General features: G+C 53.4%; 1 protein-coding gene and 1 long non-coding RNA gene across 3 annotated transcripts in view; both read left to right on the top strand.

Moving 5' to 3' along the window:
- The window catches only part of LOC120244883, a 26,896-nt gene extending 17,057 nt beyond the window's left edge, over positions 1–9,839 (top strand). Inside the window, exon 3 of the long non-coding RNA XR_005531658.1 lies at positions 9,564–9,839. This is a non-coding gene — a long non-coding RNA (uncharacterized LOC120244883). The remainder of the gene's footprint in view (positions 1–9,563) is intronic.
- A 23,012-nt stretch (positions 9,840–32,851) lies between these two features.
- CERS4 (ceramide synthase 4) lies at positions 32,852–64,519 on the top strand. 2 transcript variants are annotated; one of them, XM_039251571.1, is made up of 11 exons: positions 32,852–32,945; positions 57,436–57,609; positions 59,937–60,054; positions 60,625–60,743; positions 60,839–60,896; positions 61,232–61,282; positions 61,576–61,668; positions 61,857–61,985; positions 62,228–62,334; positions 63,807–63,963; positions 64,073–64,519. In XM_039251571.1, exons 2-11 carry the CDS (start codon positions 57,437–57,439, stop codon positions 64,247–64,249), a joined length of 1,182 nt encoding a protein of 393 aa, XP_039107502.1. In that variant the 5' UTR covers positions 32,852–32,945; position 57,436; the 3' UTR covers positions 64,250–64,519. The 2 variants fall into 2 exon arrangements, with proteins under 2 accessions (XP_039107502.1, XP_039107501.1); XM_039251570.1 differs by lacking the exon at positions 32,852–32,945 and adding an exon at positions 33,258–33,420.
- The last annotated feature ends 5,211 nt before the right edge of the window (positions 64,520–69,730 follow it).

Genomic DNA, 69,730 nt, shown 5'->3' with positions numbered 1-69,730 from the left:
GGGGGTCACGGAGGCCGGACTGAGCAATGAGGAGAGGAGTCCCGTGAGCTGCCGCGGATGAGCTGAGAGCACAGGGCTTGTGGGCAGAGAGGAGGGGGGCGGGGATGGCGAGGTTCACCTTTAGGGAAGCTGTGCTGTGGGCCAAGCTCTGGGCCCAGCGCCTTGTGATCATTTACAACCCTCCTAACCGGTTAGGCTCTACCCGAGGCCGCCTACCCAACTTGCAGGCCCCAGTGGAATATGAAAATGTGGGGTCCTTTGTTAAAAATACAAACAGAAGGGGGATCTGGGGAGCTCAGTCAGTTAAGCATCTGATATCCTCCGCTCAGGTCTTGATCTCTAAGTTCATGGGTTCGAGCCCCGCGTCGGGCTCTGTGCTGACAGCTGGGAGCCTGGAGCCTGCTTCAGATTCTGTGTCTCCCTGTCTCTCTGCCCCTCCTCGCTTGAGTTCTGTGTCTCGCTCTCTTAAGAGTAAACATTAAAAATTAAGAAAGGAAATACAAAGCTTTCCCCTTTTTCCCTTGCCTCTCTCCCTCGATTTATGGTATCTGGCATTTCCCATGCCATTCTAAGTAACAAGCAATCAAAATGTTAAATTCCTTTTTTTTTTTTCATGTTTATTTATTTTTGAGAGAGACAGAGCGTGAGCAAGGGAGGAGCAGAGAGAGAGGGAAACATAGAATCCGAAGCAGGCTGCAGGCTCCAAGCAGTCAGCACATACCCCGAGGCGGGGCTCAAACTCACAAACCGTGAGATCATGACCTGAGCTGAAGTCAGATGCTCAACCCACTGAGCCACCCAGGCGCCCCCAAAATGTTAAATTCTTAGCACAGATTCTATCACTCATCTTTCGTAGCCCAGTAGCGACATAATTAATTTTAAACGCAAATATAAGAAAGCATGTTGGTGAAATCCCCTACGCTACAGAGTTGGGCTCCCAGACAGAGGAAGGGTGCCCATGGTGCCTTCTACCTCGTTCTGACCGGGACCGTGGGAACTGCCGTTGGCCAGTCCCCACAGCCTGCAGGGGCCCCTTCTGCCCACACACGTCCCGCCTTGGCTCTCCTTGGCTCGCTGGGGAGGGATCCAGGCCCGGCTGAGGGGAGCCTTGCTTGCCCTCTCTTCTGTACTCCTGTGTCATCATGCAAGTCGCTGGCTAAACACTGCTACGCCGGTGACGAAAGAAAGTCACCTTAGGGTTTCTTGCTCGGAACACCGGTGCTTGCTTTCAGAGTCAGAGCCTGGTTCCGGTTCACAGGCAAGGTGTTGAGCTGGAGGCTGGAGCACCTCCCCTTACTCAAGCCTGGACCCTTGACCTCACCTTGAATGTCGCTGAGCTGCACACGGGGCAGGTGCACCAGAATTCTGTAATCCCGGCCGGGGCGGGGGAGGGTCACTAGCATCTGCCGCACTTTCAAAGCGCAAGTTCAAAAGTAAAATGATTAAGATAATTTCTAGATGGAGGCGTTATGCTAAGTGGAATAAGTCAGAGACAGACAAATACTGGATGATCTCACTTACACATGGAATCTAAAAAGGTCAGAAAAGGGGCACCTGGGTGGCTCAGTCAGTTAAATGTGGGAGTCTTGATTGTGGCTCAGGCCATAATCTCCAGGGTCAGGAGATGGAGCCCCCTTGTCGGGCTCTGCGCTGAGAGTTGTGGAGCCTGCTTGGGATTCTCTCTCTCTGCTCCTCCCCCATTCGTCTCTCATGCTCTCTCTCTCTCTCTCTCTCTCAAAATAAGTAAATAAACATTAAAAAAAAAAGTCAGGTCAGAAAGAACTAGAGGGAGAGTGTGATTACCAGAGGCTGGGAGTGGAGAAACTGAGATATTGGTCAAAGGCTAGAAACTTCCAGTTATACATTTAAAAGCTTGGAGGATCTGTGGGCACCTGGGTGGCTCAGTTGGTTAAAGCATCCGACTTTGGCTCAGGCCATGATCTAGCAGTCTGTGAGTTCGAGCCCCGCATCCGGCTCTGTGCTGACAGCTCAGAGCCTGGAGCCTGCTTCAAGTTCTGTGTCTCCCTCTCTCTCTGCCCCTCCCCTGCTCACCCTCTGTCTCTAACTTTCAAAAATAAATAGCCACTAAAAAACATGAAACAAAGAAATAAAAGCGTGAGGGATCTAATGGACAGCCTGTGATTATAGCTAACAATCCTGTATCATATTCTCGAATGTTGCTAAAGAGTAGATCTTCAAGTTCTCACCACAAAAAAAGAAATGGTAACTTTGTGTCACAGGGGAGGTGGCTGTAATGTTTTGCAATTTATAAGTGTATCAAATCGACACATTGCACACCTGAAACTTACACACCTGAAACTTACCCGATGTTACGTGCTCAGTAGAGCGTGGGGAGGGTGTGGGGGGGGGGAGTTCCCAGATGCCAACTACTGAGCCTCAAGCCGAGTGCAGGTCCTGATGGCAGAGCTCTGAGCAGCCATGCAGATTGTGGGGGCCAAGCCCTCTCAGGGGCTGCAGTTCACAGAGGATGAAACAAGGCACAGCTTGCCTGAGCGCGCCCAGCCGGGAAGCCGCAGTCACCGCCACCTCCGTCTCATGGGGCACAGCTGGGCTGCATCTGCTGCATCTGAGAGGCTGGAAGGAAGTCTCGCAGGCCCATCTGGCCTTCCAGTCCCTGCCCCAGCTTCTCCTCCTCATGCGTCCTTTGTTTGGAAATTAGAAAGGCCTGTTTGCATTGATGGGGAGAGGGTGGGTGTCCAGAGAATCCAGAAGCGTTGGTTCACACGTGTTTTCTTTCTAGCACTTTTGTGCAATTAAAGGGAAGTCTGGGGGGGGTCCCCTGGGGAGGGTTCAGTCGGTTAAGCATCGGCTTAACTTGGCTTCCGCTCAGGTCATGATCTCACGGTTTGTGAGTTTGAGCCCCACATCCGGCTTCGGCTGAGTGTGGAGCCAGCTTGAGAGTCTCTCCCTCTTCTCTGCCCCTCTCCCTCTCAATCTCTCTCTAAATAAATAAATAAGTAAACAAACAAACTTAAAAAATATATAATAAAGGCGTCTGGGTGGATCAGTCAGTTAAGCATCTGACTTCCACTCAGGTCATGATCTTGTAGTTCATGAGTTTGAGCCCCGCGTCCGGATCTGTGCTGACAGCTCGGAGCCTGGAGCCTGCTTCAGATTCTGTGTCTCCCTCTCTCTCTGCCCCTCCCCTGCTCATGCTCTGTCTCTCAAAATATCAATAAACATTTAAAATATATAATGATAATATAAGAAAAAAAAAACTAGGGACACCCAGGTGGCTCAGTCAGTTGAGTGTCCAACTTTGATTTCACCTTAGGTCAGGATCCCAGGGGCACGGGATTGAGGATTGAGCCCCGCATCGGGCTCTGCACTGACTGTGGAGCCTGTGCGGGACACTCTCTCTCTCTCTCTCTCTCCATCTCCCCCTCTGCCCCTCAGCCCCTCTCCCCCTCTCATGCACTCTCTCTCTCTCTGTAAACTAAAAAGAAAGAAAGAAAGAAAGAAAGAAAGAAAGAAAGAAAGAAAGAAAGAAAGAGAAAGAAAGAGAAAGAAAGAAACTAAAGAGCTATGAAAATATCTGCTTTCAGGGCAAGTAGCATCTGGCTTCTGCACCTGGGTTTGTGGAGGGCTTGCTCTGTGACTAGGTTTACGGCTGGGGTCTTTGGGGTCCTTAGCTGGCTTCTGTGGCTGGGTTTTGTGGTGGGTTCCATGGCTGATTTCACGGCTGCATTCTGTGGCTCCGTTCAGTGGCTCCGTTCTGTGGCTGACTTGGGGCTTGAGGGACTTCTCTGCCTTCTGGCCTCTTGCCTGGCGAAGTTTGAAGGTGAGGACACTACAAAGACATTTTGCCCTAGTTTGAAGCAATAACTTAATGAAGACATCCACAGGCTGGATCAGATTTAAACTGGGTTAAAAGTGGCCTCTCTTCAAAGCCAAAGCCTTCGTCTCACAGGACGAATGTTAGTGCTCTGGGCACAAAGTGCTTTGTTGTTCTGCCCTCAACCCCATTTCCTCCCAATTCTTTCTATTATTAAATATAATATTAGTTTACATGTAACATATGTATTGTAATTTATCTCCTATTATAATGTAAGGAATATGTCATATTATATAAATGTATAGTTCATATCCTGTTATTTTTTGAATGTGAGCTTTTGGGGGGGCGGTGCCTGGGGGCTCAGTTGGTTAAGCATCTGACTTTGTCTCAGGCCATGATTTCACAGTTCATGAGTTCGAGCCCCGCATCGGGCTCTGTGCTGACAGCTCAGAGCCTAGAACCTGCTACAAGTTCTGTGTCTCCCTCTCTCTCTCTCTCTCTCTCTCTGCCCCTCCCTTGATCATGCTCTCTCTCTCTCTCTCTGTCTCCACAATAAATAAATAAATAAATAAATAAATAAACATTACAATTTTTTTTTAATGTTGATTTATTTTTGAGAGACAGAGCATGAGCAGGGAAGGGGCAGAGGGAGACCAGAATCCAAAACAGGCTCCAAGCTCTGAGCTGTCAGCACAGAGCCCGACGCGGGGCTCGAACTCTCGAACCTTGAGATCATGACCTGAGCCGAAGTTGGCCTCTTAACCGACGGAGCCACCCAGGCACTCCAATAAATAAACATTTTTAAAAAAGAATTAGAGTACATCCCAAAAACATCTATTGAAAAAAAAAAATCAAAATAACTGTGAGCTCTCGGAACACAGGATTTTTCCAGAATGTTTCGGGAGAAGCACTGGCTGGTGGCCCGCAGTGTGAGCCAGGCACTGTCTAGGCTGAGGACACAGCAGTGAACAATCAGAACAGGACCCGGTGCTCTTGGGGGCGGCGCTCCAGCGGGGATGGGACAGACTGTACCCCCCAAACGGCCGTAACAATCTCTACCATGTTACTTGCTCTTCCTCAGTGTGAACTTGACACTCGTGGCCAAGCGCTGAGGTCTGGGTCTGCTCCTTGAAGCTGGGCGGAACGTTGTGTCCTCCTTAACCAAGAGAGCATGGTGGGAAATGACACCACACCACGAGGCTGGGTCACACCCAGTGCTGCGGCTCCCAGCCGGGTCCCTCCGGAACCAGCCGCCATGATGTGAGGAAGCCCCAGCTCCAAGCCACAGGGAGAGGCCACGGGGGTGGGGGGAGGGGAGGGGAGAGCCCCAGCCGAGCCCCCAGCCGGCAGCCAGCACCCATCGCCACACAGGTGAGCCAGGAAGCCTGGAAATGACTCCAGCCCCAGCCTGACTGTGACCCGAGAGCTGAACCCAGCCACCCCTCTAAATTGTGAGAGACGGTAATAAGCCTCAGGGTGACTTATTATGAAGTAACAACGGGTAACCAGAACCAGGAGAGACAGTTATCAAACAAGCAAACAAGGAAATTTCAGCCAGTGATGTGGAGATGCTAAAACCGAGTGATGTGACTGGACTGTTGGGGGCATCAGGAGGCCCTTTTAAAAATTTTTAGATGTCTTTTATTTATTGTTTTAGGAGAGAGAGAGACTAAGCAGGGGAGGGGCAGAGAGAGGGGGACAGAGGATCCGAAGCAGGCTCTGCGCTGACAGGTTGACAGCAGTGAGCCAGATGTGGGGCTCAAACTCAAATACTGCAAGATGGTGACCTGAGCTGAAGCCGGATGCTCAACTGACTAAGCCTCCCAAGCGCCCGAGGGAGGACTTTTTAGAGGAGGTGACATTTGAGCTGAGACCTGAAGGATGAGAAAGAGTCAACTATGATAAGAACTAGGAAACAGGGTTCCAAGCAGAAGGAAGTGGACGTGCAAAGGCCCTGAGGCAGCAGTGATGTTTGGTGTCTGAGGCACAGCAAGGAAGTTCTGGCTGTTGGAATAGAGAGACATAGGGGTGAATAGGTGATGGGGTCTTGTTGGCTGTGGTCACTGAGTGTGCTGGGAAGCTGCATGAGAGGGTTCAGCAGGGGTGGGATAAGACCCAGTCTCCCTAATGGGATGGGGTGACAGGTGGGGCTAGGAGGAGAGCACCAGTGTGGCAGTAAAACTTCTGTGGATCGTAGGCACTTTTTACATCCAAGAGCCTCTTCCTTTATTTAAAAAATGCAGCAAATCATAATTAGAACTACATTGGTATAAAAATTCATGTGATCCGGGGCGCCTGGGTGGCTTAGTCGGTTAAGCGTCCGACTTTCGCTTAGGTCATGATCTCGCGGTTCGTGGGTTCGAGCCCCGCGTCGGGCTCTGTGCTGACTGCCAGCTCAGAGCCTGGAGCCTGTTTCAGTCTGTGACTCCCTCTCTCTCTGACCCTCCCCTGCTCACGCTGTCTCTCTCTCTCTCCTAGAAATAAATAAAAACATTTAAAAAAAAAAAAATTCATGTGATCCCAACCAGATTCATTCTTATGTGTCCATTATTTTCTATTCACTTCTTTCTTTTTTTTTTTAAGTTTATTTATTTATTTAATTTGAGAGTGAGAGAGCGAGAGTGAGAGAGAGAGAGTGGGGGAGGGGAGGGGGAGAGAATGAGTGGGGGAGGGGCGGGAAGAGGGGGGAGAGGATGAGTGGGGGAGGTGCAGAGAGAGGGAGGGAGAGAATCCCAAGCAGGGGCTCAATCCCACGAACCACGGGACCATAACCCGAGATGAAACCAACAGGCGGGCGCTTAACCAACTGAGCCGCCCAGGTGCCCCCGTCCTTCCCTCTTTTGTTTCTGATCTTAGAAAAAAAAATGCATTTCAAACATTTTTATGAGCCCCTAAAAGTGTCGTGGGCCCTGGGCACAGTGCCCAAAGGACAGGCCAGCCCTGCAAAGCCATCCAGGTGACTGAGAAGCACGTTGTGCCCGAGTCTGTGTCCCTTGGGGGCCCCGTGGCTGGGCACAGACCCGGACCGGATGGGCAGTCAGCCGACCTGCCGACAGTCACAATCCTCAGGGGATCCCAGGTCCTGCCAGACGCTCCCCCTGATGGATGGCTTGATGGAATGATCCAGACTCAGCCAGCTCAAGGGAGGACACCAGCGGCAGACAGCCCTCCCGCGTATACACTGTTGGAAAAAGTCCCAGGGGAGCCTGTTGAGAGAGAGAGAGAGAGAGAGAGGGAGAGAGACGACCTCTCCATCACTGGCCTCCTGGCTGTCAGCTCCGGGGAGCAGGGCCCTCATCCGTCCCGTTCACGGCTCAATCCCTGGCCAGGCGCCTCGCACAGAGTAGCTGTTCAATTAATCTCAGTTGATGCCCCGAATGGATGGATTCGGTGCTTCCTGTTCAGGACTTGGGCAAAGCTGTGTGTAGAATGAAGGGGACAAGCTGAGGGACTATAGAAATGTTAATGAGTTTAGGGGCGCCTGGGGGCTCAGTCGGTTAAGCAGTTAAGCAGTTAAGCTTCTGACTTCGGCTCAGGTCATGATCTCACAGTTTGTGGGTTCGAGCCCTGCATCAGGCTCTGTGCTGACAGCTCAGAGCCTGGAGCCTGCTTCGGATTCTGTGTCTCCCTCTCTCTGCCCTACCCCTGCTCATGCTGTCTCTTGCTCTCTCTCAGAAATGAATAAAACATTTAAAAAATTAAAAAAGAAATGTTCATGGGTTTAGGTCACAGGAAGTGGGATACTGAACTTGAATGAAGCCGCCTGGTGGGGCTGAGGGTGGAGGGTCTCTCTGCAGGGGCGGTGGCTCTGGCCATTGCCACCCACGTAACAGGTTTCTACCTTCTGGCTCCTGACATTTCTCTCTGCCCGGAACATTCTGAATTTCTGCGGGTCTCTGGGAGTGCTGGCCACAATACAGGGGGCAGAGGCACAGAGGGGGTTCACAGGAATTACTCTTTCTGGGAGTTCAGCAGCCTCCCATCACTGGCTGAAGCTGTTGGCCACCCCTTGAGTCGACTCTAGGTGGAAATAGTGCCCTTTTGGGGGGCACCAAGAACCCCATAAGGAAGCAGGACCATGGAGGAGTTCCAACAGCCTGCAGAGCTGGGAGTCCAAGTTTGAATCCCATGTCCAGCCCTTTATTAGCTCCATGACACTGGACAACTTGGGGACCTCAGTGTTCTCATCTGTGAAATGGGGAAAAAAAATAGTACCTACTCCCAGTGAGGATTATATAAATTCAGCCAGATAGCTGTGGTAGTCGGGGTAACCCTGACTAACCACAGCGACTGGCATTGTCCAGCGCAGACCCTATAAATAGTCTAGAAAATAAATCCAGTGAGACCAAGCTGACCTGCACCAAACCTAAAAAGCTGCCCTTTACTACCAGACTCGGACTTAAAATATTGTGGGAGAGACGTGGGGAGATTGACACATCAACTCAAAAGTTCCCGAGAAGGATCAAGAGGTAAAGATAATTGAAGGGAAAAAAAGGAGGCAGGAAGCCTTTCCTTCACAACCTAAGGCAAGAACAGTGAAAACAACGTTGCTCTTGCAGTAAGATTGGAGACCAAATCCCAGGACCAAAGTTGTGCGTGCGTGTGTGCGTGCCGCGTGCGTGTGTGTGTGCCGCGTGCGTGTGTGCGGGCTGCGTGCGTGCGTGAGTTTTGCATAAGGGAGGTGGTATCACAGATCAGTAAATGGTGATAAAACAGTTAACTACTTGGGCGGAAAAAACGATGCTTATCCCTTACGACATCAGAACCACTCTGGAATTTCTTGTCACTATACATGACAAAAAGAAAAAAAAATCTAAGTGGCTGAAACAGAGAGGGAGAAATTTGCTGTTCCTCATAGAAGGAGGTCAAGCCTGGAAGGAGGAGAGCCCAGCACCGCTATGGTGGTTCCGTGATGCCTGCTGGGACCTGGGCTCCTTGTCTTTTTCCATCATCATCTGTATTACATTATATTATGTTATGTTATATTAATGTATTTATTTTTAATATTTTTATTTACTTTTAAGAGAGTGCAAGTGGGGGAGAGGCAGAGAGAGGGGATGAGAGGATCTGGCGTGGGCTGGGCAGTGACAGCAGCGAGCCCGGGGTGGGGCTTGAACTCCTGAGTAGTGAGATCATGACCTGAGCCCAAGTCGCACGCTCAACCAGCTGAGGCACCCAGGCGCCCCTCCGTCATCATCTTTAGCCGTGTGGCTTTTGTCTTCTTTGCTTCAAGGCGGCTGCTGTGCTTCCAGGCATCACGACCGTTTTCCCAGGCAGCAAGAAAAGGGAAGGATTATGTGTAAAATAAACAAACAAAAGTAGGGATTGCAGAGTCTTCCCCTTCCAATCAGAAAACAAAGAGCTTTCCAGAAGCCCTCTCATCACGTGCATCTCATTGGCCACAAACGGATCCTGTGGCCACTTCTAGCTATAAGGGAATCTGGGGACATTGTGTTTTGTGTTTTTTGTTTTTTTTTAATGTTTTATTTATTTCTAGGAGAGAGAGAGAGACAGCGTGAGCAGGGGAGGGTCAGAGAGAGAGGGAGACACAGACTCTGAAATAGGCTCCAGGCTCTGAGCTGGCAGTCAGCACAGAGCCCGACGCGGGGCTCGAACCCACGAACCGCGAGATCATGACCTAAGCGAAAGTCAGATGCTTAACCGACTAAACCACCCAGGCGCCCCGGGACATTTGTGTTTTAAACTGATCTATTGCTCTCCCAGACAAAAATCAATGGGTTTTTTTGTTTGTTTTTGATTTTTTTAGTAATGAAGATGGGAAATGAATAGGCAAGCAACCAAGCCTCTTTGGGAAGATACCTGCAAACCTCAGGCACGTGGGGGTCAGCCTCCAACAAGGCCCCCTGGGATTTGGGTCACCTCCTGATGTTCGAGTCCCTCCCATTTTAGATCACAGGTGGGGTAACTTGTGTGATGAGTGGATTTCTGTGGAAGAACAGTAGGTGAGTTCGAAGGCTGGGTCATAAAAGTCACTGCAGCCTCTGCCTTGGTCATTTGCAGGGCTGGGCAAGTTTTTCCTGTACAGAGCTTGATGGTAAAAAAAAAAAAAAAAAATTAAGAAAGCTTTTTTTTCGGGGGGGGGGTGCCTGGGTGGCTTTGTTGGTTAAGCATCCGACTCTTGATTTCGGCTCAGGTCATGATCTCACAGCTCCTGAGTTGCAGCCCCACATTGGGCTCCGGGCTGACAGAGCAGAGCCTGCTTGGGAGTCTCTCTCTCTCCCTCTCTCTGCCCCTCCCTCGCTTTTGCACACGCTCTCTCCCTTTCTCTCTCAAAACAAGTAAAGAAACATTTAAAAAAGTAAAGCCTTTTTTAAAGTTTATTAATTTATTTTGAGAGAGAGAGAGCATATGCACGCACGCATGAGTCAGGGAGGGACAGAGGGAGAGAGAAGGGGGGGGGAGAGAGAGAGTGAGAGAGAGAGAGAGAGAGGGAGGGAGGGAATCCCAAGCAGGCTCCTCACTGTCAGTGCAGAGCCTGATGCAGGGATTGAAGCCAGGAACCATGAGATCATGACCTGAGCCAACTGAGCCGCCCAGGCCGCGCAGACAGTAAATCTTTTCTGTGGAGTGAGCCATATAATCTTTGTCACAGTGACTCGACTTGCTGTTGTGTCACTCTCGCAGGTGCGCCAGCAGCCACAGGCCACAGGGAAACCCAGGGGCGTAGCAGTGTGACAATCGGCGTTTATTTATAAAAACAGGCAGGGAAGGGTTTTGACCCACGGGCTTACTTCTGGCCACTCTGGTGTTTTGGATTGCTCAGTCAGTTCAAGCAGCCCTCAGCCTTCCCGCCAACAGCCAGCGCCAACTTTGCCAGCCCTGTGACTGAGCCACCTTCAAAACGAATCCCGTCAAGCCTTTGGGTGACAACAACCCCGAGTGACATCTGACACTAAGCTCCTGAGACTCCCCTTGCCAGGACCACCCAGCGGAACTGCTCCTAAATTCCCGATCCACAGGAAACTGGGAAGATCATAAATATTTGTTACTCTTTTCAGCCACTGTGTTTTGGGGTAATTAGTTAGGCAACAATAGCTGATAAATACAAGGTGGCATCAAGAATTAAATATCGAAGGGGCGCCTGGGGGGCTCAGTCGGTTGAGCGCCTGACTTCAGTTTTAGAGTTCAAGCCCCGCATCGGGATCTCTGCTGTCAGCACAGGGCCTGCTTCGGATCCTCTGTCCTCTGCCCACCCCCCCCCCCCCGCCGCTCCCCCACTCACACTCTCTCTCTCTCAAAAATAAAACTAAAACATTAAAAAATTAAATATCTCCCAGGGGCGCCTGGGTGGCTTAGTCGGTTAAGCGCCCGACTTTCACTGAGGGCATGATCTCGCGGTTCGTGGGTTCGAGCCCTGCGTCGGGCTCTGTGCTGACTGCCAGCTCAGAGCCTGGAGCCTGTTTTGGAGTCTGTGACTCCCTCTCTCTCTGACCCTCCCCTGCTCATGCTGTCTCTCTCTCCTAGAAATAAATAAAACATTTTTAAAAAATTTAAAAAATTAAATATCTCCCAAACAAATAACCCGGTGAAGGAATGGGCACAAGACATGAATAGATACTTTTCCAAAGAAGACATCCAGATGGCCAACAGACACATGACAAAAGACACATGATGACAACACCACTCATCATCAGGGAAATGCAAATCAAAACCACAAGGAGATACCACCTCACACCTGTCAGAATGGCTAACATCAACACCTCAGGCAACAACAGATGTTGGTGAGGATGTGGAGAGAGAGCATCTCTTTTGCATGCTGGTGGGAATGCAAACTGGTGCAGCCACTCTGGAAAACAGTATGGAGGTTCCTCAAAAATTTAAAAACAGAACTACCCTAGGACCCAGCAGTTGTACCACTAGGTATTTATCAAAGGGATACAGGTGTGCTGTTCTGAAGGGGCACACGCACCCCAATGTTTATAGCAGCGCTATGGACAATAGCCAAAGTATAGAAAGAGCCCAAATGTCCATCGATGGATGAAGGGATGAAGAAGATGTGGTCTATATATACAATGGAGTATTACTTGGCAATCAAAAAGAATGAAATCTTGCCATTTGCAACAACATGGATGGAACCAGAGTGTATTATGCTAAGTGAAATAAGTCAGAGAAAGACAAATATCATATGGTTTCACTCATATGTGGAATTAAGATACAAAGCGGACAAACATAGGGGAAGGGAAGCAAAAATGATATAAAAACAGAGAGGGGAACAAAACATAAGAGACTCTTAATTTTTTTTTTTTAATGTTTTATTTATTTCTAGGAGAGAGAGAGACAGCGTGAGCAGGGGAGGGTCAGAGAGAGAGGGAGTCACAGACTGAAACAGGCTCCAGGCTCTGAGCTGGCAGTCAGCACAGAGCCCGACGCGGGGCCCGAACCCACGAACCGCAAGATCATGACCTAAGTGAAAGTCGGACGCTTAACCGACTAAGCCACCCAGGCGCCCCAAGAGACTCAAATATAGAGGACAAACTGAGGGTTGGTGGAGGGGCTGTGGGTGGGGGGCTGGGCTAAATGGGTGAAGGGCATTAAGGAGGACACTAGTTGGGATGAGCACTGGGTGATATATGTAGGGAATGAATCACTGGATTTTACTCCTGAAATCATCATTGCACTATATGCAAACTAACTTGGATATAAATTAAAAATAAATTGAAAAAAAAGTATCTAGGGACTCCTGGGTGGCTCAGTCACTTAAACGTCCAACTCTTTTTTTTTTTTTAATGTTTTATTTATTTCTAGGAGAGAGAGAGAGAGACAGCGTGAGCAGGGGAGGGTCAGAGAGAGAGGGAGACACAGACTCTGAAATAGGCTCCAGGCTCTGAGCTGGCAGTCAGCACAGAGCCCGACGCGGGGCTCGAACCCACGAACCGCGATATCATGACCTAAGCGAAAGTCGGACGCTCAACCGACTAAGCCACCCAGGCGACCCTTAAACGTCCAACTCTTAATTTCAGCTCAGGTCATGATCTCATGGTTAGGGAGTTCGAGCTCTGTGTCAGCCTCTGTGCACACAGCCTGCTTGGGATTCTCTCTCCCTCTCTCTCTTGGCTCTTCCCCATCTTGCTCTCTCTCTCTCTCTCTCAAAATAAATAAACATTTAAATTTAAAAAAATTAAATTTCTAAAAATCAAACTACACCTTCCATGTACCTAGAAGGAAATAAAAGTACATGGATTTCAAAGCTCTGAGATTTCTAAGCTTAAGAGCAGTGGGAGAAATAAGGCAGGAATGTACCGGGCTGTCTCTTTAAAACTGAAAGCACTTCCACGAATCGATTCTTATTAATATTCCAGCCAGGAGATGGAAAAGAGCACAAGCAGAGAAGTGGCAAACAGCCGTGAAACAAGCGAGAAAGGAAACCACATCCAAGCCCTGAATTCTCAGAGACACTCACTGCTGGTGAAAAAGGAGACATTTTGTTGTCCGTTTGAATAGCGACTTTTTTTTAATGTTTTATTTATTTCTGAGAGAGAGAGAGCGTGAGCAGGGGAGGGTCAGAGAGAGAGGGAGACACAGAATCTGAAACAGGCTCCAGGCTCTGAGCTGTCAGCACAGAGCCCGATGCGGGGCTCGAACCCATTAACCATGAGATCGTGACCTGAGCTGAAGTCAGACGCTTAACTGACTGAGCCACCCAGACACCCCGTCAACTTTTTTTTTTTTAATTACTGAATCTCGCTCTGGCTTGCTGCTGTCAGCAAAAACTGCAGCCTTCTGGAGAGCGTTTGGCAACGTGTACCAAGAATCATAAAATGTTTGCCTCTTTCAAGCCAGTATTTCCACTTCTGAGAATTCGCTCTGCAGAAATATGAGACGTAGGCAAACATTTGCCCACAACAACACTCGCCGTAGCATTACTTCGATACTCAGGTAACGCAAACCCGAAGTACACAGTTAGGTCCGCAACCAGCGCATGATGATTCACGCCTGAAACGGATATAACAGTGCCTGTTGGCCACGCTGGAATTTAAAAAAAAAAAAAGTCTATTTAAAAAATAAAAATAAAATTTAAAATTACAAGAGTGGGGTCCTGAGTGGCTCAGTTGGTTAAGTGTCTGACTCTTTTTTTTTTAATAATAATTTTTTAAAGTTTATTTATTTAGTTTGAGAGAGAGAGAGAGAGAGAGAGAGAGAGAAGTGGAGGGGCAGAGAGAGGGAGAGAGGATCCCAAGCAGGCTCCGCTCTGGCAGCACAGAGCCCGATGCAGGGGTCGATCCCATGAATTACAAGATCATAACCTAAGCCAAAACCAAGAGTCAATGCTCAATCAACTGAGGACCCCTGGGCACCCTTAAACATCTGACTCTTGATTTCATTTCAGGTCATGATCTCGCAATCATGAGATCAAGCCCTGCATGAGGCTCTGCTGAGTGTGGGTCCTGCTTGGAATTCTTTCTTTCCCTTTCTTTCTCTGCCCCTCTTAAGTCACGCTGTCTCTCTCTCGCTCTCTCTCTCTCTCAAAAAATAAATAAACATTAAAAAAATGAGGTGATGAAATCTATAATGCAGTCATCAAAAATGTTTTGAACATTTTTAACAATATGGGAAGGGTTTTCATATAAAATTCTAAGAAAAAGCTGCATATAGATGGAACCCAACTTTTGTCTAGATTTTTCTGTAATTAAAAATCTCATTGCCAGGGCCGCCTGGATGACTCAGTTGGTTAAGCTAAGTTGATCAAGCTGACTCTTGGTTTCAGCGAGGGCACAACCTCATGGTTTGTGGGTTCAAGCCCTGAATGGGGCTCCATGCTACTGGTGTGGAATCTGCTTGGGATTCTCTCTCTCTGTCCCTCCCTGGCTCGTGGACATGCCCTTGCTCTCTCTCCCTCTCTCTCAAAATACATAAATAAACTTGGAGTGCCTGGATGGCTCAGTCGGCTAAGTGTCTGACTTGGGCTCAGGTCATGATTTCAAGGTTCATGAATTCGAGCCCATCTGTACTGACAGCTCAGAGCCTGGAACCTGCTTTGGATTCGGTGTCTCCCTCTCTCTCTGCCCCTTCGCCACTCGCCCTCTGTCTCCCTCTCTCAAAAATAAATATTTAAAAATAATAAAAAATAGGGGCGCCTGAGTGGCTCACTTGGTTAAGTGGCGATTTCAGCTCAGGTCATGATCTCATGGCTCGTGGGTTCAAGTCCTGAATCAGGCTCTGTGCTGACAGCTCGGAGCCTGGAGCCTGCTTCCGTTTCGGTGTCTTCCTCTCCCTCTGCCTCTCCCCCTCTCGTGCTGTTTCTCTCTCTCAAAAATAAATAAATGTTAAAAAAAATAATGCATTTTTTAAAATAATAAATAAATAAACAAACAAACTTTAAAAGACCCCATTGCCAGGGCACCCAGCTGGCGCTGTCATTCGAGCATGGGACTCTTGGTCTGGGAGTTGTGAGTTCAAGTCCCAAGTTGGGCATAGAAATTACTTACAAATAAAAAATCTTTAAAAGGAAATTTTGTTGCCTGTGGAGGAAGGGAACCCCTACCCACTGCTGGTGGGGGTGCCAAAGGATGCAGCCAATCTGGGAGACATTTGAGTCTGCAACAAAACTAAACATACTCTCACCATAGGATCCAGCAATTGCCCTCCTTGGTATTTACCCAAAGGTGTTGAAAGCCATGTCCACACAGAAACCTGCACACAAATGTTTATAACAGCCTTATTCATAACGGCCAGACCTTGGAAGCAACCATGAGGTCCGGCAGTTGGCAGACGGGTAAGTAAAGCATGGGACACCCGTACAAGAGCACATGAGTCAGTGCTAAAAAGACACAAGCCATTGAGCCATGAAAAGACACAGAGGAACCTTACATGCGCTCGGCCAAGTGCAAGGAGCCCGTCTGCAAAGGCTCCGGGCCGCTCGCGACTCTGCGACATTCCGGAAAAGGCAGGAATAGAGAGACGGTAAGAAGGTCAGTGGTGCCAGTGGCTTGGGGGGAGGGAGGGATGAGCGGGCAGAGCGCAGGGCACTTTTAGGGCGGTGACACTGTTCTGTATGATGTGACAACGGCAGATCCATCAGCACACGTTTGTCCAAACCCACAGAACGTTTGCTGCCAAGAGTGCGCCGTAAGCCAGGGATCTGGGTGCTAATCGTGTGTCCCTACAGGTTTCTCCACGGTGACAAAGGTGCCCTCTCTCTGCCAGGTTGGTAGTGGTACAGTCTCTGCATGTGCGGGCCTAAGGCTCATGGAGATAGAGTCCCTGTCCTTTCCACTCAGAGTTGCTGTGAGCCCGATACAGTCCGTTAAAAAAAGAAAATAAAACCCCGCCGTCCTGGGGCTGAATGAGAGAAGCCAGCCTGGAAAAGCTACGCTCCGTGTGTTTCCGTTTATACAACAGTCTCAGAAAAGGCCCATCTGTCATGGCAGAGAATGGGCCGGTGATGGCGGGGTGGGGGTGGGGGAGACTATCGGGGGGCGGGGAATATGGGGTTGATGCAAGTCTTCTGTGCCCCGCCTGCATCTGTGCACCTGTTACAAATCACACAGCTGCGTGACAAAGGGAAAAAGGTGAAGTTTACTTTACGGTATTTTTCTTTAATTTTTTTAAGATCTTCCAGGTCAGATCTTCAGCCACTCTCGGCTGGCCCACAGACCCTTGTGCTTATTCATTTTCAGAGAGAGAGAGAGAGAGAGCGAGTGCACACACGGGAGGGGCTCAGAGGGAGGGAGAGAGAATCCCAAGCAGGATCTGCACCGCCAGCTCAAAGCCTGATGCGGGGCTCGAACCCATGAACCGTGAGATCATGACTGGAGCCGAACTCAAGAGTCACCCAGGCGCCCCGACCTCAAGAGGTGGTAGTTCTGGGGGGCGCCTGGGTGGCTTAGTTGGTTAAGCGTCCGACTTTCGCTTAGGTCATGATCTCGCGGTTCGTGGGTTCGAGCCCCGCGTCGGGCTCTGTGCTGACTGCCAGCTCAGAGCCTGGAGTCTGTTTCTGTCTGTGACTCCCTCTCTCTCTGACCCTTCCCTGTTCACGCTGTCTCTCTCTCTCTCTCCTAGAAATAAATAAAAAACATTTAAAAAAAAAAAAAAAGAGGTCGTAGTTCTGGACCTGCTACAGGCTCCAGACACTCCGGAACATGCACAAGGGGCGCCTGGCTCGCTCAGTCAGAGGAGCACACAACTTGTGATCCTGGGGTCGTGAGTTCGAGCCCCACGTAGGGTGTAGAGATTACTTAAATAAATAAACTTAAATGTGGGGCACCTGAATGGCTCAGTCAGTTGAGCATTTGACTCTTGATTTCGGTTCAGGTCATGATCCCAGGGTCATGGGATCAAGCCCTGTGTCAGGCTCCGGGCTGAGTATGGAGCCTGCATAAGAGTCTCTCTCTCTCGGGGTGCCTGGGTGGCTAAAGTCGGTTAAGCGTCTTGATTTAGGCTTAGGTCATGATCTCACAATTTTGTGAGTTCAAGCCCTGCACCAGGCTCTGTGCTGACAGTGCATTGCCTGCTTGGGACTCTCTCTCTCCTTCTCTCTCTGCCTCTCCCCTGCTCACACTGTCTCTGTTTCTCTCTAAATAAATACATAAACTTAAAAAAAAAAAAAAAGATTCTCTCTCCCTCTGCCTCTCTTCTCCACTATGCTCTCTCTCTAAAAGAATTTTTTTGATGCAAAAAAAGAGAGAAAGAAATAGGGGTGCCTGGGTAGCTCAGTCCACTGGGTGGCCAACTCTTGATTTCAGGTTGGGTCATGATCTCACAGTCATGAGATCAAGCCCCGTGTCAGGCTCTGAGCTGGGCGTGGATCCTGCTTGGGACCGTCTCCCTCTCTCTCTCTCTCTCTATCTCTCTCTCTCAAAAAAGAAAAGAGAAAGAAAAAGAAAAGAAAAGAAGAGAAGAGAAAAGAAAAGAAAAAAGAAAAGAAAAGGAAAATGCCCAAACCTCCCTATCTTGCAGACGATTTCCGAAGTCTGCAGCTGACTCAGGGGTCCTTCCCTTTGGAGCTCCATATTGTCTGTGGGGCCGCAGGACAAATTCTGGTGACTCCTCAGATCCACCAGCACCTCCCTCACCCGTGGCTCCTCCTAGGATCCCGCCTCAGCAATGGCCAAATCAGTCAACCCTGACACTTAGTCCCAGAGATTAGGGCATCATTCTCCATTCCTGACTCTCCCTCTCCTTCACTGAGCCTCCTAGATCTATTGACCTTACCTCCTGAATGCCGCCCAAAACCTCTTCCAAAATATTTGCTGTAAGAATATCTGACAACAGACTCGTGTTCAGCATATATAAAGAGCTCCTGCAAATCAACAAGAAAAAGGCAGAAACCCCCAGGAAAAACGGGCCCTTCACAAAAGGTCATTTCCAAATGGCCAATAAAATGGGACCATTTCCTGCAGAGGCAGTAAGAAAAGTGGACAATGGGTTTTGAAAAAGAAATAACTTCTGAGAGGTGCCAAGGAGCCAGGTATAAGGACTTCCTTGCAGTGAAGTGAAGAGATGGAATATCACACAGGAGTGAAGAAGGAATGAATAGTCCCCCTCTCTATCTCCATCTCAATACAAATGTATCTCAAAAATCTACTGAGTGAAAAAAAAAAAAAGTTGTGTGATGATAATAGAGTGTGAAACTATTTATATACATTAAATAACACACACACACACACACACACACACACACATACTAGCCCCATATGTTGTATATGGCTTTCTCTCTTCTTGGTAAAGTAGATACAGATTATGGAAGTGGTTTTCCCTGTGGGGAGAGCAGTGATTTCGTTCTGGGTATTTACATCTTTCAGGTGTATCTCCCTGCAGTGGCCGGAAAATCAGGTCACTGCAGATTGATGGCCACTGGAGTCTGGTGGCCAGAGTGGAGTGTGGCCTGACGGTCAGCGCAGCCAGGGGGCATGAGTGTGATGGAGGTGACCAGAAGGTCCAGAGGGACCAGAGAGACTATAATGAAGGTGGCCCTGATGCCCCCGTATGACCAGCATATATAAAGAGTTCTTATAGACCAGTAAGAGAAAGGCAGAAATTTCAAAGGAAAAATGGGTTCTTCACAAAAAGTGATCTCCAAATGGCCAATGGGCAAAAATATGCTTGCCATCATGAGTCGTCAGGAAGAGGTCAATTAAAACATGACAGAGATGACACCCCACACCTACCAGAATGGATCATGTGAGAGGCAATACCTCACGTTCCCACACTGCTTCGGAAAGCTATACTATCCATAAAGTGAATACACACCTCCCCAACGACTCGTGGGAATAAACTCACTGGAAATGCTTGTGTTCCTAAGACCTCTGCTTGTAATAGTCCCAAACTGGAAACCATCTAAATGCCCAACAAATTGTGGTGGCTTTACAAAATGGAAAAGCATACAACCATGTTCCTCCTCCGGCGCGATTCTTTACCCCTAAGGAAACATTTGGCCATGTTGAGGGACATTTCTGGGATGTCCCTACAGTGTGGAGGGCTGTGCTGCTGTCATCTCGAGGGAGAAGCCAGGGACGCTACTCCCTCTCGCAGGGTGGGACACCGCAAAGAATTCTTCAGCCCCAAGCATATACAACGCGGACTGTGAACAGAGCCCACAGCCAAGAACAATACGGAGGAATACAGCCTAACGCTGCATAAAAGAAGCCTGACAGAGAGCCCGTGCCTGCTTCTGCTTATATGAAGTCGGAAGGGCAGGCAAAATGACTGTATGCCGTTCAAAGTCAAGTTAGGGTTTACCCTGGGTGGGAGAGCAGGAAGGAGGGGTTCTAGGGGATGCTGGTATTCTCTCCTAGATTTGCGTTCTGGCTACTTAAAAAATTTTTTTTAAATCTTTATTTATCTTTGAAAAAGAGAGATGACAAAGTGCGAGCAGGGGAGGGGCACAGAGAGAAGGAGACACAGAATCCAAAGCAGGTTCCAGGCTCTGAGCCCAACGCGGGGCTTGAACTTACAAACTGCTAGATCATGACCCGAGCCAAAGTCGGACGCCTAACCGACTGAGCCCCCCAGGCGCCCCTCAAAATAAATAAATAAACTTTAAAAAAAGGGTTCTGTTCAGGCCTCATCAACTCCTCACAGGGCAACCGGCCCGACCTCTGACCTCTCCCCAGCCCGCCTCCAGAGTACTGGAGGCTGTGTCCCTCCCTGCTCTAAACCCTTCTATGGCTCCCTAATGCCCCCCAAGATCAGCTCCAAATCTGTAAAGGACTTTCTTGGCTGCCGTCCTGCTTCTTTACAGCCTCAGCTCTGCCTACTGTCTCTGCTCTTTGCACCATCAAATTAACCTTCAGCCCCAAACGCTGCTTCAACCCTCCAGGCCTGGCACCTGCTTCCTCTTTACCAGACTGCTTGGCTGGTGTGACACCCTCTTGGCCTCCGAGCCTCACCTTCAAGGCCCTCTGGGTTTTGCACAATAAGGGAGAAGGCTGGGAGTAATATGCAAAAGCTTAGCGGCTCAGGCTCACCCCGGGGTCCTTTCCTCCAGGGAAAGCCCCTGCCTCTGAGCCGCGCAGGGGCCTCCTGGGCTGGGAAGATCTGAGAAGCCCCAGCCTCTGCCCAAATACTGCTCCCTCCCTGCTGTGGGGGAGGACGAGGCTGGGGAGCACTGCCCCTCTTCCTTCCCAGCAGCCCCACATCTCCAGCCCCCTACCCAGCTCGGCTGGCCCTCCAGCCTCGGATTTCTTCCTCTCTCCTCCTATTTCCGGAGGACTCCCCGCCCCCCCCCTCGCAACCCCGCCCCAGCGGGCAGCTTTCCGAAGGGGAAGTGAGGGGGAGGGGGGGCTGGCGGAGAAAGTCCCAGGGAGGCGGGGTGAGGTCAGCCCCGCCCGCCACCACCCCCACGCCTGCAGACCTTTGGCTACCCAGCCAAGCCTGTCTCCTGCTCCCCTGCCCGCCTTCACCCCTTCCACCCCCCTCCCGCTTCAGCCCCTGTCCTCACCAGAACGAGTGCTGTCACACAGGGGACCTAGCTTTGCACGGACACCAGTGACTCGCTGGCTCCCAGTCCCAGCTCCGGTGCTCACAGGCTGTGTGACCTCGGGCCAGTGCCCTAACGTCTCTGTGCCTCAGTTTCCTCCCTTGCCCAAAAGAGATAAGAGTACCCACAGCGCTGTAGAAAGATCAGATGAGTTCATTTAAAGTAACGCCTGGCACATAAGCACCTGGTGACGGGGTTTGAGGCTGTCATTACTTGTAATAGACAAGTCGCCAGGACACACCCTGAATTTGGAAAACTGTCAGGAAACTTAATTTTCCCTCCCACTCCTCCTCTCTGAATGTCTCCGTACTGCTTTTGCCCCAGAATGGTCGAGAGGCCAAGTTCAAGGTGTGAATTGATCCGTCAGCTGCCCCACGTGTCTAGCAGCGCTGCGCACTGGCCTCCGCTGCCTGGATGTGGAGGGCGGAGGTAGGACAGGTCCGGGCCAGGGCCCCCCCCTTACAGTTCAGCCCAGCCTCTGCGTGTGCCCCCTCCTCTATAGCTCTCACCCACAGGGACTGTCACCCATCCCCAGAGGTAGGCCATCCCACGCCTCTCCCGGTGCGCACACCAGGGTCTTGGCGTCCCCGGGGCAGACCCACATGGCCAGCCGCCAGGGCGTGCCTCTCTCATCCGCCAGCACTGTCCCTCAAGTCTGCTGTTGCCCCGTAACCCCGACTCGGGGTCACCTACCTGGCCACCCCGCCAGAGAGGGCCATCGTGCTGGGCACAGTCCAGACCCACCCACGAGACCTCGCTGCCACCTCCCTCTCCCTCCTTCCCCCTGGTCCCACAAGCCTCCAGACACCCTCCGCTGGGAATCCAGGTTCCCGTTTCTCTGTCCTCTCCATGCGCCTCTCACGCTGCAGGCCCTGTGACCTCTCCAGGGCACAACACCCTCCTATGGAAACCCAGTGGTGGCTCCGTGGAGAGTGAGCCCTGGGCCGGAATGGACAGTCTCTCTCATGCTGCTCCCCACTTAGCTCACACTGGGCTTTTGTTTCCAGGGGCCCTCATCTTCCCCGCGCCCCACCCCTGCGTCCCTGCCCACCTGCCCCTTCAGCTGAGGGACATTCTGTCCTTGGGAACGTCACCCAGCCTCCCCCTCCCCACCCCCAGCAGGCTGACCTGGAATTACCAAGGGGCCCCTTCATCAGCTTTGGCTCAGGGTCCCAGAGAAAAGCCCCTCCAATTAACACTGGCACCAAAAGGCCAGAGCGAGAAACAAAAGGGTTGATTGGAAGGGACTGTTCCTTTTGAAAACAGAGCAAATCATGACAAGGAATTCATTCTCCTTGATAGTAAGCAAGATATGAGCTACGATCGAAACTACTGGCTAATTCTTGAAACAACAACAAAATAAAAGAAATTAAATCATTGGGGGATTTTTTTGGAAGGGCATTCCCCCCCCACAAACTGTATTCAATGATTCACATTTAATATTTCTTTTTCTTTTTTTTTTTTTTTTTACAAATAGTTTATTGTCAAGTTGGTTTCCATATAACACCCGGTGCTCACCCCACAAGTGCCCTCCTCCATGCCCATCTCCCCCCTCCCCCCCACACCCATCAGTCCTCAGTTTGTTCTCAGCATTCAAGAGTCTCTCATGGTTTGCCTCTCTCCCCTCCCCCACTATTTACCCCCTTCTTCTCCCCCACGGTCCTCCGTTAAGTTCCTCCTAATCCTCCTATACGTGCAAACAACACATTTAATATTTCAATAGGACTCTGAAGTCATTTGGGGGGAAATACACACACACACACACACACACACACACACACACACAGAATATAAAACAAAACAAAAATGCTATTGTGGGTTGAATCTTGTCCCCCAGAAAGATAATGTCACGGTACCTGGGAACATGACCTTATTTGGAAATTGGATCTGTGCAGATGCAATCAAATTAAGATGAGGTCATCCGGAGTAGAGGGAGGCCTCTAAGCCAATGTCTTCATATGAGAAGTTGGGAGACACAGAGAAATGGACACACACAAAGGGAAGATAGCCACGTGTGGAAATTGGAATGACATGTCCATGAGCCAAGCAGTGCCAAGGATTGCCCGCAGCCCTGGGAAGCTGGAAGAGGCTGGAAAGATCCTTCCCTGGGGCCATCGGAGGGAGCACAGCCCCGTGGACACCTTGATTTCAGACACTGAACTTTCAGAACTGTGAGAATTACTCCTCTGTTGTGCGAGCTGGCCAGTTTGTGGTACTTTGTCGAGGTGGCCCCAGCAAACCCAACACAGATCTGCATCTGAGTGTCTGAGCCACTCTCCCAGAGCAGCCTGCCAGCCTCCACCAACAGCCGCTTTCTCCACGTCTGGTCATTCCTTAGACACCAACCACCGATTCCTTTTCCGGCAATAACTTACCCACATTTTTTTGGCCCCTGTCCACAGCCACTGTCTGCCACCACACGAAATCACATGAGGTTGCAAGATTGGCTGTGTCATTTTGCAATAGACTTGCATTGTTGCGTTACTTGGTTTAGGGAGACTTCGTTACAGCATCCCACAACCAGAGCACGATTGACTGATATAAAAAAAAAATCGTGTTCCGTGGGTGCAGTTTGTTGCTGAAATAACCCTGAAGGTTTGGAGGGAGTCTGATTTCCTAAGTCATCAATTTAGTAGTAAACAGATTTCATATTGTGACAACTTTAGCTTCCCTCCAAGCCTTACAGCTACCCCCCCTTGCAGATGGGACAGTCCTAGTGGGCTCCCCAAAGTGCACATCGAAAACATGGATGGCAGGGCGCCTGGTGGCTAAAGTTGGTTGGGCGTCAGACTCCGGCTCAGGTCATGATCTTGCAGTTCTTGGGTTCAAGCCCCATGTCGGGCTCTGTGCTGACAGCTTGGAGCCTGGAGCTGCTTCAGATTCTGTGTCTCCCTCTCTCTCTGACCCTCCCCAACTCACACTCTGTATCTCTCTCTCTCTCAAAGATAAATAAACATTAAAGAAATTTTTAAAAAAGAAAAGAAAAGAAAAGAAAAGAAAAGAAAAGAAAAGAAAAGAAAAGAAAAGAAAAGAAAAGAAAAGAAAATACAGATGATACAGGGAATGCATTTGGGAGAATTGGGAGAACAAAATTGGATCCCTACCTCATACCTTACCTTGATATAAATTCCTGATGGGTCAATGTTTTGCACAGGAAAAAGAAAATCATAAAAGTGCTAGGGGAAAAAAAACACATGGGGGAGACCTTTTAGAAATAGTAATTTGAGGGGTGCCTGGGTGGCTCAGTTGGTTAAGTGTCTGACTTCAGCTCAGGTTATGATCTCGCGGTTCGTGAGTTCGAGCCCTGCATCAGGCTCAGCACCGACAGCTCAGAGCCTGGAGCCTGCTTTGGAATCTGTCTCCCTCTGTCTCTGCCCCTACTCCGTTCACACTGTCTCTCTCTCTCTCTCACTCTCAAATATAAATAAACATTAAAAAAATTTTAAAAATAGTAACTTGAGAATAGGTAAGGTCTTTCTATGGAAAATAATTATACACAAAAGCTGCAAAAGTAAAAGTTGAGTCCAACTTTCTAAAAATCCTTACAGGTGCATGGAAAGAAAAGATTATAAACAAGCTAAAAATATAAAAAACTGAAAAAAATGTTTAATTTTTTAATGTTTTTATTTATTTCTGAGACAGGAGAGAGAGACAGCATGAGCAGCGGGGGGTCAGAGAGAGAGGGAGACACAGGATCCGAAGCAGATTCCAGGCTCTGAGCTGTCAGCACAGAGCCCGACGTGGGGTTTGCACCCACAAACCATGAGATCATGACCTAAGCTGAAGTCGGACGCTTAACCTACTGAACCACCCAGATGCCCCTGAAAAAAAATTTTTTAAATACAAGTGCAACAAACTGGGAAGGCAAGGGGGAATATTGTAGCTTGTATCAGAGAGTAAGAAGTAGTTTCCTTAATATAAAAAAGAACGTTGGGGCGCCTGGCTGGCTCGGTTAGGGGAGCATGCAACTCTTGATCTCAGGGCCATGAATTCAAGTTGGCTTACTTAAAAAATAAAAATAAATGGGGCACCTGGGTGGCTCAGTCAGTTAAGTGTCCTATGTGTGATCCCAGCTCAGGTCTTTATCTCAGGGATGTGAGTTCAAGCCCTGCATTGAGCTCTGCACTGAGCATGAACACTACTTAAAAAAAAAAAAAAAAAAAAAAAAGAACAAGGTAGAAATAGCTCACACCCTGTGACTATCTTAAAAACCCTCGACTTGAGGGGTGCCCAGGTGGCTCAATCGGTTAAACGTCCAACTTCAGCTCAGGTCATGATCTCCCGGTTTGTGAGTTTGAGCCCCGTGTCAGGTTCTGTGCTGACAGCTCAGAGCCTGGAGCCTCCTTCAGATTCTGTGTCTCTCCCTCTGTCTGCCCCTCCCCTGCTCATGATCTGTCTCTCTCTGTCTCATAATAATGAATAAAAATGTTTTTTAAAAATACCCTCAACTTGAACACTATAAATTGGGAAATTGAAAGGCATATGAGTTACAGCTCTACAACTATTACCTAAATAAATAAATAAATAAATAAATAAAATACCCCCACCTTTCAAGAGAGAGAGCTCTTTATGTATTGGTATCAAAGAGCGCAAGGAATTGTGTGTGTGTGTGTGTGTGTGTGTGTGTGTGTGTGTGTGACAGAGAGAGAGAGAGAGAGAGAGAGCACAAGCAGGGGAGAGGGACAGAGGAAGAGAGGCAGGGGGAGAGAGAGAGAGAATCCAAAGTAGGCTCTGAACTGAGTGTGGAGGCTTGATTCCACAACTCTGGGACCGTGACCTGAGCCAAAATCAAGAGTCAGATGCTCAACTGACCGAACCATTCAGGCACCTCCGCTCCCAGGAATATTAAGTTAAAAAACAAGGTTCAGTTTCTTCAAAAAGTTAAACCTAGAATTATCATATGAGCCAGCGATTCCTCTTCTGGATATCCCTGGAAAGCAGGGACTCCAGGAGATATTTGTACAGCCATATTCGCAGCAGCATAATTCACAATGGCCAGCAGGGTTGGAAACAACCCAAGTGTCCATTAAAGGATGAATGAATAGATAATGTGGTCCATTTGGGCAACGGAATATTACTCGGCCATTAAAAAGAATAAAGTTCTGAAACATGGATAAGCCTTGAAAGCATTATGCTAAATGAACTAAGCCAGACTCAGAAGGACAAATACTGGGGCGCCATGGTGGCTTAGTCTGCTAAGCATCTGACTCTTTTTTTTTTTTTAATGTTTTATTTATTTCTAGGAGAAAGAGAGACAGCGTGAGCAGGGAAGGGTCAGAGAGAGAGGGAGTCACAGACTGAAACAGGCTCCAGGCTCTGAGCTGGCAGTCAGCACAGAGCCCGACGCGGGTCCCGAACCCACGAACCGCGAGATCATGACCTAAGCGAAAGTCGGACGCTTAACCGACTAAGCCACCCGGGCGCCCCAACTAAGCATCTGACTCTTGATTTTGGCTCAGGTCATGATCCCAGGGTCATGGCACTGAGCCCCAAGTCGGGCTTAGCCCTGAGCAGGAAGTCTGCTTAAGATTCACTCTCCCCCCTTCCCCTATCCCATTCACTCTGTCTCTCTCTCTCAAAAAGATTAAAAAAACAAAATGTTTTTTTATTTTTATTTTTTTAACTTTCTTTTTACATGTATTTATTTTTGGAGACAGAGTAAGACAGACTGTGAGCAGGGGAAGGGCAGAGAGAGGAGACACAGAATCCTAAACAGGCTCCGGGCTCTGAGCAAGCATTCAGCACAGAGCCCGATGCGGGGCTCGAACCCACGAACCGTGAGATCATGATCTGAGCTGAAGTCGGATGCTCAACTGACTGAGCCACTCAGGCGCCCCATCAAAATGTTTTTTAAAAAAGGACAAACACTGTATGATTCCACTTATATAAGACACCTCAAATGGGTAAATTCATAGAGACAGAGTGTAGATGGCAGGTGCCAGGGGCTGGGATACGGGTTTAAGGAGTCAGTGTTTAGTGGGGACAGAATCTCAAGTCTGGAAAGATGAGAAAGTTCTGGAGATGGATGGTGGGGGGGGTGGCACAATCATGTGACTATACTTAGTGCCACTGAGCTGTGCACTTAAAAATGGTTACAATAGGGGGTGCCTGGCTGGCTCAGTCAGTGGAGTGTGAGTCTCGATCTCGGGATTGTGGGTTCAAGCCCCAAGTTGGGTGTGGAGATTATTTTTAAAAAATAAAAGAGGGGTGCCTCATCTTTCGGTCAAGCGTCTGACCTCGCCTCAGGTCATGATCTCACAGTTTGTGGGTTTGAGCCCCGTGTCGGGCTCTGTGCTGACAGCTAGCTCAGAGCCTGGATCCTGCTTTGGATTCTGTGTCTCCCTCTCTCTCTGCCCCTCTCCTTTTTTTTTTTTTTACAAATAGTTTATTGTCAAGTTGGTTTCCATATCTCTGCCTCTCTCTTGCTCACACTGTCTCTCTCTCAAAAATAAAATTTTAAAAACATAAAAAATAAAAAATTTTAATGAAAATATTTTTAACAAAAGAAAAGAAAAAGAAGGTGCTTATTTAGGCACAAAAACTATTTCAGGAGACTGAACCAACTTACTGAGGTTCTAGGGGGCAGAGCGGGGGCTGGGACTCAGACCGGGCGGGAGAACTCTTGCGACCATCGCAAATCCCTGTGCCGCTTTTAATGTGATGTATTAACTGATCCAAAGGACAAACATTTTAATCACATCAGAGACTGTCATCTCCTATTTTATTTTTCTCAAACGTGTCTTCACTTATTTTGAGAGAGAGCAGGGGGAGGGGCCGGGAGAGAGAAAGAGAGAGAATCCCAAGCAGGTTCTGAGCTGTCAGCGCAGAGCCCGACGTAGGGCTGAACCCCACGGAACCGGGAGGCCACGACCTGAGCCAAGATCAAGCGTCAGACGCTTAACGGACTGAGCCACTCAGGTGCCCCCCGGCCTCTCCTGTTTTAAAGAGTTTTCTAAAACAGGACTCTGCTTCCCCTAATCAAATCGGAGAGGGGCTGGTGTCAGACTGGCAGGTGGTGGCCTGAAGGTTCCTGATCCGGCTGCGTCCCCCAGGAAGATGAGCGACCACCACGGTTGGCTCAGGCCCTCAGGCCCTGGAAGCCCCGTGCCGCAGGCGAAGCGACAGCAGGTCACAGCACCTCGGGGCCCAGGCTGTTGTATCTGCTGGATCGGGCAGCCCCTGTGGGCACGCAGATTGGGAGGAATGAGGCAACTGACCTGTGGGGTGTCAGGTGGAAGGCAGGAATCAAGGAGCCAGGATCCAGTTTCTAGGAACAGAAAGGTGGGGATGGGTGCACAGTGGGTGCGGGGGCCCTTTACCATCGCCTGCAGGGGGCCAGGGCACCCCTGCTGGGAGGGAGGGAGAGAACGAGCCCGGGGAATACGTGAGTAGGGACATCAGGCGTGAGCGATGGGAGTCTTCCAGGGCTGAGGAAGGTGGGGGGTGAGGGTCCTCTGTGACCCTACTCCAGCGCCCCCCAGAAACCAGCAAAAGGAAAGAAAGTGGGGGCTGACAAAGAATAAGAGGTCAAGAGAAGCTGAGTTCAAAGTTGCTGCCTCTCTGGCTGTGTGGCCTTGGGCAGCTAACTGCACCACTCTGGTGTCTCCATCTGAAAAATGGGATTTTTTTTTTTAATGTTTATTTTAGTTTTGAGAGCAAGAGAGAGCATGCGCTCGCGCAAGTGGGGGAGGGGCAGAGAGAGGGAGACAGAATCTGAAGCAGGTTCCACGGTCTGAGCTGTCAGCACAGAGCCCGACGCGGGGTTCAAACTCACGAACCCTGAGATCATGATCTGAGCGGAAGTCGGATATTTAACCGAGTCCCCCAGTCCCCTGAAATGAGACTTTTTAATGCACTTGCTTCACAGCTGGGGTTGGGTACATTCGTCTCTGAAAGCTCCTAGCAAGGGAGCCTTGTCACACTGTCCCCTGTCCGGCTGCTGCATCACCAGCTCAAGTGGCTCATCCCGTCGACACTGGGGAGCTGGGGGCGGGGGGGTGAGGGGGAGGCCTTTCGGAGGCAGCAGCAGGACTGGTAGGAGGCAGAGCCACCCCAGGGAGAGCAGCTCAGTATCCCCCCTCCCACCACCCCCCCACTGTGGCCAGGAAGTCGAAGCTGCATGTGTCCCCACTCAGATGCTAACGCACAGACACCCCAGAAACACGGAGACACCTCCGCAGATACACACACACACACACACACACACACACACACACAGAAACACAGAGACCCGGATGGACCTGGAGACACACAGACAGGGAGGCGGGCAGACTCACAGACATACCCAGCAGGCCCTCTTCTGATACTTTCTTGGAAAACTTCATTTCCCACCTTGCCTCGCCCCATTCTCTGTGCCCTTAAGGAACATCTGTGAAACACCCATTGTGTACTGGCCCCTCTGCTTCAGGCATTCGGGTAACTGGGGGATCAAGATGGGACCCCCCCACCCCCAGCCTTGAGGGATGGACATTTCCCAGGCAGAGGCTGTCAGGCACAGGGAGGAGGGCTGGGGAGATGGGGGCGGGATCAGGCAGAGGGGACAGGATGGGTGGGCAGTGTGAACCATCAACTAAAGGCCCAAGGGGTGGAGGGAGGGGACCACGTGGCCTTGCAAGAAGAAAGAAGAGCGTTCCAGGCAGAGGGAACAGACAGTGCAAAGGCTTCTCCACCCACCACATCCCACCTGTCCCCACCCTCCCCCGCCCTGACTTAGGCCACTTGGACGGGACAGCATGGAGACAGGGGCCCCTTCATGTATCTGCCCCCCAGATGGTCTGGTTCTCTTCCATTCCACAGATGAGGACACCATGGGGCTCAGAGCGCCTGTGTCACGCACGCGAGTTCACGCAGCACAAACATGAGCCCGGGACTGTCTGAACTGGGGGCTCCTGCCTTCGGAGAGAGGAGCCCCCCACTCAGGACGGAAGTCTTGATCGGCAAAGGCTGGGCCAGGGAGGACAGTCAGACACAGGCCTGGGACAGCAGGGCACGGAGAGGCAGTGACAGACGGGCTCGTGGGAGTTCAGTGCCCACCCAGGGCTGGAACAGCAGCACCCACAGGGGTGGGCGCTGGGGTGCACAGTGCAGGGCTTGTGGTCTGACCCCGATGGGGCCCAGGCTGCCGATTTGGAAGCTGAGTCCAGATATGGGGGAGGGGTTCCGGGAGTCCAAGCAGGACCCTGGGTGGGAGGCTGGGGGTCTCTGGGAGTCTCCTCTCGCTGCCCCAACGAGTCATCACACACTTGGTGGCTTAAAACAACACATGGTTGGGGCGCCTGGGTGGCTTAGTCAGTTAAGCGTCCGACTTTCGCTTAGGTTGTGATCTCGCGGTTCGTGGGTTCGAGCCCCGCGTCGGGCTCTGTGCTGACTGCCAGCTCAGAGCCTGGAGCCTGTTTCAGTCTGTGACTCCCTCTCTCTCTGACCCTCCCCTGCTCACGCTGTCTCTCTCTCTCCTAGAAATAAATAAAAAATTTAAAAAAAATAAAAAAATAAAATAAAATGCAAGACAATATGCATAATAATATAGCAAATATACCCTAAAAAGCCAATTCTAAGGACTGATTTTATGTATGACTCATTGTATTTTGTTTCTGCATATTATATTCAGTAGTTTCTAATGTATTCCTTATAATCAAAATGAACTATGCATGGAAAAATAACCTCAGCAAAATGGCAGATTAGGCAGCTCAAAGGTCCTGTCCTCTCAAAGAAACACTGGGAGGGGCGCCTGGGTGGCTTATTTGGTTAAGCGTCCGACTTTCGCTTAGGTCTTGATCTCTCTGTTCGTGGGTTCTAGCCCCGCGTCTGGCTCTGTGCTGACTGCCAGCTCAGAGCCTGGATCCTTTTTCAGAGTCTGTGTCTCCATCTCTCTCTGACCCTCCCCTGCTCACGCTGTCTCTCTCTCTCTCTCTCCTAGAAATAAATAAAAATATTAAAAAAAAAAAAAAAGAAAACCACATGGTTATCTGATCGTTCTGGAGGTCAGAAGTCCAAAATGGGTCTCCCTGGGCTGAAATCCAGGCGTCCACAGGGCCACATTCCTTCTGGAAGCTCTTGGGGAGAAGGTGTTTCCGGCTTCTAGAAGCATCTGCATTCCTTGGCTCATGCCCCTTCTCCATATTCAGAATCAATAGTACAGCATCTTTCCCTGGGTCCCGCATTCAAGCCCAAAAGGTGGGAAAACCCGGAGGGGAGAGGGGCAAGGAGATTCCCCCTCTGCCTCAGGCTCCAGCTTTGGGCCTCCCCAGAAACCGTACACTGGGCTCACCAGCTTAGAAACTCCCCCCAACCAGGTCCTGGCCTCCCCTGGCGCCCAGAGCCCTGTCTGCACCCCCTCGACCAGGCCCGGGCAGGCCCCGCTGCAGAGTCTGATTTGCAGTCTGGTCGAGCCCGCCCTGGGAGAGCCCAGGAGGGCCTTGGTGGCTGGTCCCACCCTTCTGCCCTCTCTTCACTCACCTCTGGACTCTAACTCCACTTAATGCCCCCATTAAGAGGAGAACTCCACCTCTCCCAGGGTTCAGACATCATCTCCTCCAGGAAGCCTGTCCTGAATACTCCCTGCTCACACAGGGGTGGGGGCAGGAGAAGGAAGGCACAGGGGAGCCACGAAGCAGCCCAGCTGTGGGAAGCCCCTCCTGCATCTCCAGCCACCCCGCCTCTGTCCATGTAGCACCTCCCACCTGAAGCCTCTCCCTGACCCTGGCCCACCCAAACCCTCTCTCAGGGGCCTCACCCTCTACTTCCCCAGGCATCCGCTGCTTCATCCCTGGGGCCTGGACTCCCCCATTCTGCAATGTCTCCAGTTACTATCAGTACAAATGACGCCCTATTCCGAGCCCTCGCCACCCCCCGCCCCCAGGTGCAAAGCGAGGAAATCGCAGCTCCTGGGCGCTGCAGCTGCGAAAGCGGCTGTATGGTCCTTCCTCTCTCCCATGCGCAAAGGAGCGGCTTTTGGGGGGCACAGGTGGGGGGTGGATGCGCACATTTGAAAAGAGAAAAAAATAGTGGAGGAAACAGCAAGTGCAAAGAGCAGAAGCCGGGTGGGAGGCGCGGGCTCTCGGTCCCCTCTTCCTTCCCATGTGTGGAAATCAAATCTCAGGGATGTGAAACAACTTGCTTAGGGCCCCACATCCAGGGCGGTGGGGCGCCCCCCTACCTCGCCCTGGAGGTGCTTCAAGGAGAGGTTTATTGTTGAAAGGTGAAGCCACTTGATGACAGGCGGTTGGCCAGCAGCTCCGGGACCCCCTTCCCTTGGGCTGGGGGAGGCTGGACCATGAGTCTCCCCGCCCCCCCCCCCGCGACCCCGGGTGCGACCCAGGTCCTCCCAGACCAGCTGTGCCTCATCCAGGGCTGTCCTGCATTCAAGGCTTGCCCGGGCTCCCTGCCCCTGCGCACTGCTGACTCCGGGTCACCTTCGCTTCCACCCGGCAAGAGAGGGCTAGTGGTGGTACCCACGCCGGCCTGTCTCCCCTGCTCTGCCTCCTGACCCCTGCACCCCACCAAATCGCAGCCTCTGCCTGGCTGCCCTCCACGACTTCCAACCTCCCCTCTGGGCCGCTGGCTTCTGCGCGCGCTGCCGCCCCACGCCTCCGAACTGGGGCGGCTTGGTCTCCGAGCTGGGACGAGCGGGGAACCCGAAGTGGCCTCTGAGGCCTCAGACAGTCCGGGCCTCCCCAGCAATCAATGCCCGGCCGGCCGCGTGCTCCAGCGATCCGGGCACACGCGGTGTGTGTGCAGATGCGCGGGGCAGGGCGGGGCCAGAAGAGGGGACCGGGCAGGAGGGGATCGGGCGGACGTGCAAAGAACAGAACAGAACCAGGAGCCAGATTGAGCGCCGAAGGTGCTAGGTTCAAAGGAGACAGAGATAAGGCGCAGGCCGGAGACCTGCCGCTGGACCTCGGCCAGGCGCGCCTCCCGACAGGCCTGCGGGCGGGCCGGGGGGCAGGCCCGGGGGCGGAGCCAGGCCCGGCCCGGCGGCGCGGGGCGGGGGTCCAGGAAGCGGTCCAGTCCGCCTAGGGGGCCGAGAGCCGCCGGGACCCCGCGCCCCCGCAGGGCCCCGCCCCTCAAGGCCCCGCCCCCCGCCCCCCAGCCTACCTCCCCGGCCCTGGGCGGAGGCGGCGCTGGGAGCAGAGTCCCGCTGCCGCGTGCGGGCTGCGCGTGCTCCTTCCTCTCCGCCGCCGCCCCGCTGCGCCCCGCCGCCTGCGCCCCCAGGTAAGCGCGCGCCCCGCGCCCCGAACTCCGCCCGGAACGCCACCCTCGCAGCGAGCCCCGGCCCCGCCTCCGCGGCCATGACGGCCCCGGTCCCCATCACCGCGCCCCGGGGCGGCCTCTCGGCCCTTCCCATCCGGTCCCAGGCCCCGGCCGCCGCCCCGAGAGAGCCCCGCTCCCCCGAGGGTCGCGGCGCCGCGAGCGCCGGGGACGCGGCCGCGGAGCGGGCCGGAGAGCGGGGGCGAGCCCGGCACGGCGACTCGGGGGAATCCGGACGTGTGAGTGCGAGCAGCGCCCCGGGCGTGCGGGTCTGACACCGGGGGACCCAGCCCGCGCGCCTGCTGGGGGCCACCGACGTGCCCGCGCTGGGGGTGCGGCCGGGGCCCCGGCCTCGCAGCCGGGCCGCGTAGACGGCTGGCCACCGCGTAAACAGCCTTGGATCGCGCCAGCCGGCCGCTGAGCACCCCGGGGAGATGGGGTAAGGGGTCGCGGACGGATTGTCGGAGAAGGTGTCATCCGGGCCGAGGGGACCCGCCAGCGAGGGCTTCTGAGGCCCAGGAGGCACCGAGGTTCTGAGGCCGGGCCCTGCCCGGTGTGTCTGAGGGCAGAAAAGAGGCCAGCGTGGCTGGAGCGCGGTGAGGGAGGCTTGGAGGTGGGGAGAGTTTGGCCCGAGCCTCGAAGATGGCGGGGAGCGAGTGAATTCCATTCTCAAGTCCGGGGGGGGGGGCGGGGGGGGCACGGGAGGCTTAGAGCCAAGTGAGTTACCCGTCCGCGTTGTGCCTTAGGAAGATCCCCTGCTGCGGGCGGGAGGGATGGGAGGAGGCTGCTGGTGTGGACCCCTCTAGAAGGAGAGGAGGAAAGCGGGTGACCGGGGGCGGGGGCTGCATTCTGGCAGAAGACGTCCTCTGCATCCCCTCCCTGCTTAGAAGTGGGGCGTGAAGTAACACGCAGGAGGAGGGTTCTGGCACCGGCGACTGGGGGCGCGCAGGGGCCTTTCTTGCTGCGATGGGGAAACTGAGGGAGAAGCAGGTGGGGCTGGGCTGTTGGGACTGAGTCTGACTTGCAAAACCCGTGAAATGCCACCGGCTGGGGTGGGGGGAGGCTCCTGGAGGCCAACTCCATACCCAGGGGAGGGGTCCAGTGGCCCCGGGTGCAGGGGCAGAGCTGGCCCCCGAGGGTGACCTGGATCTCTTTTTAGGGAGGCTGCCTGGGAAAGAAATTCTGGAGTATGGGGTTGCCTTTGAAGCTCCAGGCTCAACTCAGCCCCCTTCCAAGAGCAGCTGCTGTGAATAAACATGGCTGGCGTAGGAGTGCCAGGAGCCTCATACGCACACCTGAGTCCCACACCTGAGTCCCGGCAGGCTGACCCAGGATGTTCCATGCCTTTCCAGCTCACTCACTCCCAGTGGAGGGGGAGGAAGAGGCGGGAGTGAGCTGGGAGACTGGGTCACTGAGATGGCCTTGTGACCGCAGGGAAGTTTTTCTGAGTTTCTGTTTGCCCATCTGTGAAATGGGTCAGTAGTACCTATCCCTGGGAGCGTTGTTCTGATCAAAGGAAGCCTGGGCCAGGAAAGGGCTTGGCTGATCCCAGCAGCAGCCTCACACCTGCGGGGGTGGGGGAGCGCTCCAGCGCCCTTGGGAGTTCACAGCCTGATGAGCCCCATTCCCGCCGGCTCTGAGAATTGGGAGTACAGTGTAATTGCGCCCACCAGGGCCTTCTGCAGATTGAGCCGGTCAGGCGTGTCAAGTGTTTGGTTGGCCCGGCGCCTGGCTTGGGGTGGGCTCCTGTATTTGGCAGGGAGGGGGAGCAGGAACGGGCTAGCACCCTCGGGATGTCCACAGGAAAGCAGGCACCGGGGGGACATGGCCCTCTCTTATCTGGGCACCGCAGGCTGTCTTCTTTCCGGCTGTCTGGAGGCAGCCTCTGACCTTGTCCTGCCTGTTTGAGTTCAGTGCCCTCAGGCTAGTGACTTCACCTCCTTCAGTTTCTTCACCTGTAAAATGGGAATAATAGCAGCCATCACCTCAGAGGTGAGCACAGAGCCCAGCTGCTAATAAGCACCTAGTAAAACAGCAGATGCCTGGATGTCTGGAGGGAGGGAGCCCAGAGGAGCGGCCTGATTCACCCTGGGGAAGGGTCAGGGAAGGCTTCTCGGAGGAGGTGACTATTGGTGGGTTACAGAGGATGATTAAGAGTTAACAGGGCAGAGAGACCAGTGAACAGAGATCTGGAGGAGACAGACTGGGTGGGGGGTGGTCACAAGCAGGACGGAAGGAGCAGAGCTGGTCCAGATCACAATGGAGCTGAGAGAGAAGCACCTGGATCCTGGAGAGATTTGAAGCGGGGGATGGGCGGAGGGGAGCAGCCACTGACGGGGAACAGATTCAGGTACAAGTTCAAGAACTGTTTCCAGCATCTGCAAATGGTGTCGCTGTTCCACAACGGGGTTGGAGGTGGGCTTTGAAGAAGCAAGCCCAGAGCCTGGGAGAGGTCCCCAAACGGGGGCTGGGGGGGAGGGGGGCAGAGAGCAGGCAGGATGAAATGGAGTAGGTGGCAAACCAGAAGCCAAGGGGTGGGGGTGGGGAGGAGGAAGGGCACCAGGGTGGCTCAATTGGTTAACCGTCCACACTTGATCTCTACTCTTGATCTCAGGCTCCGGTCATGATCTCGGGGTTGGTGGGATTGAGCCCCTCATTGGGCTCTGTGCTAATAGTGCAGAGCCTGCTTGGGATTCTCTCTCTGCCTCTGATCTGCGTGTCCGCATATGCTCGCTCGCTCTGTCTCTCTCTGTCAATAAATAAATAAACATTTTTTTTTTAAAGGGAGGAAATAGTCAGCCCAGCTGCATTTCTGAATCCTCTGCATGAATAATTCAATGGCAGGGCTCTTACTCCCTTACTTGACTGCCCTCCCCTCCCCCTCCACCAAGCCATTCAGATGGGCTCTTTTTTTTTTTTTAAAGTTTATTTATTTATTTTTGAGAGAGAGAGAGTGAGTGGGTTGTGCCAGCACATGAGCAAGGGAGGGATAGATAAAGAGAGAATCCCAAGCAGGCTCAGCACGGAGCCTGATGCAGGGCTCGAACTCATGTACAGCAAGATCATGACCTGAAGCCAAAATCAAGAGTCTGACGCTCAACCACCTGAGCCACCCAGATGCCCCCGATGGGCTCTTCTTCGCCACACTTGAATAGGCTCTGACCAGAGTGGCATCTGGGAGCTCTTTCTCCTCCTTCAATCTTGACTTTATGCCTTTGTTAATATGACACTGTCACACCAGTTCCCCACCATGAATGGCCAGGGGCTTGTTCTCTCCGCACCCCGTCTTGGGCTCCCAAACCCATATTTTGGGATTCCCTGGATCCCCTGACCATGTATCTGAGGAGGGGGGCCAAGCGCCTGCCAGCCACACTGTGGAGAATCCCTCTGTCCTGTGCTGGGCCCCACCTCCCGTCCACCCTCATGTCTGTCACTTATTCACCCAGCACACATTTATGAAGTGCCTGCGCTGGGAGCCGGCGGGGACTCGCTGTGAACAAAATGAAGCTTCCTTCCTGCACGCTACTTCGTGGAGCTAATGACCATGTATCTGAGGAGGGGGGCCAAGCGCCTGCCAGCCACACTGTGGAGAATCCCTCTGTCCTGTGCTGGGCCCCACCTCCCGTCCACCCTCATGTCTGTCACTTATTCACCNGGGGGGGCGGGTATCAAATCTGAAGGATGAGTGAGGGCCAGCCATCTGGAGGAAGAGCATCCCAAGCAGAGGGCCCAGCATGTGCAAAAGTCCTAAGGCAGGACAAGGAGGCGGGGGCGGGGGGCTCGAGCAGAAGGAGTAAGGTGGAGAGTGGGCGGAGGGGCAGATGAAGAGACTGAAGGTCTCAGCACTCCCCGGTCCAATAACAGCAGACCCTGGGAGGGTCCTCACTTGAAAGGTGAGAGGCGGTTGAGCCCTACTGCCTGCGGTTTGCAGGGGTGTCACTTTGCTACTTTGTCCCCTACGCTCGTGGTCATTCCTGGGACCCTGGTGGCCGAGGAGGCTCTGGAAGGAGGCAGAAAGCAAATCTACCCCCTTTCCCGGGGGGCAAATCTCTCACCTCCCCCCTGCTAATGGTGGGGCTCAGCTGACCCGGGAGACTTCTTGAAGCACCAGAGTAGCCAGGGAGAGGGCACAGAGCGGGGGGTGGGGGGGCGGCGGCAGTGACTGGCTGGGCGGGTCAGGCAGGGCACCCTCAGAGGGGGGACAGGGATGCCCGGATGACGGTCAGCACAAACCACAGCAGAGGGTGGCCCCCACCGTCAGCCTGCTGTCGCTCCCTTTCCAGGTGGAAGGGAAAGGACTCTCCGCCCCCTCCCTGCCCCTCCCTGTAACGCAGGTGGACAGGGGCCTGGCCGCCTAGAGCCAGTTACCCTTCCCACCCCCACTACTGAGCCAGGCATGCCCCAAACCCTAGCCTCTCAGAGGCTTTAATGAGAGGATTCAGACCCTTGGACCCTGGAACCTCGGTTGGTTGGAGCCGGGACCCTGTGGCCACCACTGTCCTCCCCACCCCCCTCCCTCTCCACACTGGGGATGGGCGTGCCTAAGGGCAGCTCCCTTTGGCCCTGGCTCAGATATGACGAGGATCTTGATCCCAGCAGGCGCTGAGGAGTCACCAGTGGAGCAAGGGAGCCTCACTAAACTATTAGGAGATGGCAGGAGACCAGGACAGTGACAGAAAGGGAGAGCAAGCGGGAGCTCTGGAAACATCTGGGTCTGATCTCCTTTTTCCATCGGGGATGTTGGTGAGGCCGGGTTGTAGTATAAGGCTGTCACCCCCACATACCCTTCTGTTCTAGCCCTCTGGGCTTCCTCTCTGTGCCTTGAAGCTACTGCACATGGCCCGACCCCAGGACCTTTGCACAGCCTTTCCCCTTTGCCAAGAATGCTCTATCCCTATGGCTTCCTCATATCTTCTTAGGAGACCATCCTGACCTTCCTGTTTAAAATTGCAGCCCCCACTGCCCAATTCCTGATCTCTTTTCCTGCCCTATTTTGCTCTCCACTATTCAGAATAATGAAACAAATTCATAATAAAACATATAGCATTTGCCGCCCCCAATCCTCTCCGTCCAGGAATTCAGCTCCATGATGGCTGGGACCCTCATCTGGTGTGTTTCCTGCTACGACCCCAGCCCCCTAGCACACAAGGAATGGGGGGAGGGGGTGGCTAGCCAGAAACTGGAAGCAGCTGAGGGCAATTTAGACCCAAGTCAGGACACTTGGAACTTTACCACATATTCCTAGAATTTTCCAGAAATGTATTGAGAGTAAGGCGCTGGGAGGCAGAGCCTCTCTGAGGAAGTCATTTATCCCCCTCTAGATGAATTTTGAATCTTTCATTTTTGTATCTTTTTTAATGTTGGTTTATTTTTGAGAGAGAGCACGAGCAGGGGAGGGGCAGAGAGAGGGGGGGAGACATAGAATCCCAAGCAGGTTCTGTGCCGTCCGCACAAAACCCAACCTGGGGCTCGAACCCACAAACGGGGAGATCACGACCCTGAGCCGAAGTCAAGAGTCGGATGCTTAACCAACTGAGCCACCCAGGCGCCCCTGAATCTTTCACTTTTGAATAAAAAGAAAAATTTGTTAATGGGCCGTTCTCCAGGACAAATGCCATGACCCTTCACGATGTACGTTATCAGCGCTGTTTTGCAAAGGGCTCATTTCTGGCAATAAAGTCGTGTCTCCGCTGCCATGTCACGCTTTCACGTGCATGGAAGTCCAGAGGTTTTCTGAGGACGTGTTGGATTGTACCCATGCACCTGCTTCCTCTCCTATGGTTCTTCTCGGCAAAGGAGTAATTTTTTTTTTAATGTTTTTTATTCTAGGAGAGAGAGAGAGAGACAGCGTGAGCAGGGGAGGGTCAGAGAGAGAGGGAGTCACAGATTCTGACACAGGCTCCAGGCTCTGAGCTGGCAGTCAGCACAGAGCCCGACGCGGGTCCCGAACCCACGAACTGCGAGATCATGACCTAAGCGAAAGTCGGACGCTTAACTGACTAAGCCACCCAGGCGCCCCAGTAATTTTGTATTTTGAAGCTGTAACCTTCTTACACGATGAAATTCACACCTCTCCGCAGAGACGGGGAGATTTATGGATGAGGACGTTGTTGTCTTGTTTGTTAAATCTTAGGAGCCCCCGGGACTAGCCTGGGACAAAGCCTCTTACTTACATGCCTGAGGGGTGGGTCCTACATTTTGGTGAAGTTGGCTCTGGGGGTTGCGGATTTTCGGAACACTTTCCGGGGGGGGGGGGGGACAGCAAGAGCGATGGCACGTGCATTGACAGCATTTCAAAGATGCCTGTGGTAACTTCTGGATCGAGACGGGAGTGAGTGAAAAGGCAGATGGCTGCTCACCTGTTTCAACCTTGGACAGTATTCCTCCAGGACTCAGGGAACATAACTGATTGAAATCCTGGAAATAGGTCGCACCTTGGGACCTTGGGAAATCCGCAGGCACACAAGTCATTTGCATGCCGCGAGCTCAAATATTGCCTAGAGATCGAGCACAGAATATTGAGAAACCAGAACTACATGGATATTTGCAGCCACTGACTTTTCCACTTAGGGCTGTTCTCTCCTGCTTGGACAGTCACAGAGACTGGCTGCCTCTATTGTTACTGAAATATTTTGTAAGCACCACCCTTTGTAAATTTTGGCTACATCGTATTTGTAGCCTGCTGAGGTGTTCGCTGCGGCCTCACTAGCGCTGATGGAACTCAGGATCTTCCGAGGGGGTAATATGGGAACTGGGGCCTGAGTTGGAGCTGGCAGTGGACACAGACAGGAATCGAACCCTGTTCTTGGAGAGCTTCCCACCCCAGTCATTGGGGAGGTAGACAAGGCAAAATAATGTAGACCAAACCCAGGACCACAGGCTCCCTGATGTGTCCTGGAAGGCTTCCTGGAAGCAGCAATAGGCAAGCTGCTTACTTGAAGGCCTGGAGGCATGGTGACTAGTGACTTGGGCCAAGGGGACATCCAGGTATTGCACTGGAGAAGGATTTCTGAAATTTGATCAGACCCTGGGAGTCCGGGTATGGACTCTGGCTGAGAACCATGTGTGGGAATGGGGGCTGTCCTCAGGGTGCCGGGCGGGGGAGGGAAGGGACAGGCTTGTACTTTGAGCTGTGCTCTGCTGAGGGCTGGGTGGGGAGAAGCGGTCTGCCCTGCACTCCCCAGCCGCCCTCCATCCCTCAGCACTGCCTCGCCCGCCCGCATAAGTGCACAGCCCTGCATCTGTGTGCATCCCCTATGGGAGGAGGGGCTGCTCAACCGTCATCTGGGAGGAAGTGCCGCTTGGCCTCTAGTTACGCAAGCACCTCTGGTCCTTAAAGGGCCCGCGGCCAGCCTGACATTTGGGCTGGGGACCCCCAACCTGCTCCGCCCGGTGCCCCAGCCCCTGCGCTGCCTAGAGAGGATGGCGGAGGGTGGCCCACGCTCACATGAGCCCTGCACAGGCTCCCTGTCCTTCCTGGGCAGGCTGGCAAGATGGTGACAGTTCATAGGAGCATAGGAAGTGCTGCTCACCCAGGACCCCCCGCAGGAGCAGGTCTGCCCCGGCCCGTGGACTCTGATGGTCACGGTTGGCCACCACCTGACCCGGAACCTGGACAGGTGTGCGGGCCCACATTCCCGTGCACGGAGGTCGGGGCCTGGAGGCGGAGCCCGGGGGTGCTGCGGCTCCAGAGCCCTTAAGGCCCTGCCCTTCCCCATCCTCACCCCCTCTTTGTGCTCAGAAGGCTCTTTCTCCGAGTCCCACACCTGGAATTTGCCTAAAGAGACTCTTGTCCCCTCCCGCTGCTGGATGGTGTGTCCCCAAATGCCTGTCCCTGTCGGGTAGTTCCCAGATGAGGTTCCCCACCCCCCTCCCTGCCCCCTCCCAGATGCCCGCCAGCTTCTGGGCGCCACTTTCGTCACCTGTGAACCCCAAGGACAGCCTGAGCGGGAGGAGGGTTCACAGAATCACTCCCTTTGGTCTGAGCCTCTCGCGTGGCCACTGGATCTTTAAGGCCCAGGTGACAGTCACTGGCCACCCCCCCTCACACACACACACAAGGAAGGCTTGGACCTGGGCTGACAGCCTCGCCCGCGTCAGGTATCAGCCAGGACTGAATGGCGTCTTTTTTCATTGTTATCTGTCTCATAGCCACTGTGTGTGACACTGATGCTGGCTTTCTCTTTGGCGGAGGGAGGGAAGTTTTTTCTGAAAATAAATGTACGCAAAAACCAAGCTAGCCGCCTGAAGGAGGTGGGTGGGGACAGAGAGCCTGGCTTTTGCGCGGATGGGAGAGGGCTCCCTAACCTAGCCTGGGGACCCCGGGCAGGGCTTCCTGGTGGACACGGCCGAGAGCAGGGTCGTGAAGGCGCAGGAGGCATTGGCAGGCAGAAGGGAGGGCATGGCAGGCAGGGGGAGACAGCACGTGCAAAGACCCAGAGGTGTGCCTGGGCCAGGCGCTTTTTCAGGATTTCAAGCCAAGAGTCTGATTTGCACATTAGAAGGGTGACCTCAGCAAAACCCTGAGGCAGGGAGCCCAGTGAGGAGGCCACAGTGACTGACTTGAGACGTGAGGGCGTGGCTGCAGGACACGAGGGGAAAGGGACCCCCACCCACCCCACCCCTGCTCATCCCGGGACAGATGGATGGTGTCACAGGACTCGAGGAGGCGTGTGCGGAGGGCTCTGGGACAACTCCCAGATTCCTGTCCCCAAAGACTGGGTGGAAGGTGGGAGCTCGGCCAAGAAGCCTGGGGAGGAAGAGAGCACACCCGGGGGGGGGGGGGGGGGGGGGGGGGAGAGTGTGGTGCGTCTGCGCAAGGAGCAGTCAGGTGGTCTTGGCCTCACAGGTTTGTCGTGGGAGAGATCTGGGAGCCACGGGACTCTGGAGACGTGCAGTGTGCCTGTGCTGGTCACGGCTTCTGGTGACAGCAGGTGGCAGTGGGGGTCCAGGCCTGAGTTGGGGACCACGGGGGAGGAAACCCAGCCCGGGACAGTGGAGAGGAGGGGAGCCCTGATGCCATGGTTCTCCGAAGGAGGGGCAGGAGGGGGTGGGTTACGCAGCAGGAGGCCATGGGTCCGGGGACCGTGGTTGGCCAGGGAGCTGAGGCGGGGGAGGTGTCCCTGGTCACCCAGGCAGAGTCGGCAGCAGTGAGGCGGAGACGGGGTGAAGTACAGGGTCTGCTCTCCCAGAACGCCAGGCCGGCTGCTGGTGACTGAGGTCCCGCGGGCCCGTGCACATCTGGAACTCCCAGCGGTAGAGAGGAGGGTTCCGATTCCAGCTGTTTGTCAGCCGTGTGGCCCTGGGTGGGTGACGCAGTCTCTGGGACTCAGCTCCTCTGTGCGATGCGTGACGCGGACGCTGACAGCATCTTCCTCGGGGCCTGTCAATTCCGGGCTGAGAAGGTAGGGCTCTTGGCCCGGGGCAAGCCTCTGTGGGTAACACCGGGCCTGGTGCCAGCACCCCAGGTACGTTGGGCAATCCCTGGTATGCGTATGGGCAAGGCCTGCTGTCCCGCTGTCCCAGAAAGCAGCCTGGAGTTCACTGCTGCATGGCCCTACCCGACCCTGCGTCTGCGCACGGAGCAGCGAGCCGCCAGCCGGGGGCCCCCAGCGGGCTCCCCGCCGGCGGGAGAAGCAGGGCCAATGTAGCCTATGTGGGTGGAGAAGGGGTGTTGTCAGTGTCACCTGCACCCGCCGTTCTCTCGGCCCTGGAAGGTGGGTACTGGCGTTGCTGAAGGGGTTGACTTTGACTGGGGATCAAGACTGGATTCTTAATGGTCCGCAGAGGGGTGGGGGTGGGGGAGGGGTGCTGCTTGACGGCCAGAAATGCCCCTCTGAGCCCATATCTCGTCTGCCAGGCACCCCTTCGGTGGAAACCTTTATTTTCCTTTTGTACTCCTATGGTTTTCTATTTAAGAAGTCACCTTTAATATATACATGCTCTAGAATCTTCTTCAACCTTAGAAGGAAGCCATTCAGAGATCCGCTACACCCTGGATGGACCTTGAGGACCTTCTGCTCGGTGACATAAGCTAGTCATTAAAGGGCAAATACTGTATGATGCCACCTACAGGAGGGCCTAGAGGCACCGTATCCATAGAAACGGAAAGCAGAATAGGGGTGACGGGGGTGGGGGTGGGTGGGGGGAGTGTTTTTCATGAGGACAGAGTTTCAGTTTTGCAAAGACAAAGCTCCGGAGGTGAACGGTGCTGATAGTTGACCAACAGTGACTGTGCGTAATGCCACCGAGCTACACACTTCAAAATAGTGAGGACGGAGTGCCCACGTGGCTCCGTCGGTTGAGCATCCAACTTCAGCTCAGGTCATGATCTTGCGGTTCGTGAGTTCAAGCCCCACATCGGGCTCACTGCTGTCCGTGCAGAGCCTGCTTCGGATCCTCTGTTCCCTTCTTTCTTTGCCCCTCCCCACCTCTCTCTCTCTCAAAAGTAAATAAACATTTAAATAAACATTTTTAAAAAATAGGATGGTGGGGCGCCTGAGTGGCTCAGCCGGTTCAGCATCCAACTTCGGCTCAGGTCATGATCTCACGGTCCGATGGTTCGAGCCCCGTGTTGGGCTCTGTGCTGACAGCTCGGAGCCTGGAGCCTGCTTCGGGTTCTGTGACTCCCTCTCTCTCTGCCCCTCCCCTGCTCATGCTCTGTCTCTCTCTGTCTCTCAAAAATGAATAAATGTTAAAAAAATTTTAAAAAAACAACAAAAATAATAGGATGGTCTATTTTTATAGTCTATGTATTTTATCACAATTAAAAGACTTAAGTCACCCTGAAACATTCCTTGTAAAGTTCAGTGAATCACAAAACAAGCAGACCAGCTCCTCCCTCCCCCACCTCTCCTGATCATGGATAGATATATATACACATGCGCATATATACATATAAGGATATAATTCTTACAGCCTGTTTCTGTGACTTAAATTACATAGATGTAGCCATGGGAGAAGATATAAAGTCTTTTTGTGCTTCTTTAAATATTTTTCCAGCCCCATTCTTGTTCTCCTTCTGGGACTCCAATTACATGCCTGTTAGATCTTTTGATAATGTCCCAAAGGTCCCTGAGACTCTGTACTTTTTTTTTTCCAGTTGTGGTAAAATATACAAAATATAACATTTAGCATTTTAACCACTGTTAAATGTGCAACGTAGTAGCATTAAGTACATTCATGGTGTTTGCAAGCATCATCACTATTTCTAGATGGCACTTTTTTTTTTAAGATTTTACTTTTAAGTAATCTCTACACCCAACATGGGGCTCAAACTCATGACCCTGAGATGAAGAGTTACAGATTCTATTTTTTAAAAAAGGAGGGAGAGCACCTGGAGAGCTCAGTTGGTTAGGCATCTGACTTTGGCTCAAGTCATAATCTTGCGGTCTGTGAGTTCGAGCCCCGCGTCCAGCTCTGTGCTGACAGCTCAGAGCCTGGAACCTGCTTCAGATTCTGTGTCTCCCTCTCTCTCTGCCCCTCCCCCACTCACGCTGTGTCTCTCTTGCTCTCTTTCAAAATTTTTTTTAAAAAAATTTAAAAAGAGTTGCAGATTTTGCCAACAGAGCCAGCTAGATGCCCCAAAGTTTATTTATTTATTTAATTTTATTATTTTTTTAAGTTTATTTCTTTTGAGAGAGTGAGAGTGCAAGCACGAGTTGGGGAGGAGCAGAGAGAGAGAGAGAGAGAGAGAGAGAGAGAGAGAGAATCCCAAGCAGGCTCAGCGCTGTCAGCTCAGAGCCCTGTGCGGGACTCAACCTCACGAACCATGTGTCACGACCTGAGCTGAAATCAAGAGTTGGACGCTTAACCGACTGAGTCACCCAGGTGCCTCTATTATTATTATTTTTTTTTATGTTTTATTTATTTATTTATTTCTAGGAGAGATAGAGACAGCGTGAGCAGGGGAGGGTCAGAGAGAGAGGGAGTCACAGACTGAAACAGGCTCCAGGCTCTGAGCTGGCAGTCAACACAGAGCCCGACGCGGGGCTCGAACCCACGAACCGCGAGATCATGACCTAAGCGAAAGTCGGACGCTTAACCGACTAAGCCACCCAGGCGCCCCTATTTTTTAATAACCTCTAAACCCTTTGTGGGTCTTGCACTCATGGCCTCGAGATCAAGAGTTGCGTGCTCTTCCAACTGAGCCAACTCAGAGACCCCAGACGGCACATTTTGATTTAATCTTTGTGTTTTCTTCTCTGTTCTTCAGTTTGGATTTTCCTATTTATCTAGCTTCAAATGTATTTACTCTTTCTTTTATCTGCTTTGATTGACTATCAAGTCCACACGTGGCTTTTTAATTTCAAGTATTGTATTTTTCAGCTTTAGAATTTACATTTAGGGGGCGCCTGGATGGCTCAGTCAGTTAAATGCCTGACTCTTGATCTCAGCTCAGGTCTTGATATCAGGGTTGTGAGTTCAAGACCTGTGTTGGACCCTCCCACTGGGTATGGAGCCTGCCTAAAAAAGAATTACATTTGGTTCATTTTTCTGCTTTTTTGCTGAGGTTTCTTATTCATTCATTCAGTATGAGCTATTTTTTTTTTCTTCACATCTTTGAATAGATTTATAAGAGCCGCTTCAAAACTCTTACCTGCTCAGTCCAACTTCTGGGGCACTTTAGAGGTTAGTACCCATTAAGTTCCTTATGTGTTGAGTATTGGGTCTTGTTTCTTCAAGGGTCAAGTAATTTGGGGTTGTCTTCTGGACATTGTCGAGATGTATTGTGGACACTCTGGATTCTGCTGTGTTCCTCTGGAGAGCACTGATTTTTTAAATTCATTTTTTTATCAGGCAATTAACCGGTCTAGACTTAAGCTCTAAAAGTCTGTCTAATGAGTCTTTTCCTCATGCTGGGTGGCGGGTGAGATCTCCCTTCCTTCCTTCCTTCCTTTTTTTCTTTTTTAAGTTTATTTGTTTTAGAGACAGGGAGAGAATGCACAGGGGGACGGGGAGAGGGCAAATCCTAAGCAGGTCCCACGCTCAGCATGGAGTCCAATACGGGGTTCAATCTCATGACCTGAGCTGAAATCAAGAGTCAGGCACTGGGGGGCCCAGTCGGTTGAGCGTCTGGCTTCTGCTCAGGTCATGACCTCACAGTTTGTGGGTTCGAGCCCCGTGTCAGGCTCTGTGCTGATAGCTCAGATCCTGGAGCCTGCTTCTGATTCTGTGTCTCCCTCTCTGTACCCCTCCCCCCACCACACTCTGTCCCTCTCTAAAATAAATAAACATTAAAAAAAAAAAAAAAGAGTCAGACACTTAATCGACTGAGCCACCCAGGCATCCCTCACTTCCTTTCTTTTAGCCTTAGCTGGGCTGGTTGGAGTCGGCTTTGAACCACCGCACAGAGTTTTTGTGTAGGATTCGGAGCTTCCTTTTTCTGGCTTTCTCCTTTGCTGCACATCCTGGCCCATTGAGTTTTTGTCATCTCTCTGCGTTCCGTCTTTTCATTTTTCAAGCCGGCTTCTATTTCCAGTGAATAACAGTAAAAAGGGAAACGCGCCCTGTGTGTGCTGTTCCCTTATTCCCGGTATAGATTCCCCTCCACCGGCTACCTATCTTGGGTCCCGCCAGAGGAGGGGTGCTCAGTAGACTTCTCTGCAACGATGGAAATGTTCCAGATCTGCGCTGCCTGATAGGTGGCCCAAGCTGCATGTGGCTACTGCGTATAGATATTTTGCCCATGCAACTGAGGAATCAAACTTGAAATTGAATTGAAATTCCATTTCCAGGGGTGCCTGGGTGGCTTAGTTGGTTAAGCGTCCGACTTTCGCTTAGGTCATGATCTCACAGTTCGTGGGTTCGAGCCCCACGTCAGGCTCTGTGCTGACTGCCAGCTCAGAGCCTGGAGCCTATTTCAGTCTGTGACTCCCTCTCTCTCTGACCCTCCCCTGCTCATGCTGTCTCTCTCTCTCTGTCTCCTAGAAATAAATAAACATTTAAAAAAAAAAAAAAAACCATTTCCATTCATTGCGATTCACATAGCCTGCTGCTTGTAGCGACCATGTTGAACCGCGCAGCACTAGGGGGCTTTGCTTTGAGGTGTTTAGTTCTTATTGTCTCTGAGGGGGCTGGTCCAGGGCTCACCTTCCCCAGAAGCTGAGCTCTCCTAGTGGGTTTCCCTTGCATACATTACGGATCAGGCCATCAGTGGGCCCCTGCATTTTGCATTCACTTTTTTTCTTTAGTGTTTTATTTCCGAGAGAGAGAGAGAGACAGACAGACAGACAGAGACAGACAGCGTGAGCGGGGGAGGGGCAGAGAGAGAGGGAGACACAGAATCCCAAGCAGGCTCCGTACTGTCAGCACAGAGCCGGAGGCGGGGCTCAAACTCATGAAATGTGACATCATGACCTGAGCCACCCAGGGCTCCCCCCACCAAACCTTACCATTTTACAGCGTTCAGTACTACTAAATATAGTCCTCTTTCTCATCTTCCCCAAACTGAGGCTCCGTCCCCATGAAACACCTGACTGCTCACCCCCTCCCCCCGCTCCTGGCTCCCACCATCTACTTCCTATCTCTGTGGACAGGACCCTCCAGGGACCTCCTGTGAGCAGAATCCGTCACCATCTGTCCTGTGTGACTGGTGTCCCCCCAGCGAATGTGACGTCCTCAGGGCCTGTCCGTGTTGCGTCTTCCTCCTCCTTTCAAACTGTAATGTGAGATTTCAGCGCGGGTCACCCAGCGGGGCTCCATCGGTTGAATGTCCCATTTCAGCTCAGGTCATGATCTTGCAGTTCATGGGTTCGAGCCCCGCGTCGGGCTCTGTGCTGACAGCTCAGAGCCTGGAGCCTGCTTCTGATTCTGTCTCCCTCCTCTCTGCCCCTCCCCTACTTGTGCTGGCTCTCCCTCTCTCCCTCTCTCTCTCTCTCTCTCAAAAATAAACACTAAAAAAAAAAGATTTTACCATATGGATCCTGAGGCTTCTGAACTTCTGAGGCACCGGGAAATTGGGGGAGTGATGGAAACATCTGTTATCTTTTTTTTTTTTTAATGTTTTATTTATTTCTAGGAGAGAGAGAGAGACAGTGTGAGCAGGGGAGGGTCAGAGAGAGAGGGAGACACAGACTCTGAAACAGGCTCCAGGCTCTGAGTTGGCAGTCAGCACAGAGCCCGGCGCGGGGCTCGAACCCACGAACTGCGAGATCATGACCTAAGCGAAAGTCGGACGCTTAAGCGACTAAGCCACCCAGGCGCCCCGAAACATCTGTTATCTTGATTGGGGCAGTGATTTCACGCGTGTGCACGTGCGTCAGACCCCAGCAGGCCACACCCTTTAGATGTGCAGTTTCTGGCATGTCAGGGCTCCCTCGATGAAGCTGTGTTTTTGTTTTTATTGTAATCGCCCAAGAGGGCTCCCCTCATCCCCCAGCTGCAGGCTCGTCAGCTCCTGTGCAGGTCACAGGTCACAGGTCTCGGTGCCCCCACCCCTCAAACCCCAAGAAGCCCGATCCTGTCCTTTCTTGGTCTTGAAGCCTCCCAGACTGACCCATCCCCACAGCCCTCCCGTCTAGGGGGATACTGAGAGCCAGCTGGCTTTCCAAGTTCAAGGGTGGTAGAAAGCTCTGAAGAAAGGCCCAGCGGCAGGGGTGGGGTGGGGAGACAGCTCTGCTGAGGGCAGAGAAGGCCTCTTAAGGAGGAAATTCAATCTGACCCAGGTCTTAAAACACAGGGGAGACTGGCCCAGTGAAGCAGGTGAGGGCATTTCAGGCTGAAGGCTCGGCTGGCAAAGGCCTGAGCTGGGCTGGACCACATCTGGGTGTGGGATAGCGCACGGGGGGCAGGGGGGCTCCTTGGAACTGTGCGGAGGGAGCGGATTCTGGGGCACCTGGGTGGCTCCGTCGGTTAAGCATCCGATTTCGGCTCAGGTCATGATCTCACAGCTCGTGGGTTCGAGCCCCGCATCGGGCTCTGTGCTGACGGCTCAGAGCCTGGAGCTGCTTCAGTTTCTGTCTCTCTCTCTCTCTGTCTCTCTGCCACTCCCCTGACCATGCTTTCTCTCTCTCTCTCCTTTCTCCCTCTCTTTGTCTCAAAAATAAATAACATTAAAAAAAACAAGGAAGGCGTGGACCCCATCAGGGCGGCCCACGGCCAGCCCCAGGCAGCAACAGAGTGACGCTCGTGCCCCCAGTGGTGGTGGTTTTCTTTGGGGGGAGGGGGGCATCGCCAAGGGGTGGTTCTGAGAAGGTGCAGCCAGGGGAGAGGAGCCAGGCGGTGGTGAAGAGGGTGCCCAGCGGGCCGGAGATACCTGGAGACCGGGTCCAGCCCACCTAAGCCCTAATGCCAAGGGGTGTAGCCAAGGGGTGTAGAAGTTGAGAAACCCTGCGCTGAGCAACTGGAGCCCTGGAGGCGTAGAGGGAGAGCGGGGCCGGGTGGGAGCTGGGATCAAAGGGAATCCTTGCCAGGCAGAGGCAGGCCTGGGAGGCCTCCCAGGGTCCTGCGAGCCCAGGCAGCCCCCTCTCTGTCCTGACAAGCCTCCACCTATTGCTCTCTCTCTGGGCGGCTGAATGGCCAGTGGCTTCTTGCTCTGAGCCTAGGCTTCCCCGTTCCGAAATGGGGGAGACGGCAGATCTGCTTTCTGGGGATCCAGGTGATCTTGCCTATTAGACCAGATGGTTTCTTTCCAAGGAGGCCCCGCGGCCAACGTGGGGCTCAAATTCACGACCCCGAGATCGAGAGTCGTACGCTCTACGGACTGAGCCAGCGGGTGCCCTGGTGGCTTCTTTCTCGAGAAAGTCTGACCACCTGGCGCCAAAGCCTTCATGCCCACTCACTGTTCCATGTCTCTGTATCGCCCATTCAGTCATCCGCTTCGCAAACAGTTGGCATCTAATGTTGTCCTAGGCCCTCTCGCAGGATACAGCATTGCCTAAAACAACATTCTTGGCTTCACAAGTCTTCTGCCTTGAGGGGACACAGACAAACCAGTCAATAATAGATCACATAGGACAAGGGACAGAATAACACACAGGCTTCATTGGTGGCCGTCTGAGTTTTCGCTGATGATGAGTGAGCTGCGATATGAATAAAGAGACAGAGCCAGACATGGGGCTGTGTGAGGGGATCGTGTGTGTGCAGAGGCCCTGGGGCAGCAGTGAGCTTGGTGAATTTGACACAAGCACACACAGAGGTGTCCTAGGGGAGGAATTAACTTGGTGAGCTGGACACAGCACATGCAAAAGCCCTGGGGCAGAGATGAGCTTGGTGAATTCAAAGGCCAGCAAACAGCCCTTGTAATCAGTTGAGTTAGTGGGGCGAGGGAGGGTGTGTGGACAGAGCCAGAGTGTGGATGGCAGGAGTGTATCTAAGTATCTGGGGCTGGGGCCCTCCGTGGGGGTCTCTGCAGGGGACAGCCAGCGCCTGGGGCAGGGCGGCTGTGGCTCTGTGCAAACACCCCCCACTTAGCACATCATGTGCTCCCTGCCTGGGCCTCCAGCCGGAGTCAGGTGACCCCAGGCACTAGGCCAGGCTGCGGGGGCCGGGAGAGTGTGTGTAAGTGTGTGTCCGTCCCTGGGCGGCCCAGACATCTGGAGTCTGAATTGATTTCCTTTTTCACAACCGTGGGCAAGTCCTGCATTTCCAGCTTGGCTTAAAATAAAACAAACCTGCGTGCCCAGCCCGGCTCTGCTGGGTCAAAGCCAGGGCGTTTGGAGGTTCTGGGGAGCGACGGGGCAAGCTCATTGGGGCCTCCGAGCGGGGACAGGGATCCTCTGCTCATCCTCCCTCTGCCCGAATCAGCCCAGAGCGCTAATCTCTACCAGTCTGGGGATATTTTTAGCCCCTAAGAAGGATTATCAGAGTCTGGCTCCCAGGTGGCAAGGGCAGGGCTGGGAGTGAGGCCAAAGAGGCTTCAGGACCCAGCAGCCTGGGGGGGGCGGGGGGCAGGGCTGGGGCGTTGGGGATGTCGGCTCGGGCTCAGGCTGGTTGGGCTAGACCAGCCACTGGCTCGGTGACTCTCCAAAATGACCTCTCGGTGTCCCTGGCCCAGCCTGAGCTCATTTGCTGCGGCTCTAAGGGAGGGCTGCAGAGGCCAGGGAGTTTCTGGGAAGAACCATCCAGAATCCGCTGCAGGCCAGCACCCCTCCTGCCCGGCCGCCCCTCACCCCACCCTGCCCTCACCGCTGCGAACAATCCATCAGTCAGTTACACGGCGTGCTCACCCTTCCCCCCGCCACCATTCCCACCACGCCCTGTGGACATCCCGTTTTACATAGGGGGAAACTGAGGCACAGTGCAGCCTGCTTGCCTGCCTGAGGGTGCATTACAGCTGGCACTCTGGCCTGTCTGCTGGGCTTCTCTTCTTTATCAAGAGGGCGGAGGGGTGGGAGGGGACGGCCAGTTCAAGACTTCCAGGCCTGAGACCTCTGTAGTGCAGGGGGATCTTTCTCACATGGGTGCCAGAATGGCTGGCCCGGGCTTGCTTCAGCTGACGGGGGCGGGGGTTCCAGACTGGTCATGCTTCCTTCCTTCCCCACCCCCCACTGTCACCTGAAAAGACTTGGTGACTAGCTCCCAGCATCAGAGGGAGTGAAGCAGCGCTGGGGGAATGTGCTTTAACTGACTCCAAGGTCGGGGCAACTGGGAGGTACCTCCAGGAGGAAGTGACAAATGAACTGGGTTTTGAAGGATGCATAGGAGTTTGCCAGACAGCCAAGGATGGTGTGTAAGCCCTGTGGAGGCGGAGACCTTGCCTGCCTCTCTCACCATGTAGCGTTCTCAGCACCCAACACAGGGCAGTAGTTACTGGAGGGGCATTCTAGGCAGAGGACAGCACTTGCAAGCATTGGCTGTGTGAAATCCTGCAGTGTAAAGGGAGCAGAAGGTGTCAGGTGGTGAATGGCGTGCTTTGAAGCTGGGACATCGACAGAGGCCTGAGATTGGAAGATGCCATTGCTCGTGTGCATTCTTCCTTGTCTCCAAAGTGCATCATGGCTGGCAAGCCCCACAGCTGTGGTGGATGCTGATCTGGGTGGCCCTTGAGTGGGGAAAGAACGTGGCATCGGGGGCCGGACCCCTGGGTTCTGGCTTCAGCTCTGGCTGGCTGGGGGCTTTGCTGGGACTCCTGGCTCACTTCCTTTGTGCTGGGCAGGGGGTTGGGGGGGAGGTCCACTGGGTGACGGGGGGGGGTGGCTAGAGATGCCCACAGTGGGCGTGGCTCTGGCTGGGAGGCGGGAATGCCTGTGCGCCTCCGCGGGTGTGCGGGATCGAGCCAACCTTGCCTGTTAGTGGAGATGGTTCCTTGTAGACAGCACAACCACCCGGACAGAGGTCCCTGCACCCACCCGTCCGTCCGTCCATGCAGCCTGGGATGCCCGAGACTTGTAGGTCTAGACTGGCCACTGTCACACTCCCTCGGCTGCTTGTCTGGCTGCTTCAGGGTGTCCAGTGGTGCCACTACCACTACCAGTCACCTCCCTGGTTACCAGATGCCTCACGCCATGGCCCCTCGTCTCCACCTCCCCCCAGGCCATTCCATACATCCCCCTGGACTTGAACATCAGCCACGTGCTGGCTCTGAGACTCACACTCTGAGAAGTTCTTTTTTCTGCATGTGACGTGTCATATGGTGATTTGTAAGAAATACGCACTTGCCCTTTGTCCCTGGTTTTGCACAGAGCTCCCCAAACTCTTAGAATTTCCCATGATCAAGGAGTCTTTGGTTATGTTACAAGGTGGCTTTGGAACAGCCCCTGGTTGTCAGAGGAAGCAACTATGAACAGAGGGTAGAAACTTCCAGTGGCTTCCAGTGCCACCTCCAGGGACAGGAGAGGGGCAGCAAATGGACTCGGGCATCGACGGTGGGTGATTTAATCCAGCATCCTTCGTCGTGAAGCCTCCATGAAAGGACGAGGCTCAGAGAGCGTCCGGGTCGGCGCACACATGGAAATCTGGGGGGAGCGGTGCGTGAGGAGCCAGGCGCCCCTTCCCCTCCCCCACACCTTGCCCTCTACATCCCTTCTGTCTGGCTGTTCCTGAGTTGTGTCCTGTTGCAACAGAGCTGGGGTCTAGTCAGCACCCTGTGTCTGAGTTCCGTGAGCTGCTCCGGCAAAGTCATCAGACCCAAGGCGGGGATCCTGGGAGCCGCTGATTTTTAGCCAGTTGGTCAGAAGCACAGGTGATGATGATGTAATGTAGACACAATTCTAGCCTTGTAGGACTCAGCCCTGAACGTGTAGCTGGTGCTGGGGTGTGGGGAGAGCCCGCCCATCGGAACTGGAGTCAGGACTGTAGCCTCGGGGCGCCAGGGGGCGGGTGGTGGAGACTCCATCTAAACGTCCAGCTCTTGATTTCGGCTCAGGTCATGATCTCACAGCTCGGAGCCTGCTTGGGATTCTCTCTCCCTCCCTCTCTGCTTCTCTCTCTCTCTCTTTCTCAAAATAAATAAACATTTAAAAAAATAATGCAAGCGTTTTAATTTGCAGAGAGAAAAGGGCCCACATCGTAGATGCGTAACTCAGTGAATTTTCTCAACCAGAAAAGCCCCCGGACTAGGAGACAGAGCATGCCAGCGTTGGGCAGCCCCACGTCACCCCTCTGGTCACTGTCCCTAGAGCAGCCACCTTTCTGTCGTCCAGCAGTGTCGTAGGCAGAGTAATTCCCCCTAATTCTGGAAGCTTCATGCAGTAAAGCACAGTTGACATTGCTGATCAGCTGACCTTGAGATGGGGGTGACCCTGGATCCCCTGGTGACCCAGTGTCACCATCACAAGGGTCTTTTGATGGGGAAGGAGGAGGCGTTGAGGAGAGCGAGCACACGCAAGCGAGAGGGGGCAGGGGGAGGGAGAGAATCCCGAGCAGGCTTCATGCCCAGCGCAGAGCCCAATGCTGGGCTGGATCTCATGAACCCTGAGATCACAACCTGAGCCAAAATCAAGAGTCAGAGGCTTAAGCGACTCAGCCACCCCAGCGCCCCAGGGTCTTCAGAGAGGGAAGCAGGAGGGGCAGGGACAGAGATGTTGGCCTCGAGGACAGAGGAAAAGGCCTCCATCCAGGGAGTATGGTGGCCTTTCGAAGCCAGAAAAGGCAGGAACGGGTCGTCTCCTGCGGCCCCAGAAGGAACGAAGCCCTGCCCAGCCTTGATTTCAGCGCAGCAAGGCCCGTCTCAGACCCCTGACCCCCAGCATGTGAGAGGATGACCCTGCATTGTTCTGAGCCGCCCCTCGGCCCGCGTGAGCGGCCATAGGAAACTAACGCCTGCGTCCTTGGTTACGCCTGCCGTTGAACTTTACAAGAATCACGTGTCTGTGTTGCTTTTCCTCCGGCTCCTATCTTACTAAGGGCATTCAGTTCTTGGGGGCCATGCCTCCAGGATATGTCTGGAGAGGGGCACCTGACTGGCGGCTCAGTGGGCGGAGCGTGCGACTCTCCATCTCAGGGTTGTGAGTTCGAGCCCCAGGGTTGTGAGTTCAAGCGGAGATGACTTTAAAAATCAGTAAATACAGGGGCGCCTGGGTGGCTTAGTCGGTTAAGCGTCCGACTTTCGCTTAGGTCATGATCTCGCAGTTCGTGGGTTTGAGCCCCGCGTCAGGCTCTGTGCTGACTGCCAGCTCAGAGCCTGGAGCCTGTTTCAGTCTGTGACTCCCTCTCTCTCTGACCCTCCCCTGCTCACGCTGTCTCTCCCTCTCTCTCTCCTAGAAATAAATAAAACATTAAAAAAATTTAAAAAAAATTTTAAAAAGTAAAAATAAAACTAAGGGCAATAGAAGCCCCAGATTCCACGGGCAGGAGTGGAAAATGGTCCAGCCACCCCCAGAGAACAGTTTGGCAATTGCTTGTGAAGTTTAAACAGGCACCTGCACCCTGACCTGGCCATCCTACTCCTTGGGGTTTGACCCGGGAGACGGGAATGTGCTAACATGATCACCCCAAACTTCCAAGCATCCCAACTGCCCATCAACAAGCAGATGATTCAGTAATTTAAAAAAAAAAAAGAAGAGGGATGCCTGGGTGGCTCAGTCGGTTAAGCGTCCGGCTTCGGCTCAGGTCATGATCTCACGGTTCGTGGGTTCGAGCCCCGCATCGGGCTCTGTGCTGACAGCTCACAGCCTGGAGCCTGCTTCAGATTCTGTGTCTCCCTCTCTCTCTGACCCTCCCCTGCTCACGCTGTCTCTCTCTCTCAAAAATAAACATTAAAAAAAAATTTAAAAAAAAAAAAAAAAAAAGAAGAAGAAGATGATACTACCACTTGATGCTACAACATGTAGGTGACTCAAAAACATTACACAGGAGCGAAAGAAGCCGGACACAAAGATGATGTGTGATTCCATTTACGTGAAGTTCTGGCACAAAGCAAATGCACAGTGGGAGACAAAACATTGGAACAGAGGTTTCTTTTATTTTTTTTTCATGTTTATTTATTTTGAGAGAGACTACGTGCAGGGGCGGGTCAGAGAGAGAGAGGGAGACAGAATCCCCAGCAGGCTCCGCGCCATCAGCGCAGAGCCCGATGCGGGGCTCAAAGCCAAGAACCATGAGCTCATGACTTGGGCTGAAACCAAGAGTCGGGCGCTTAAATGGCTGAGCCCCCCCAGGTACCCCTAACAGAGGTTACCTTCGGATGGGGGAGATGACACTGACCGGGAAGGGGGGAGGGGCGTGAGAGCTTTGTGGCTGGACAGGAATGTTCGTGGTTGGAGGCTGCATTACACAGGTACCTGTATTTGTCAGAACTCGGCGACTATACACTGAAGATTGATGCATTTTGCTCCGGCAAATTTTACCTTGAAAGAAAAAAAATACAAACCCATAAGCAACTATTGACCTCTAGCTAATGATCTGCATGCTGAAATATTTAGGGGCGATGCGGCTTGATGTCTGCTGCTTATTTTAAAATGCATCCAGAAAAGTCAAATGGCTGATAGCAGGGGGGATGTCAGGGAGGGAGATGGAGCGGTGGACAGATGCACCAGCAGATGCACAGTAGAGCAAGTAGAGCAAAATGTGGATGGTGGCATCTAGTGGTGGGTTACGGGCGTGCACCGTAAATTCTTTGTTTTTCTGTAGGGTTGAAATTTTTAATCATAAATGTCGGAGAGCATCTGAATTCCTCCCTGAAGCCCACAGGCCCTGCATGACCTCCCTCTGTCCCCCCTCCCTGGCCTCCCTCCTTCCTCTCTCCCCCTCACCCTGCTCCAGCCACAGGGGCCTCTTGCTGATCCCCCAACACTCTGAGCTCAGTCCTGCCTCAGGGCCTTTGCACCTGCTCCTTGTCTCTCTGAAAGCCCCTCCCTACCACCAGAACTCTTCTGCATAAACGGAGGCCCTCTGCATCTCCGGTTTCACATCAAATAATATCTCATTAGACCTTCCCTGGTCACCTCATTGAAAATCGAGGCCACCCTGTTTATTTCCTTCTAGGTCTGCCACACCGTGTCACCTCATTCATGAATGTTTACTTGTATATTGGCCGTCTCCCCTGCTGGGCTGCTTTTTTCCCGGCTGGGTCCTCAATACCTAGCCCCATGCTGGCATGTATCAGTCAGAGAACACCTTGCAGATGGATGGGCAGCTGGGCAGGCAGATGGATGGATGGATGGATGGATGAATGGATGGACAGATGGGTGGACAGTGAGTGGATGGCATGAAGGAGGCACATGGACAGACGGCCGCAGGATGGACACCCTAAGTGGGGACCAGTGTGGGGGTCTGGGCACTTGTCTTAAGATTTTGGGAAGGGGCGGGGCTCCTGGCTGACTCAGTCAAGAGCATGTGACTCTTGGTCTTAGGGATTTGGGAGTTTGAGCCCCATGTTGGGTGTAGAGATTACTTAAATAAAACTTTAAAGGGTAGGTAGATAGGTAGATGTGTAAATAGATAGATGATAGGTAGGTAGATAGACCGATTGATCGATCTCAGGAAAGGGCAAGCTGCTCAGGCCCCTCAAGGCCGCTGGGAAGGTTTCTTGGCAGAAGGAAGCCCCACTTACGCAGCACCCGCAGCCCAGCCTCACGGCAAGCGAGAAGCCGACATTCACACCCGGAAGGGAGTCGCGGATTTCCCCGACCTGTCACCTCTGGGCTGCTCTGGAGGGACTGTCCCACAGTGACACGAAAACTTTCTGGACAGTGGAGAACTCGAGTTTATGACCCCCGTCAGCCAGTCCCTTGACCACTTACAAAATATTAACTGTTTCCAGGAGCTGTGTCAGAAGGGTCCGTAGGCACCGGGCTGAGCGCTTTGTGTGCCTTACTTACCAGGCTGGGCTGCCAGATGGTAGTGGTACTGTCCCTGTTTGACCAATGAACTTGAGATTCAGAGAGGTCAGGTCATTTGCCTGAGGGCACGCAGCCCGAGTCTGGCCTTGCCACCGGCTGTGATACGTTCAAGGTTTGCCCGTCGCTGGGGGGAGGTGGGGATGGTGCGGTGGATCATCCTGCTCGGTCCGTCCGTCCGTCCGTCCATCCGTCCTGCATACTGAGCCCCTTTTCACCAGACCCTGTGTCCACAGGATGTGGTCCAGCTTCAACGAGTGGTTTTGGCAGGACACGTTATGGCTGCCACCCAACAGCACGTGGGCTGACCTGGAGGACCGAGAGGGCCTGGTCTACCCCCACCCCCAGGACACGCTGGCAGCCCTGCCCCTGGCCATGGCCCTGGTGGCCATGCGGTTCGCCTTCGAGAGGTGAGTGTCTGCCTCGCTGCGGGGCCCGGCCCCACGGTCGCTCCCCTGTGCACTCACATGTGCGTGCGTGCGTGTGCATGTGGTGCTCCCCCCAGCCTGACACCCGCATGGTTTCGTCCTAACGCGTCCCGGACGGAGCCTGGCTCTGAGCCCATGTGCTTTCCCGGCGCCACCTTGTCCCCGGCCCCCCAGCCGCCGCCCGCGCCCCTCCAGCCGCCGATGGCTGCTTCGCTGCCACACTGGATGTGGGTGTGCCAGCCTCTCCCTAAACTGGGCGGAGGCCCCGGAGGACGTGTTCTTGCTTTGCTGCCCGAGGATGGGTCCGAAGAGGCCCGGGAGCAAAGAAACGCTGTCCCTCTCCCTTCTGCCGCCCTCCTGGGGGCGAGGGGGACACTCCGCCTCGCCATCCCTCCCTCAGCCACCCCACCCTGTCCCTACCATCCTTCCACCCCCGTGATCACCCGCCACCACCCCTCTGCCCCCCATCATCCCTCCAGCACCCCCTCACCCCTACCTCCCTCTCTCCGCCGTTCCTCCTGGCTCCTAATACCTTCCCCCCTCCCTCCCCTCTGTAGCCAAAGGAAGGAGCCGGGCACTCTGGCGGCCCCTTTTGTGCCCAGATTCCACCTCCCCCCCTTGTAGCCCGTTCCCAGCAACCTGGGTGCCAAACCCTGTAGATTTTCAGTCATTTCTCATGGGACCCAGACCCTCCTTCCCACTGGGTTTCCCGCCCTCTGCCTGGCTGGCTGGCTGCCTCCTGGGCGCGGGCGCCTCTCCCAGGGCCCCTCCCTCTGCTCCAGGTGCCCCACGTTGACCAGCCCTGTCTGTAGTCACGGCTGATTCAGACCTCCCTTGGCAGGGCCCCTTCCTGTTGGACCCCCCCATGATCAGCCAGCCCCCCCGAGGTTTCCCCTCCCCCTTAACGTCCCTTCCCAGGCACCCTTCGAGGGCCCACCACCCTCTCTGCACCCACCTGGCCTCCTCTGCAGTTCCTTCAAGGCTGGGAACCGGGAGACCCTCCCCCCTACACCCTTCTACCACAGAGCCCATAACCCCCTTCGGCCCCACTTTGAGTCCCTGGCTTTGTCCTGCCCTGCCCACAGGGTAATGGGAACATTCTGCACCTTGCCGAGTCTCTCCTGCCCCCAAGGAGCTTCCCAGTGTCTGGGCTCACATGATATAGGCGGGGCCCCGGGGAGACTCACCAAGGTTGTATTTATTTCACAGATGCCCCTGGAGCACCTACTCTGTGCCAACCATGGCTCGAAGCAGCTTCTGTGTCTTAACTCAGTCCTCTGTGCAACCCCAGGATGTGGCACTATCATTATGCCCATTTGACAGAGTAGGAAATGGAGGCACAGAGAGGTCAAGGGACTGGCCTGTGGTCACACAGCAGCTAGGTCGTCTGGGACTAAGGCTTTGCCTGAGGGATTCTAAGAGGCCCAATTCAGCCAGACTTTAAAGCGTGAGCCCTCACCTCTCCCACAGGCTGGGGAGGGCGTAGGACTATGCTCACTACTAGAGCCTGGAGTTGGGGGGACAGTGTATGTGTTTATGGGTGTTATCACATGCTAGTTATCCCTTCAAAGGGCAGTGTAAGTGGGGTAGCTTTTCCAGGGTTGAAGGCGGAGGTTTTCGCCATTGTTAAAGTAAATCCGGGGCCAGTCTGCTACTCGCCCCTGTGTAACCTTGCCCATACCTCTGACCGCTCTGTGCCTCAGTTTACCCATCAGGACAGTGGGGACCTTGACAGTAGAGTTAAATGAGCCAGGACCTAATGTGGACTTGTGCCCATGCTTGGCAGATTGTAAGCACTCAATAAATGACAGTCCCTCCCCCCCCGCCCACTCCCCGGTCGTGACAGAGTTGGGAATGAGTTCTTGCTGGGCTGCCCGGAGCCTCAGTTTCCCCCGATGAAGGGTGACGTAGGGATGGTGGGTATGAAATTCTGTCCCGACCCCTGGCCTCGGGCGCCCTCTAGTGGGCAGTGTGGGGATTGCCCAGGGATCAGGGCAGCCTGAGTGGGAGCATAGCTGCTCCTGCCAGTGGGGAGCCCCCCTGCCCGACCACCCGGCACAGACAAGGACCCAGGCAGCCCTGAGGCAGGCAGTGCAGGGACTCTCTTTCCAGTCTGGGACTGCGCGACGCTGCCTGAGTGCCCCAAAAGTTAACCTTCTGGTTCCCATCCTGGAGGCCCACCCATCCGGCTGCCCTTCCTGGGTTTGCAGCAACCAGGCTACTCCTCCAGGGTTCCAGCACATGACCTGGCCCCTTGGAGCCTCAGTTTCCCCACCCGGGTTGACTGGCTCTGTCTCTCCTGCCCCCAGATTCGTGTGCGTGCCCCTGAGCCGGTGGCTGGGTGTGCGGGATCAGGCCAGGAGGCCGGCGAAGCCTAATGCCATCCTGGAGAAATACTTCCTCACGGAAGGGTGTAACCCCAAGGAGGTGAGTGCCCCCTGCCTCCCCACTGGCCTGCACGGCTGCCTGGTGGATGGGGGCTGAGGGGGTGGGGTGGCGCCCAGTGCCCCTCCCCCGGCCCCGCTGGGACGCAGGTGGGGAGAGCAGGTGTCTGCTGAGCTGGTGACAGGCAGAAGGCTGGAGTGCTCTCGGGGTGGGGGAGCCCAGAGCAGGCCTGTGACCTCCCCGGTGCCCCTCCCGTGGGTGTGGCTGCCCAGAGGCAGGACCTCAGGATTCTTCCTCCCTGGTCCACCTCCTTCTGCAGGTAGGGGTGGGAGGCACAGTCTCAACTGCCTCCCTGGGGTGGGGAGAAGACCTGAATGTTCTAGAAGGATGCAGGAAAACCTCTAGGAGGGGGCGCTGCCCAGCCCCAGCCTGCCTGTCCTGTGAGCAGGGCTGCTTTATATATGGCTTGTTTTGGGAACCCCACCCTGTGAACCCCTACTCCCTGCGTGCATAGGTAGACAATCCCACAGCGGAGGGGGGGAATGCAGCTGGGTCTCACTTGTCCCGGCCGGGGGCAGGAGGGCCACCTCTGTGACCCGTCACCCCTGCCAGCCCCAGATGGCCTTCCTCGCTGCCCAGTGCGGCTTCACGCTGCAGCAGACCCAGCGCTGGTTCCGGAGACGCCGGAACCAGGACCGGCCCTGCCTGACCAAGAAGTTCTGCGAGGCCAGGTAAGCCCGAGGTGGGGCTGTGCAGGGGCGTGGGGGCGTGGGGCAGGGGTCTGCTCCCCTGGTGGCCGCCTCACGGGCTCCCTCGCCCCCTGCAGCTGGAGGTTTGTCTTCTATCTGTGCTCCTTCTTCGGTGGCCTCTCGGTCCTCTACCACGTGAGTGCACCTGCCTGCTTCCTGCCCCCTCCCCTCCTCACCCCGCGATCCCACAAGCACTTGCTGTCCTACGGCAGGGACTGGGGGCTGTGGAGAGGTTCCGGCAGAGGAGGGAACATGCACAAAAGCACAGAGAAGAAGGGAGAGGGCTGGGGGGGGGGTCCTGGCAGATGTCTGCTCAGGTGCCTGCCAAGGACACGCCGTGTGCGGGGAGCCGAGGTCTGCAGCCCACAGCCCTCGGTCTCGAGCGAGAGCAGCCCAGGGGAGGGCCCACCTGGCGGGTAGAGGGCTGGGCTCTGACCTCTGGGCAGCCTCAGACCCCCGTGTCCCTGCAGGAGTCATGGCTGTGGACACCCGTGATGTGCTGGGACAATTACCCAGATCAGGTGAGTGGCAGGTGGGGCTCCGAGGCCCGTGGGAGGGGTGGGGTGGTCAGAGCCCTGCAGCCACAGGCGGGAGAGCCAAACCTGGACATTGCTCGATACTCCTGAGGCCCACTCTACTTCGGCCTCCCCTGGGGAGTGGACAGGGGCCAGAAGCCAGGAACGGCCACAGAACCACTGCCCTTGAGCGCCTCCACCTTCCCCACTCATTGGGATCCAGGGGTCCCGGTTTTGAGCCAAAAGCAAGGCCCCTGCCCCACGGGAGCCGCGGCTAACCTTGCCCCTCACTGCCGCAGCCGCTGAAACCCGGCCTGTACTATTGGTACATCCTGGAGCTGAGCTTCTACGTCTCACTGCTGATCACGCTGCCCTTGGATGTCAAGCGCAAGGTGAGGCCCAGAATCTGGCCGGGAAGTGATGCTCCGGGGGAGCTGTGACCCAGTCTCCAACCGGGAGGGGCGGCCTCACCCCACACCCGGAAACCCCCTGGTGGCCTCGGGCGGGAGGCCCAGAGTCCGCGAGGTACCCCGCCACCCAGCCTTCTCCTTCCTCTAACCCCCCCCCGCGACTTCCGCAGGATTTCAAGGAGCAGGTGGCACACCACATCGTGACCATCACCCTGATCGTCTTCTCCTACAGCGCCAACCTGCTGCGCATCGGCTCTCTGGTGCTGCTGCTGCACGACGCCTCGGACTACCTCCTGGAGGTGGGCCCCGCCCCTCGCCCCGCCCTCCGGTTGGCGAGGCCACGCCCACGAGGCCACGCCCCCTGGCTTCCTGGGACAGGAGCTTCTCCGGCTCCCAGAAACACACGCTTTACCCTCCCAGACAGCTGCTGCAGAGGAGGCCCTGCCCTTTCCCCTCTCCACCTGCTTCCCCTGTGCCCACCATTGTGACACCACTGTCCCACCCTGTGCCTGAGTCCGATTCTCTCCGCTGCCCTCCCCAGGCCTGTAAGATATTCAATTACACGCGCTGGCGGCAAGTGTGCGACGCCCTCTTCATCATCTTCTCCTTGGTCTTCTTCTATACGCGCCTCGTGCTCTTCCCTACGCAGTGAGTCCGCCCTGCTGGCTGGGGAGGGGGAGGGCGTGAGATCCAGGCCTGCCTCACCCTCGGTTCCCGGCCCGGCCTGGGGACCTGGGGTGGTGGCCTGGAGGCTTTCAGGAGAGGGCCAGGGAATGGCATTGGGCACGGCGCATGCAAAGGCCCAGTGGTAGGAGCGACAGAAAACTGGGCTCGGTCATTCTCCCACGTACCCAGAACATGGAGGTAGGAGGCAGGGTCGGGTGCCCGCTTCCTAAAGTCTTTCCCCAGTCTATTTGCTGAGCCTCGCTGGGCAGAGAGAACAACATGAAGATCCCTGCTCACAGGGAGCAGACATTGGGGTGGGAGGGAGGGGAAAAGAATACATAAAGCAAACAGGTAGAATACAAAGCATGAGGGAGTGATGTGCTAAAGAGAAAATGACGTCAGGAAGGGTATAGGTAGCTGGAATTAGGGTGGTCACTCACGGATTCATACAGAGAGACTGGAGAGAGAGAGACGGGGAAAATCACAGGGGAGGAACCGTCCAGGCACAGCATGTGCAAAGGCCCTGGGGCAGGACCAGGCCTGGTGTTTTGGAGGTACAGCAAGATGACCCGTGTGGCTAGAGCTGAGTGATCAAGGGGGGAGGGGACAGGGCAGGGCACAGGGTCTTGGAGGGGTCACGGGGAGGGCTCGGGCTTTTACCCCAGTGAGGAGGGAGCCCTGGAGGGCCGCAGGTGGGAGAGGGACAGACCTGACTCTTGGGCTCACAGGCGCGCCCTGGTAGCTTCTGGGGACCAGCTGGTAGGAGACCTGAGCAGGAGCTGGGGGGCCTCTGGAGGGTCCGGTGCAGGTGACAGAGGTGGGTGGGCTCAGGGTCACCAGAGGGTCATGAAATGGGAATGAGCTCAGAGCTGATGCTTTGGCAGCAAGAGCTCAGCTTTGGTTGTGCTGGTTTGAGGTGCCCGGGGGGCCCCCGAAATGTCATGGAGGTGTCAGTGGGCACACCGGGCTGGGGTCCTAGAGAGAGGCATCCAGGCCAGAGTTTGCAGCCACAAGACGGGCCAGGGTCACTGGGGGACCAGGTGTGGCCAGAGGCCAGTCCTGGGGCCCTGGGGGAGCCCGTGGAGGAGGGGGGAGTGTGGATCACTGAAGGCAGTGAGGAGGGCAGAGGGGGGCGCACGCGGCCTGAGCGAGGCCGGTCACTGGTGACCCTACAGCCAAGGGTGGGGGTTGGGGGGGCAGCAAAAGCTTGCTGCCCGGGGAACAGGGGGTAGGGGCGGGGTTCTGAGAGAAGCCCCTTGGGGCTCGTGGGTCAGCGAGCCACGTGTTCTAACAGCTCGGTGTAACCAGGTGCCCGGCTAGGGAGCAGGGGCATCACTCTGGGGGCAGCGGGGCGCCACGTCAGGTTCTGGAGCCCAGAAGGTCCCCCAAGCCGGAGGTGCCCAGGGCTGGGGCCGCGGCCCCCGGTGAGGCCCCCTCCCCGCCCCTGGCTGCAGGATCCTCTACACCACCTACTACGAGTCCATCGCCAACTCCGGCCCCTTCTTCGGCTACTACTTCTTCAACTCCCTCCTCCTGGCGCTGCAGCTGCTGCATGTCTTCTGGTCCTGCCTCATCCTCCGGATGATCTACAGCTTCACAAAGAAAGGCCAGGTAGGGGCGGGCCAGGGGCGGCGCTCCCGTGCCTCCCGGAGCCCCGCACCCTCCCGTGCCTCCCGGAGCCCCGCACCCTGCCCTCATGACCTCATGCCCTCCCCCCCAGATGGAGAAGGACGTCCGCAGCGACGTGGAGGAGTCCGACTCAAGCGACGGGGAGCTGGCCCAGGAGCCTGTGCAGCTGAAGAACGGGGCGGCTCACGGGCCCGGGGCAGCCCCCGCGGACGGCCCTCGGAGCAGGGGGGCCGGGCGGCTGGCCAACGGGCACGCGCCAGCCACGTAGCCGGCCGAAGACTGGCCTCCAGGGCCCGCCCCCGGTGCCCTGCGGCTTGGATTTGTGGGGCGGCAGGACTGGAGGCCCCGGGGCCAGCTCTGGAGACGGGGACGGCCCTCCCCCGGGGCGGGGGCCAGGGCTGATGATCCGTGTCCAGCCCCTTCTTTGTGCCCACCCTTCCCTTCCCTTGGGCACCTGGACAGCTGGGGAGGGCAGGCGGCGGCCCGCGAGAGCCACCTCCAGGCGGAAAGGGGTCCAATAAAACTTGAACAGAGCCGGCTTCTCTGAGTGCTCGTGTCCGGGTTCTAGTCCCTCATCTGTTCCCGGAGGCCCCATGGGGCCTCCGATGACATAGCCTACTGATGAGACACTGTCTGCCACCGCAAGACACATGGCCGTCCCCCCCCCCCCCCCCCCCCGGGAGTCAGTCCCTGGTACCCCGCCAGCCCTGCAGCCAGACCGCCTCCTTCCAACACAGGGCAGCCTTTGCCAGCTCCGCTCAGAGCCAGCTTACAGGTGGGGAGGTACTAGGCTCACCCACATCAGAGGGCAGGCTCTGCGGCCTCTGCTCAAGGCTGGCAGAATCCCAGGGCCTCCCTGGAGACGGTGAGAGAGCGCCCGGGGAGAGCGCTCCCGTGGGACAGGCCAAGGGAGTGTCCATCCCCAGCTCCAGGAATGATGGCCACATGGCCCCAGGCAGGCCCAGAGGGGCTGCCTCCAGGGGTAAGAAGAGGGGGAGGGGGAGGAGGAGGGAGAGAGGAGAAGCCAGCAGGTGGCCCACAGGAAGGGTGCAAATGGCCCTGACGCAAGTGAAAAGACATTCAAGTTCAAGCTTGCTCAACATAAACAAGGGGCAAATAAAAAAAAAAAACCATGAATTCCTTTCTCACCAGCTATCCTGGCACCATGTCAGCACCCTCTCTTGGGATTTGCAGGGAAAATGGACCTGTCCCCGGGTGCCTCCCCCCTTCCCCCAGGAGGAGACTCTGGCACCACTCGTAAGTACAAATCCCTTTCCTCTTTATCCCTAGAGACACGCCCATACATTCCTAGTACACGTACAAATCGGTAAGAAAGGACAACCAACCTAAAATCAGAAAATAGGGCCCGTGTCTATCTTCTGTTTTTTTCTATAGCAGAGAAAACACTCAAGGCCAAAAAACATAAGAAGATGGACTCAGTCTCATTAAGAAAAATCAGAGACATACAAAGCAAGGTTAGACTAGCAGATACCATCTTAGACCCGTTCAATTGGCAAAAAAAAAAAAAAAAAAACTAGACCAACCAAGCACTAGAGAAGATGGGGTTCAAGTACCTCCTCTGTTACAGTGGGGAGTGTAAATGAGTACAATTGTTCTAATGGAAAACTGTTCACCATTACAGAAAACCGCTCATCATTCTACAAAGTACAAAAGCAACTCAAACAAAATGATGTACTGGTTAGGCACGAACATCTATCTGGTATAACAGGAAATACAAAGAATAGTGATATTACCTTTGATCTTGGGAGGCTGGAGAATGGGACTCTGGTAGATAGATACAAAGTCACTGTTCTAGCCTTCAGAGCTGTGAGGTGTGGTGACAGATACATTAATAAATGTAACTGAAGGTACGCCTGGTGGCTCAGTTGGTTAAGCATCTGACTTCGGCTCAGGTCATGATCTCGCGCTTTGTGGGTTCAAGCCCCTCGTCAGGCTCTGTGCTGACAGCTCAGAGCCTGGAGCCTCTTCAGATTCTGTGTCTCCCTCTCTCTCTGCTCCTCCCCCACTTGCACTGTTTCTCTCTCCAAAAAAAATTTTTAATTCTAAAAAAATAAAACTTTAAAAGTATATGCAAAAAACAACCTGTAGAATGGGAGAAAATATCTGCGAACCATAGATCTGAAAGGGCCTAGCACCCAGAATATGTAAAGAACTGGCACTCGACAGCAGCCGTGAGAAAGAAAAGGGTGGGCAGTGGACTTGAACTGACATTTCTCCAAAGAAAATGCACAAGAAAAAAAATGAAGATACACAAATAGCAGCAAGCACATGAAAAGGTGTCAACATTGTCCCAGGGAAATGTAAATCAAAACCACAAGATACTTCTTCACAGCCATAAGGATGGAGAGAGCAAAAAACAAAACAAAAGAAATGATGTTGGTAAAGATGTCGAAAAATTAGAACAACCCCTATATTTGCTGGTTGGGATGTAACATGGGTAATCAACGTGGGACACCGTTTGACAATTCCTGAAAAATTTTAAACAGAATTACCATACAACCCAGCAATTTTACTCCTAGATATATACCCGCAAAGAACTGGAAACAGACAGGGGCGCCTGGGTGGCTTAGTCGGTTAAGCGTCCGACTTTCGCTTAGGTCTCATGATCTCGCAGTTCGTGGGTTCGAGCCCCGCGTCGGGCTCTGTGCTGACTGCCAGCTCAGAGCCTGGAGCCTGTTTCAGCCTGTGACTCCCGCTCTCTCTGACCCTCCCCTGCTCACGCTGTCTCTCTCTCTCTCTCCTAAAAATAAATAAAACATTAAAAAAAAAAAAAAGAAATGGAAACAGACAAATACTTGTACAGGGAAGTTAAGAGCAGCCCTGTTCACAGCAGCCAAAAGGTGGAAACAACCTAAATGTCCAACAGTGGGTGGATGGGTAAACAAATTGTATATCCATACAGGAAATATCCTCGGCCAGAAAAATACTGATACGTGCTATAACATGGATGAGCCTCAAAAACATTAAACTACACACACACACACACACACACACACACACACACAGAAACCTTAAGCTCCCCAGACAGAAAAGGTCACACATTTCAGAATTCCTTTTATATGAAATACCCACAGTAGCTAAACCTATAAAAATAGAAATAGTTACAGTTACCAGGGGCTGGGGAGGGAGAGGGGGAAAGGGAAGAACTGTTTAGTGGGTAGATTTTTTTTTTTAACAGTGAACCTTACTAAAGAACTCCCAAGTATCAGTGAGAAGAGCCACCGGAAAGAAAAGAGGCCACTGGAATATAAACAAGCAAATCACAGCAGTGAAATTTTTTAAACATGGGAAAATACAATGGGATATTCCTCAATCTTAAAAAGGAATGAAACTCTGAGACATGCTAGGACATAGATCAACTCTGAGGACATTATGCTAAATGAAATAAGCCAGACACAGAAAGACAAATATTGTAGGCATCCACTGATGAGGTCTCTAAAGCGGTCAATAAATTTAAATATATATATTTTTTTTAATTTAAAAAAGGCTCAGCCAGTTAAGCATCTGACTTTGGCTCAGGTCATGATCTCGCGGTTCACAAGTTCGAGCCCCGCACTGGGCTCTGTGCTGACAGCTCTGAGCCTGGAGCTGCTTCGGATTCTGTGTCTCCCTCTCTGCACATCCTCCCGCTCACACTCTGTCTCTCTCTCTCAAAAATAAACATTAAAAAAAAATTTTAATGGAAAAGTCAGTAAGTTAGGACTAGAGGGGAACCTCCTCGATTTGATAAAGAATATCTACAAAAACCCCACAGCTAGCATCATACTTTCGGGCGAGAAGGTTGAAGCTTTCTAAGAAAAGGAACAGGGCAAGGATGTACCATTGCCTTTCAATAGCATGCTGGAAGTTGTAGCTAATGCAGTAAGTCAGGAAAAGGAAATAGAAGGGATACAGGTTCACAAGGAAGAAATAAAACTGTTTGGGGCACTTGGGTGGCTCAGTTGGTTAAGCTTCTGACTCTTGATTTCAGCTCAGGTCATGATATGGTGCATGGGATTGAGCCTCGCATCTGCCTCCATTCTGACAACACAGAGCCTGCTTGGGGTTCTCTCTCTCCCTCTCTTGCTGCCCCTCGCTCCCTCCCTCTCCCTCTCTCTCAAAATTAATAAACTTTAAAAAACTATACTGAGGGGCGCCTGGGTGGCTCAGGTCATGATCTCACCGTTTGTGGGTTCAAGCCCCACATTGGGCTCTGTGCTGACAGCTCAGAGCCTGGAGCCTGCTTCGGATTCTGTGTCTCCCTCTCTCTCTCTGCCTCTCCCCTGCCCACGCTGTCTGTCTGTCTGTCTCTCTCTCTCTGTCTCTCGGTCTCAGAAATAAATAAGACATTTTTAAAAAAATTTTTAATAAAAAACTATATTGAGGTGCCTGGGTGGCTCAGTTGGTTAAGCATCCAACTCTTGATTTAGGCTCAGTCATGATCTTGCGATTCGTGGTCTCAAACCCCACACTGATTGCACAGAGCCTGCTTGGGATTCTCTCTCTGTCCCTAACCCCTCCCTCTCAAAAGAACTGAAAAAAACAAAAACAAAAAAAACCCCTATCTTTATTCACAGAGATGACCATCTATGTAGAAAATTCAAAATAATCAAGCAAAAAATCCTCCTGGAACTAATAAGCCATTATAGTAACGTAGCAAAATATAAGATTAATATACAAAAGTTACTTTCCTATGTACCGGTAATTAAGAAGTGAAATTTGAAAATAAAAGCACAATACCATATATTATCACCCCCAAAATTAAATGCCCTGGTATAAATCTAACAAAACACAATTCTGTATGAGGAAAACTACAAAACTGATGAAAGGAATAAAAGGAGAAATAAACAAATGGAGAGATGTCCATGTTCATGGACAGGAAGACTCCATACTATCAACACATCAGTCCTTCCCAACTTGATCTACAGATGCAATGGCAGTTCTAACCAAGATGCCAGCAAGTTTCCTCAATATTGACAAACTGATCCTAAGGTTTCTAGGAAGAGGCAAATCCCCCCAGAATACACGGCACAATATTGATGGAGAAGAACACAGTGGAGAGGGCTGGCACTACCCAAGGTCAAGACTTAACTACAAAGCCATGGTGATAAAGACAGTGTGGTATGGGGTGAAAGAACAGACAGAACAATGGAACAGAACAGAGCCCAGAAATACATGCAACAGATGGAGTCAACTGATCAGTGACAAAGGAGCAAAGGCAAAATGCAGTGGAGAAAAGACTGTTTTCCATGATGACGGTGCTGAAATGACTGGGCGTCCACAGGAAAATGATTAATGGAAGGGCGCCTGGGGGCTTAGTCAGTTAAGCATCTGACTTCAGCTCAGGTCATGATCTCACGGCTCATGAGTTAAAGCCCTGTGTCAGGCTCTGTGCTTTCCACTTTGGGTCCTCTGTCCCCCCTCTCTCTGCCCTTCCTCTGCTTGTACACATATGCACACACGCACTTGCTCTGAGGGACGCCTGGGTGGCTCAGTCGGTTAAGTGTCAACTCCGGCTCAGGTCATGATCTCATGGTTTGTGAGTTCAAGCCCCTTGATGGGCTCTGTGCTGACGGCTCAGAGCCTGGAGCTGCTTCAGATTCTCTGTCTCCATCTCTATGCCCCTTCCCTGCTTACTCTTGGTCTCTTTCTCTATCTCAAAAATAAATATTTAAAAAAATATTTTAAAAATAAAAAAGAGAAAAGAAAAAAATGAATCTAGACACAGACTTGACATCCTTCACAAATT

This window comes from Hyaena hyaena, unplaced genomic scaffold (genome assembly GCF_003009895.1).
Source record: "Hyaena hyaena isolate Hyena2069 unplaced genomic scaffold, ASM300989v1 scaffold_396, whole genome shotgun sequence".
Lineage (NCBI taxonomy): Eukaryota > Metazoa > Chordata > Mammalia > Carnivora > Hyaenidae > Hyaena > Hyaena hyaena.
This window is presented reverse-complemented; position numbering and strand designations above follow the sequence as displayed.

Bases quoted from the DNA above. Each gene is read 5' to 3' on its own strand.
- CERS4 (XM_039251570.1), top strand. The intron at 57,610-59,936 runs GTGAGTGTCTGC...TCCTGCCCCCAG, and splicing joins ATGCGGTTCGCCTTCGAGAG to ATTCGTGTGCGTGCCCCTGA. The intron at 60,897-61,231 runs GTGAGTGCACCT...GTGTCCCTGCAG, and splicing joins GCCTCTCGGTCCTCTACCAC to GAGTCATGGCTGTGGACACC.